This window comes from Pleurodeles waltl, chromosome 6 (assembly GCF_031143425.1).
Source record: "Pleurodeles waltl isolate 20211129_DDA chromosome 6, aPleWal1.hap1.20221129, whole genome shotgun sequence".
Lineage (NCBI taxonomy): Eukaryota > Metazoa > Chordata > Amphibia > Caudata > Salamandridae > Pleurodeles > Pleurodeles waltl.
In genome coordinates, this window is record NC_090445.1 from 1,658,035,942 (window position 1) to 1,658,108,030 (window position 72,089).

General features: G+C 42.0%; 2 protein-coding genes and 1 long non-coding RNA gene across 3 annotated transcripts; 1 reads left to right on the forward strand and 2 right to left on the reverse strand.

Annotated features, from left to right (window-relative positions):
* Window positions 1-3,254: 3,254 nt before the first annotated feature.
* Window positions 3,255-23,887, reverse strand: PPP1R26 (protein phosphatase 1 regulatory subunit 26). The gene is made up of 3 exons (XM_069241588.1): window positions 23,721-23,887; window positions 10,984-11,083; window positions 3,255-7,354 (listed from the first exon to the last, which is right to left on the reverse strand). The coding sequence occupies exon 3, from the start codon at window positions 7,300-7,302 to the stop codon at window positions 3,709-3,711; it is 3,594 nt and encodes a 1,197-aa protein (XP_069097689.1). The 5' UTR covers window positions 7,303-7,354; window positions 10,984-11,083; window positions 23,721-23,887; the 3' UTR covers window positions 3,255-3,708.
* Window positions 23,888-24,123: 236 nt separating this feature from the next.
* MRPS2 (mitochondrial ribosomal protein S2) lies at window positions 24,124-36,539 on the forward strand. The gene is made up of 4 exons (XM_069241589.1): window positions 24,124-24,414; window positions 29,839-29,973; window positions 31,164-31,293; window positions 35,889-36,539. Exons 1-4 carry the CDS (start codon window positions 24,372-24,374, stop codon window positions 36,430-36,432), a joined length of 852 nt encoding a protein of 283 aa, XP_069097690.1. The 5' UTR covers window positions 24,124-24,371; the 3' UTR covers window positions 36,433-36,539.
* Window positions 36,540-47,320: 10,781 nt separating this feature from the next.
* LOC138301286 (uncharacterized) lies at window positions 47,321-67,319 on the reverse strand. The gene is made up of 5 exons (XR_011205075.1): window positions 67,158-67,319; window positions 59,265-59,343; window positions 48,680-48,847; window positions 48,222-48,302; window positions 47,321-47,668 (listed from the first exon to the last, which is right to left on the reverse strand). It is a non-coding gene; the product is annotated as an uncharacterized lncRNA (long non-coding RNA).
* Between the last annotated feature and the right edge of the window lie 4,770 nt (window positions 67,320-72,089).

Sequence of the window (72,089 nt, forward strand, 5' to 3'; positions counted from 1 at the left end):
AATTTAGAACCTACTTGCAAGTTCTGGGGATTTGACAAAGAACATGTGTTCTGATGACTCAGTAAGTGAAGTTGCACTAAAGATGCCATTACATTTGTTATCTTGTCACATTTGCTCAGAGAAAGAGGTCGTAAGTCAGGTTACTTCTGACTGCGGAGTTCAAGGATTTTGTAAAGTGACCTGCTGTTCAAAAAGCATGAAATGAAAGGTTGCAGGGTGTCACACTTTTTCTTAACACACAAAATTTAAAAAGCTAATAAGTCAACTGTACAAACATTTCAAAACGTATTTCAGTAATTGTGAAAGTCTGTTTTTTGTACTCCTGCAAGATTAAAAATATTTTTAAAAGAATGGAAACAAATCAGAACTATACAGTTTCATCAGTGAAGCTTCAAGTTAGTGGTAATGTTTTGGGCCATTTCAATGTGAAATTTACTGTCTGTGAAAGGATAGTGCGCTACCAAGCCATGCTATAGTAATATATTTAATAAAAGTGAGAGTTTAAACATGAACTGAGAAATAATTCTGCCCCTGTGCTGGTGGCAATGCTATTTGTTAACTATGAGGCAAGTCAGGGAGTATGTACCATATATGTGGGTTAGATTCTTATTATACATGGAGCAAAGATTTAGCCCAATTACTCAAAGGTGTCGTTTTGTGTGCAGCAGAAATACTGAACTCAAATATTTGAAGATGCAGTCATGTAAGAATGAAGAAAGAGTAGGCACTGTAAAATAAAATATATTTGCCTAGATTACACGATTTGAGACCAGTTTATGGGTCAAGTACGTTTCAGTTAGGTCAATGAGATTATTCAGGTTACTCGACCTGCAGGTCTACTAACATTTTTATGATTTTTCAAGGCCTGAAAGTTCTACATTTCACAAAAGGGCTTATCAAGGATTCTCACACTACAAACCTATACTCATGGGTTATCAGAGAGGTAACAACAAAACTCTCCTAGTAGAGTAATCAGATTTCTTTTAACAAAATATCTTTCAGTAGGCTTTAATACAGAGTAATAACAATCTAAACTTAAATGCCTATTGACTATTAACATGCTTTTCACAATGTCAGGCATCCTGTCTTTGTACTAATGTTTCGTAATATACAGGTCGGCCCCATAGCCGTAATCATTGAGCTGCAACTATCACCAACTCAGTCCTGCTGTACTGAGTATACACTTTGCCACAAGTCAAAAAGTGAATAATTTTTAGTGGAAGCACACAACCTATTCCCAATCAATTATTCTACTCGGGGAAACCAACATAGGGTGGAGCATGAGCCCATCTCGCAGCAGTACTCAAAACTATTTTGTTGGTCCAGCAATAGCAGCAATACCTGAAATGCATGTGGCTTATTGAAGAACTGGTCATCCTATTCTGCTCTCAAACTGCATTGTGATGTCAAATGTTTATGATGGAAGGGGTTATGTGCTACTTCCAGATAAAGTAGAATAATAAATCATTAATTATCTGCTCATCTAAGACACTATCAGCACCATGTACATGCCCATGAAAGTTCCATTCTATACCGCTAATGCAGCTGGATAAACAAACAAAATAATCACAGCTGCATGGAAGAATCATTTCTGTTGTGGAATCACACACCTTCTATCCAAAACATGCACCCCTGTGCATCAATCTCCGGGTAGAGCGTAAGCCCCTCTCTGCAGTACTCTTGAAACCAGTTTTTTAAGTCGATCATACCTCGGGTGACAGATGCGCTGTCAGTCCAGACCAAAAAGCTAGCTGAAGGACAGTTAAATAATTATGTAACAACGAAGGATGATGTGTTCAAGAGATCAGGTCAAAGATGTGTCCAACTGCCTTACCATGGGGATGGATAATAAATATATTTTTTAACATTTGTATAATCCCTCCATACAAATGACCTTTAGTTTTAATTGGTTGTCAAACCTAATCTAAAATACAACAACTCTCAAGGTAAACATACAAAATTCACCTCAATCACCTTTCCCATTACAAAACAATCTGTGCAGCATAGAAGAGTGAGGGAAAGCAACAATGTATTTCTTTGAAGAGACATTTCAAGAGGGCTGTGGGTAAGGAAGTCCTGAGCGAAATGTGCACATATTATTCAGACAACTAATGGGAGAACACAGACACACAAGCAAATGACAGCAGGGCTTGACCTCTTCAGGAGATACAGATTCTGGAACCATGCATATGTAACCCTTTAATCTGGTACTTTTCAGTAAATCCTACCATGGAACACCTCTCCTACACGCTTGCCAGCCCCTTGTCAAGGACCGGCCAGATCTCTAAAATGTTCACACAAGGGAATTCCATATTTAGATCAGTGTAAATCTTAAATGTGCCACAGCAAAAACAGAGCAGGCTAGCCCTCCAGGCATTTTGTATCCTATCAGAAATACCCATTGATCTTACAGCTAGTCCTACAAGCAGATTAGAGCTGTTTTCCTCAAAGCACAGTGCTGTCCCATCATATAGGCGCTGTATCTCATCAGATCAAGCACTGTGCTACAGAAGAGGACTATTGCCTAATACTGCTAAAGCCTACTCCAGTATGGACTAAAACTTAAGAGTCATTGAAGAACAAAGTATAGCAAGGACAAAGAGAATACTTGCTAGACCAAAGCAGATTACCTCCGCCCTACACTTGCCAACGTTCTACTCCAATATGCTGAATAGTGCCCTAAAAAGGAAAGAACATACAAGTACGCCAAACATGTATGCCACAATGAGGATCAATTAACCCACTTACCTGGAAGGTGGCAAAAATGAAATACCATTTCAATGTAGGTTTGAAGAATAATATGGTGCAACATTTTACATATGCCTTATGGCATCATGTAAGATGACAAACGAAACTGTAAAAAGTCAGATATTCAGTAAGGTGCTGAAAGAAGAATTGTGATGTCGGACTCAACAAGGAATCAACAAGTGGAAGGAAAACAAAAAGGTCTTTCTTTCTTGTGAAGAGGTTTGATAGACATTCAAGTGCTTTGGTATTTAAGCAAATTACCTAAAGTTTTAGGAACCAATGATACAATGGTGCAAAAAGCAAACTAAATGGAACTTAACACCCACCCATTGCTTTGCTTCCTGATCATTTTCCAAAAATCAAAGTTTCATTAAATGTATATGGTTTAGTACACCACTTAATTCAAATATCATATTATTTAGTTGGGTGATAAAGGGTGGCAAGGCAATGAATAACATTTGAAAAGATGCAAGTTAAAAGCAAGAGAGACGCATATGCTCTCCAAATGCATGTGAAAGAATATTGCATTTATTTATAGTCCATTCACTTTCTGATCTCAAAACTACCAGGAAGAGTGTTTAGTAACACCACTAGGCTGAAGATAAATAGCATATGCGTTTTATGCTATAGTATTACACCACAAACAGAATGCAAACAGAATCACATACAACATATTCATCACGTAGGTGCAATTGCTAGGCAAGACAAATAGGACTACAGTATGTACGCCCTATAAAATGATCCAATATCAAAAGTTAAAGTACTTTAAATAATCTTTACAAAATTCTACAAAAATGACTTCTTTCTAAGCAGGTTACACCTACCAAGTAGATGACATATTTACATCAGTTACATTTTTTTCATTGTGCGCTGAAAAATCATTTTAATCCTAAACCCTACAATGCTTCAAAAATGTATACAACTCATGATATCTACAATGACTGATATGCAAAAATGTACTTACAAATTAGAGCCCTTTCCTTTTTCTCCTGAATCTGTGTTCTCAACACAAATGTTAAATCTACATGTGCCTGTATCTACAGCTTCCTCTCTTTGGTCCACTCTGTGGGTATACTTTAAATAAGTGCATTCTAACTGACTCTGTGGCTTCAAGATTACAGGGTAACTTTCATTAAGGACCTTTTGACTGCTGCTTCCTGTTATCTTGCTTGTCTCATTTGTAATGTTCACTTTTTCTGTACACAAGGCTGACTTCGGTCCTTGACTTACTACTTCCTTTACAGACTGCTGCTCTTTGAGCACATTTAATTGCAGTGGTGATTCTTTTATGCTAGAGTTACTTTCCTTACTAACTACTGGATCTAATTCATGCAGTTTTCTGGAACTGGACTGATCAAGTGTCAAAGCACCAAGTGTCTGCTCTTTCACAGTTTCACTAATAAGAATGTCCGATTTCTTGGGCTCAGTGGAAATCACAGGTAGCGTTAGTACCCCCTTCATGGGTTCTTTTCCCTTATGAACCTCTGAGTTTTGTGTAGTTTTAGCAGGTTGCCCATCCAGTCCAAAAGCTACCTTTCTAAGAAGAGCTTGTGCATGAGACTCCCTTGTGGGTGGAACAACACTGTATAAATGCTGTCCATTTACAACTACAGTTCTCACCTTCCCAGGAACGTACTGTAAGCCAGCTACAAAATTCCCTAAAAAGGTGACTGGAAATGTACTTCTGGAAAGGTCAGCACTCAATACAATTTGTCTAAAACTGGTGCTACCCAGCTTTTCCGGGTGCTCATTAGTGTCTTTATGAAGAATTATGTCCGCTTTTCCACACGGGCTAGTCACTTCATTGGGAACGAGTGTATTTTTCGGAGTAGTTTGCATTTGCACATCATGAGTGTAAGTTTCACTTGTGCATGATTCACTTGTTTTTCCTTCACTTTTATTCAGTTGGCGTGAAACTACACTGGAGTCTTTACTCTGCTCTTTTCGTTTCTCAGTGTTCATTTGGTGCTGCGATAGGACCGCCTCCTTTCTTTTCTCTGACAGGTTCGAAACACAGAGGGCATCTCCAGGCTGTATACTACTGACAGACTCTTTGGCCTTTTCAGCCAAAAACCTCCTAATTTCTAGTTCAATGCTATCATCACTGTCCACTGAACTGTTGTCATCACTTTCCGCAATACACTCTTGCTTCAGTGATTCACTTGTACGAGTGGGATGAAAAGGATTTGGTGCATCAAGTTTCTGTAAAATATCTGATGTTGAACAGATGTCAGTCTTAATTTCATTTTCCTTTTCCTGCTTCAAGTTGTCATCTGAAACTTTCACCTCATTTTGCTGCATCTCTTTGGGTTTCAAAAGACAGCTTTTCAATGCACCAGGGCACTTCAATGAAAATTCTTTTTGTTTCAAGGCATCAAATGTCTCCAAATCCTGCGTTTCAGTTTCGCCAAACCTAACTTTTTTCTTACAGTGCAACTTTTGGTCCTTTGCTCTTTTCTTACACTTTCGCTTTGATCTAAGTAGATCTTTGATTGCAGCGTCAAGATCTTCATCACTGTCTAGTGAACTGCTTTTATCACCCGAACAATTGCGCTGTCTGGTTCGGAAAGGTCCCCTCTCGTGACCTCCCCCATCAAAAGAAGCCCGGGGCGGTGTCATATCAACTGAAGCAACTATATGATGAGAAGCTGTTTTGAAGTCCATAGGCAATGCTTGTTGTGTGCACTTACCAAACAGGTTATCTTGCAAGGCTTTTGCATCATTGTTCAAACCATTTTCACTTTGGTTGAGGAGATTTAACTCCCCCTGTTTTGCCACCCGAGAGGGCTCTGCTGTGTCAATATTTTCCTTTTCACTAGGTGCAGTTTCTCTTTCCTCTTTCTTTAGTTTTCTTTTGTGAGACAAGGATAGCTTTTTGCCAGGTGGAGAGGTTTTACAGCTGATGATTGGTTTACTCTGTGGTCTAGTTATAGGTTTATGATCCTCAGTTTTTAAGCCGCTTTCAGATTGTGCTTTTTGAGCCAAGAAAGACCGGATTTCTTGTTCAATGCTGTCATCACTATCCACTTCACTGCTATCATTTTTGGACTGATGCAGGATAATAGGAGAATTAACAGTACATTCACAAGAGTTGGGATAGCTTTCCAATGGGGCTGGAAATATAGTCTTTGAAATGTCAAGTATGGCCTCAGCACACAGCAGTTCTGCTGCAGATTCTGCTCTGCGGGAGCCCATCAAAGAAATTTCACTTTGCACAATTTTATCCTCTGGCGGTGAAGATGGTATGTTAGGTTTAAGTGCTTTAGGATTCGGGCTACTGGCTCTGCTCAACTTTTGTTCAGTTGACTTGGTGTTAGTCCGCTTTCTCTTCTTGCCTGTTTTCTTAGGTTCTTCTGCTACAAAACCTTCTAAGGAAATCGGTGTGAAAGAATCTGCATGGTTTGTTACATGAAACTGATGTTTTAACAGACTACTGTGCTGCACAGCAAATTTACCTTCCTTTTTCTGTTTCTCCATTTGAAAAAGCTTAATGGCCTCCTCAATGCCGTCATCGCTGCTTGACCCAGAGGACTCATCCATCAGGTGTTTCACAGTTGATTGTGGTGCAGCATCAACTACTTGTCTCTGTTCTAACACAGAACCCCTCATGTTTGAAGTTTTGACAGCAGTTGCATTTTCCTTTAGACTCTTGGCGCTTGCGATCAATGTAGAATTAAGACACCTTGACTGTGGCCTGTTTTTGATTGCTTTGGGTTTCCCGAAGATAAATTGTTCAGAGTTTTGTTTTAAATCAGTGCAATTTGTTCTTTCAGGCCCTTTGATGTACTTCTCAGGTTTACCTTTGGGAAGTGATTCAGCCTTCTTAACAGAAGTAGTCCCAATCTTGCTGTTCTCCATCTGTTTTTTCTCAATTAAGAACTGTTCAATCTCAGCTCTAATACTGTCTTCAAAAGAATCATCACTGTCATCGCTGTCAGTAGAAACACGATTAAGCTTTTCACAGATTTCTACACTGACCTCTTTGTAGCTTTCTGAATCTTTTCCAGCCATCCTATCTCGAGGTTTGCTTAGCTGCGAAACTCTAGATTTGAAATGTTTATCATCTTCAATAGAGCTACAAAACTCTGCATCTGAAGAATTTGAACGACCACTTTCACCTTTATTTTTCAAGTACTCTTGAATGGCTTCCTCAATATCGCGGTCAACAGAATCATCACTGTCAGAATCCAACACCAAGGGTCCAAACTCTGTGTTCTCTTCCTCAGTGCTTACAATCTGACTTGGCAAGCCAACCTTAACACATTCTTGGGACTGGACTTTAACCACTCTGGCATCGACTGCAAATCCATCAACAAATTTATCTCCATTCCCGTTCTTTTGCATAATGCACTCATACTCATTGTTCATGTCAAGTGAAGATTCGTCAGTCTGAAGGTTGGTGATGATCATTTGCACTTTTGCATTGATAGGAGTTCCAGAAATATCCTCCTCAGATTCAGAGAAATGCACAGGAAATTTATAGCTCTTCGATGATCCAAAAGACCCCCATTTTGTCTGCAGAGCAACCACAGGAGGGGGATTCATAAGAAACATTCTAGCAAAAGTTGAAGTCTGTACATAGAATAATTCAAACCAGCCTCACATCCTGAAAGAGAGAAGAACAGTGATTAGATGTTGAGAATATAACTGCAACACTACCGTCGTTAAAACAACCAAACTCAATATTGTCCAGATTACTCCCATTCTACATATTCACAACAGGCCAGTCACAGAAATAAAGTGGAACAAACCCACATTTTAGGCTTAATCAGGCTTAATTTAAGGGTTTTAAAAAATTTGAAGGGTTAACATAAAGACATGCAGATTTGCCAACAAACAGTGTCCCAAAACAAGGGTGCTAAGCATGCAAGAAAGTAACCATCAGCTCAGTGAAATACTTGCTAAAACAGCCACAATATCAATTTGAAAATCTTGGAAATAAATATTTATTCTATGTTTGAACTGTATTTGGTGCTGGGTGGAGAGGGTTGTAACAACATACGGCACAATTGAAATTGTGCTGATTTGCAGACCTCTTGGCTTCATCAATGTTTGTCCATTGATGACGGAACACATACTCAAACTGATCACCTTGAATTTGTGTTTTTTTTCTATTATGAAACATTATTACATGGGAGCCACTATGCATGCTCAGCAGCCACTTAGTAAAGACGTTTCATATAGAATAAGTAAGTACTTATACTGGTAGTTAATAGTATGCATGCTAGTTAGCCATATTCTATTATTTATATATATATATATATATATATATATATATATCTCAATATCAATCACAAAATGGCTTGTGTACACTTGGTGGCAATCGTGGAATTTTGGTTTTCGTTTTCTAGATGGCTGAACGGCACTATCGTCTTTGGCAATGCCTGTGAGGAAATTCAACAAGCAATGGCAAAGCTAAAAAGCACGAGCTGCGGCAGTTGTGAGACATCATGCATTCTAAGAACACAGATATCACAATTATCTATGGAGCATGTGAGAAGTTACAACAAGGGACTACTTAACCTCATTAGTGCAGCTAATGCCCACACTACTCCACTGGTGCGGGTCACGACCAGTGACCTACACCAGGGATGGGGTTAAAGACATCCGATTTAAACACCCATGGGAGACATGGAAAAGCTTCCGTATCTCCCCCCACCCGCCCCTTTGTGACGTCAGCGTGCCACGACATCAGAATCGGTTTTCCCCACCGGAGCAGGAAGTGGAGGTAGGGCCGCTTCCTGCTCCGGTTGGGGAAAATTTGCCCAAATAGCCTCCCCTTTCAAACAAGGCCTTCCTGAAACTATTTCCTGGCCCTCGTTCCCAGCGAGTCTGCGAGAGAGGACCAGGAAACACCACTAGACCCCAAGGAATTCACCAGGGGGGTAGCCCCCTCTTGGATCAGGCCACTTTACTGTTGCATGCATCACACACACACACACACCATCAATTTTGTGACTGTCTACGTACGCTAATGTTTTACAGCAAGAGCTTAGCCAGTAGCAGAGATGGCGTCTCGTTAGATGACTGCTGCTCAAGTCCTAACTCAGGTTATAGAGGACAGCTCTGACGTAGGATCAGAGAATGAGATAGCAGATACTGAGACAGCATTTGAGGGATAGGACAATGTCGCAGACTCTGGGAGTAATTTTTCTGACAACTTCTCTTCTAGTGATTCTGAGTGAGGGGGAAGAGGACAGTCCTGCGGTCCCTTCTCGAACACAGTCGCGGGTTAGCCCAACCCAGAGAGCAGGTGCATGTGGCAGCAAACACAGGGAGAGTGCTCTCTCGGGACTTGAGTGCCTGTACCTAGTGCCTGCATCAGGAATGGATCACTCCAGGGTCAACATTTACATTGACGTTGACGGTTGTGTGATCCATTCCTGACACAGGCACTAGGCCTACCAACACAAGTGAGGTATCATTTTTTAATCAGGAGACTTGGGGAGTGCTGAGTGGAAGGAAATGTGTGGCTCCTATGAGATTCCAGAGTTTTCCATCACCAAAAAGGTGTTTTTTGCCAAATTTTGAGGTTTGCAAAGGATTCTGGGTAACAGTACCAGGTGAGAGCCCCACAAGTCACCCTATTCCGAATTTCCCTAGATGTTTAGTTTTCAAAAACGTAAAAGTTTGCCAGGTTTCCCCAGGTGCTGGCTGAGGTAAAGGCCAAAGACCATGGCTAGGCACTTTGCAAAAAATGCGTCAGTTTTCTTTGGGAAAATGTGATGTGTCCACGCTGTGTTTTGGGGCATTTCCTGTCGCAGGCACTAGGCCTACCCACACAAGTGAGGTACAATTTTTAATCGGGAGGGTTGGGGGAACACAGAACAGAAGAACAAGTGTTATTGCTCCTTGTCTTTCTCTACATTTTTTCCTTCCAAATGTAGGACAGTGTGTAAAAAAAGACGTCTATTTGAGAAATGCCCTGTAATTCACTTGGTAGTATGGGGACCCGGAATTCAGAGATGTGCAACACCTTGTCTTGTGCCCATTTTGGAAATACAAAAGGTTTCCTTGATACCTATTTTTGACACTGTATATTTCACCAAATGAATTGCTGTATACCCGGTATACAATAAAACCCCATTGCAAGGTGCAGCTCATTTACTGGCTCTGGGTACCTAGGGTTTTTGAAGAACTTACAAGCCCTATATATCCCCACAACCAGAAGAGTCCAGCAGACAAACAATATATTGCTTTCAAAAATCTGCCAAAGCTGGAAAAGGTTATAGAAGAAAACGTGGACAGAGATGGCTCTTTTTTTTTTTTTTACCTCAATTTCAATTTTTGTTAAAAATTTTAGCTGTTACTTTCTGTAGGAAAACCTTGAAGGGTCGACACAAATGACCCCTTGCTGAATTCATAATGTCTATTTTTTCAGAAATGTTGTGCTGTCCGGGATCCAGCACTGGTTTCACACCCATTTTTGTCACTAACTGAAAGGAGACGGAAAGCACACCACAAAAAAAAAAAATGGGAATGGGGTTTGCCCCAGTAAAATGCCACAATTGTGATGATAAATGTGATTTTCTGATTCAAGAATGCCTGCTCCTGAAAGCTGGGAAGATGGTGATTTTAGCACTGCAAACCCTTTTTGATGCCATTTTCAAGGCAGGGGGCATGCTTTCTTCTGTAGCCCTTTTTCCCTTTTTTCTCAAAGAAAAAAAAACTAACACAATTTGAGCTCTGTTTTGGCTAATTTCTTGGTCTCCTCCAGAGGAACATACAAACTCTGGGTACCTTTAGAACCCCTAGGATGTTGGAAACAAAGGAGACAAGGACACAAATTTGGTGTGGACAGCTTAAGGGGGCAAAGGTTATGAAGGCCTAAGCGCAAACTACCCAAATAGGAAAAAATAAAAGAAGGCTCTGGGGGTGGAAAGCAGCCTCCACTGTAGTAATACGAATACAGATAACCCATTCAGAAAGTAAAGATACCATGAATAGAAGAAAATGCTTAAAATACAAAGTTAGTATTTGGCTGGAAAGAAGCCTCGCACACTTGGAATACAGTGGCTGCAAGAAAACGTTGCCAAACAAACACACATTCAAATAAAACAAACATGACTATCTTAAATGTCTACGTGTGCCCAGGTAGACTAGAAAGCTTAGGTTTATATGTTGGCTTTAGAACACACAAACTATTCCCACGAAATGCAGATACTTAGGATAATGTACAACCAAATAGGAGCATTAAAAGATGCACAAACTATGCATGAAAACCAAGTCACTTACTTCTGATAGATACTGATTGGTCCTGGATAACCATGTATGCAAGCAACTTCTTGAGGTGAAACATCAGCCAAAAAAATAACTAATTAAGGTTTCAAATGACCTGCCAAATAATAACAAAATAGGAAAAGACAATTTTAAAATAATGCATAATTCAGGTAACACACACCAAGCAAAGAAGAACAAAAGTGAAAAAGTATTCATTTTCTTTTATTCCCCCCTAGATAAACTGAAGGCAATAAACGTAGTATAGTACATTACTCAGGGAGACAGTATTAGGGAACCCCACCACCCTTCGCTATTCTGACTCAGATCACTCCCAAAGTTCTTTGGCCACTACTGTAGTTCTCCTCCTTCTCCCTTCTACGAATTACGCACCTTATCTAGTATAGTGTGCACCATTGAGATTCCTGTATCGTCTGGCCACAGTTTCCGCACAATGTGCAGCAGTACGTTCAATGGAAGGAGCTGACCCAATGCTCAAGACAAGCATCTCTTAGGGTGTCAAAAGGTATGTAATACGTCTCTAACATATTGCAAAATGTCTGCTTCCTGCCAACCAATGCATCCTGCCCTGTTGCCAGTTTTTCCAATTCAGTTATACAGTTAAAATAAAAAAATAAATACAAAAATAAAAAGATGGTTATAAACTGCTTTACTTAATGATTCTGCAATTTAGTTTGGAAGTAAAATGTACACAATAATATTTGCAACATAAAAAAAGGGTACAGTTATACTGAACTGTAAAGCATGTAATAAAGACATCTTTTGAACAAGCATGTTGGAGGGGTGCTATTATTATTATTTTTTATAAACAAAAGAGAATGAGTTTAAACCAACCTGGGCAGTGTCGAACCAATACAGGCTCTTTTCTTAACGAAAGTCACAGAAGTGCAACTAACAGACTATGGCCTTGCACTGCTGCAGGTAAGGCTCAATAAGTTTTCAGAAGTTATTTCCTAATAAAGTCTAAATTCAGTTGTTAGAACCTTTTTTTCTTCTTTCTGCAAGGAGAATATATACATTTCCCCATAAAGAATTCTACTCCAGCCTGCATCAGAAGTAATAGTTCAGCCTTTTTCGGGGAGGGAGGGAAAGAGTTTGGTAAACTTCCTTGGACACTTAAGTTTGTGGTTGGTGCAAAACATCAGAGGACATTTCAGTCCTGGGAAAACCTCTTCCTGCCTACATCCAGGCCCACGCAAAAATGTTCATGAGAGGAAATCTTTGAATGAAAAAACGTGAGCAGACAGCTCATGACATTGATTTGCCAAGTTTTCTAGCTCTAAAATTTAAATATCCAGTCACTTATATAACACTCAGCTTTCTGCTCACTGTTATGGCAAACAAGGAAAAACACTGTGGACAAGTGGATAATGTCAGACTGTAGGCAATTTTTTTAATCCTCAGTTGGCAACCTATCCACTGGACAACAAGTAGAAGCTGAGTTAATTTACATTAATGGAGCAGTTCACAAAATGTTTCTTCTGGAACTTAAAATAGAAAGGAGCAACAATATATCCATAACCCAATCTCTGGTAAAATCAGAACCACTGCACAATAAAACCTTGCAAAATCTAAGCCCTAAAGTGACCTGAAAGCTAGTCTCTGCATATGTAGAGCATGTGAACATTCAAAGATTTGAGATAAAAAAAGTGGTCTTGTTTGTTCAGAGGCCAGTACTGTATTGTACTTAGCACTTTGCAGCAAGTAGCGTGCTATTCCGGGACCCATGTTTGAAGTAAGGTATAAGACTAATAAATGGTGTTTTTTCTTCCATGTGGATTACTTATGGTAAGTGGGTTAATTTAGAAATCATTGCTCTCATGTGGAGTTACTGTAACTGTTTTGAAAGGGATGAATCAATTGAAGTGGATTAGTAAATAGGAAAAAGGTTAATGGAAGTGGCGGACATGGGCACATGTTAGTTGGATGAATGTGATTAAGAAAAGGAAGAGTTTGGAAAGGGTGTTTGAGAGTCCATGGCAGTTGGAGAAGATTGGAATGAGTCAGACAGAGGTAGGGACATGGTCACTGGAAATCGGAAGGATTGAGCAGATTTAAAGAATAAAACGATCCAGACGAAATCATTGTCTTAGGGCCTGCATGTTTTCGTACATGATTTTTATTGTTCTTTGGTATTCACGGTAGAAGATTTGATTCATGCCCCTCAAACTAAAGTGATTTTGGGCATGGCATAATTACCACTAAATAATCATACTGAACGGGCAGTTAAGACCTTACAATACAATTCAGATTACTGTAGCAATCACTGTTTACCTAATAACGAATGGTCTTATAGTCACTCTTATAAAGCACTAAAAGTCCTTGTTAGAATCTCATCTGATTACAGTTTTGATGACATGTTTATTAGGTAAAAAGTTTGATCACGCACTAAGAAGTTGCATTCAATGAAAGTGTCTAAGCAGCAGCCTATATTTGTTGTTCAATTTACCATTGAACCTTTGTTCTTTTTACTGTCCATTTGAAGCTTCCCCCAGTCTATACATAATAATGTTTCATACCTCCTTAATAAAAACTGTGTTCTGCAAAGACCAATCTCGCTCAGAATTCTCCACCCATTTAAATTAATGTTATACGGTTCTCATGAGAGCCAACATGTGAAATGCTTCACTGACATAAGCCAGAAACCCAGTCTCTGGGAGCCAGTCAGTCAGATTGCGATCATCGCTCCTACTAGACCCTGATTTCGAAGTTAAGATTATCTTGACATTTGGCCAAAACCAAAGACCCAGGAAGATGAGTTCTCTATGTTCTAGCTCCCACTGGTTGTCCCTGCAGTAGAAGCCAGATGCCAAAACTAAAATTAAACAGTGTTTTCTGTGAAGGAACCAGTTGTGCTAACCAGGGTTGAGTTGTGCACTCTAAGCGTGCCCCAGTGAGCTTCCTCATCACTCATGCTCCACTCCCATCTACCGTCTTGGAGACCATGAAATGGCTCCAACACCTTTCCAAACTAAAGTTATCAGGTCTGTGCTGGAGCACCAGCGGAGATGCATTGATCTGAATTCTATGTCAGGACCGGAGACCCCGATTATGCTTCTTTTTTCACTTTAATTTTGACAGCAGCCAATCAGAGAGTATACACAGAAAAAAACTACAAATCCCAAGTGTATCCAGAACACATAACAACAGAGACAGTCCCCCTATATAACACTGACACTCATTAAACAACAACTCTTTCTTTGATGCCCGCAGCCAGTTAAGTTCTCTCTCGTTTTGTATCTAAACACGCTTTATGTTGTGGCTTTTGTTTATGCTGATCATGCTGCTCTGCAATCGCACTGTGTGCGCGTTGTATTAATTTTCCTCTTTGGTGTTTGGGAGCGTCTTTGCACCTCCTGGAGGCAGCCGCTCAGCTCACGTTTTACTTTGGTGGATTGGGAGCAGGGGAGTGAGGACTTGCGGCGATGCCATGCAGTACTCTTTCTATTTCTCACAGCCTATTCTACCATGCAGGCACGGAAATCCACTATTATCGAACACGCTGAAATGTGTGTCCTCGCCTCTTTGCAAGCATTTGGCTGTGTTTTTCTCCCCGCACTGCTCCCCAAGTGTGCTCTCCTTGGGATTGCAACAATTTCTACACAGGTTGGACCATTTTATCTTTGGGCAGAGCTCCCTCCATGTTCTATTAGTGTTTTAACCTGCTTTTAGGCTGGGTTTTTCTGCCCACTTTGTCCTACATCACCTGCATTTCTGCTCCTTTGGAGTTATATATTTCAGTCAGTATGGCTGCATACGAGGATCAAAGATGATGAATTATGTGGATGAGCATGCTGGATCCTTTGAGCAGGACCTGATTTATGCCTTGATGCTGGTGTGCATCAAAGTGAATCAAGCATTGGCCCAGACTATCAGGCCTATTAAACACCATCTCATTGGTTTTGCCGATCATCAGGGATGGGTGGCCCCCTCTGGATCCAAGATAGTCGAAGATCCCTCCTTGTCTGGCGGCTCACAAGCTCTCAATCCAGGCAAGAATCTGCATGCTGCAGACTTTGAGAGTTTTATCAGATCCCTGGCCGGGGATCAGGGCTATAATGCTTCTGCTGCCTCAAAGTCCAAGTCCAAGGAGGATCTGGCTTCCTCTTCCTCAGACCAGACCCCCTCGAAAACGCAAAAAGACGACTCACCACCAGGATGATTCTACTCCTCCCCCCAAAGTTCTTACTTTTGAACTAGAGGATATTGGGCATCCCCGCTCTACTCTATGGCTGCATCCCACAGAAGTAGCTGACTATCTGGAATCCCACATTAGGCATGGGTTTGAAAAGGAAGCTCGCTCCAGATAACGTTCTGAGTGCCCAAGACCAGATTTTTCCTCTAAGGTGACAGACACCTGAACTGGATCCTACTCGTCACTTATTTGAAGAAAATTTCAAAGGACCCAAAGAAGGGGATCGACCGTGCCTGGCGTGGTTGCCAGGACAAGCTTCTAGACGTGACTGGTCCATTGACCAAGATTTTAGAGATGGGGTTTTAAGCCAAGGATTCTGGGGACACTATTGACCCAGATGTCCTGGTTGGTTGGGCACAAAGGGCCCTATGCTTTCGGAGGAATGCTAATTGTGCAATTTCCAATGAACGCCGTCACCCCATCTTGATAAAGATGGATCTCAAGTCCCCTTCTCAGACCTCTCTTCCATGTCCAACATATTTTTTCCTTCAAGATCGCAATTTCACTTTCGCAGAAATCGCATTGCTTTTGGGAAAAAAGCACTATTGTCAAGACTTCCACTCATCCAACAGGGTTTCTCAGTTCAGTATTCCTAGTAGACAAAAAGGGAGGTGGCTCTCCCGCCTTGTGTTGAATCTCAAAGGAGTTCAATGGGTGTTTGGTTTATCGCATTTCAAGATGGAGAGCATCCACTTACTGAAGGATATTCTTCAGGAATGTGACAGGAGTGTTCATTTAAGGGATGCTTACTTGACCATTCCTATTTTTACTCCGCATTGTCGATTCCTCCAGTTTCCATGGGAAGACCTTTGTCACGGATACAAGGTCCTTCCTGTCACCCTCTCATTGGCCCCTTGATGCTTTACAAAAGGTGATGAGGCCGGTGGTAGAGTTCCTTTGTGTTTGAGGGGTCCGTCTCATAATTTTCCTTGATGACAGTCTCATTATGGCTCAATGTCTCAGTCCTAGTCCTCGCCCATCTGGAATGGTCCATTTCTCTTCTCCAGAGTCTGGAATTCATTAACAACGCCCAGAAGTCGGTCTTAGTTCCGTCTCAGAGGTTGGATTTTCGGGTACTCTACTCTAGCTCAGTTGATCCTTCTCAGACGAATCTGATCAGGAGAGAATTGAGGTTACTGTTGTTCAGACAAACTATCCCTGAGGGAGACTGCCGGCACGGTGGGCTTGCTCTCTTCCTTCATTCAAGCGATTTTACATTCTTCCTCTATTTGCGGCAGAAAACGAAAATGTTGCCATTTATCACCCTAATTTAAATCTGCCATGCTAATTCCAAAAGAATACTACTGTCATCACCCCACCATCGGAGTTGGGGGCTGGCTAACAAGCTCTCCCCCCTCCCCAAAAAAAAGACAAGAGAGCCACGGAGGAGTAACAAGACAAATAAACTCGAAGGGTCACCCAAACCTATCAAGAGCGTGTACAGTCAGTCAAACTGTAATAATGGGAGAAAAAAAACATTCAGGAAGAAAGCCAGGTGCGAGAATTGTCTTCAAATTATTCTGCTCTGCGCTTAAACTCGCTAATGCACAGGGCCGTTAATTTGGGATTGGAGATGCAGTACTGAGAGCCCAGGAAATGATTTTAAATATCGCTATATTACCAAAGCACTATAGTTCTGTAAAGGATGCTTATGATCGGCATGAAATGCATAAAAGGATAGTTACTGAAAGCTCCGAATAGCAGCTTCAGCAAATGGAGCAAATCCATATTTTCAAGGAAAATTACCTATACTGGACTCTGCTGGAAAGAAAACTCACCAGGAAAATGAGCAGAGATTTCCAAGCGTGCTATGAACAGAGTAGCAACTGCTCCTCCAACTTGGGCATGACTGGCAGTGAGAGCACACTCGTTTTCATCAGACATGCTAAACATGGCAAATATAACAATTGTCTAGTCATACAAGCACTATACTAAGAAATGGAATACATGTGTGTCTTGTTCCCTTTAATCTGATGTTTAATAATTGTTTTTGTTTAGAAATAAACTAATTTATTACAGTTTTAAGAAATGAGAGCACTTACAAGGAGGCTTAACTGGAAAATATTTTCCGTCTGTCGAGGTGGTCTACTGCTGACATTGTCTTCATCTGACAGAACTGAGTCAACAGATTAAACAGTGTCACTGAAATTATTCTGGCCCAAATCAGGATGTTGCTGACTCTAGTGAAGTATCTTTTGTCGATTATAACGAAGTATGAGTATTAAAGAACTCTGGTTGCTAACAGGGGCGGCTTTTGTGCCAGGAGGGGCAGGTTAAGCTTTGCGCAGCTACGGCTGGTGTCGCGAGGTGGAGGGGCATACGAGGCATTGCTAGGTGCTTTAAAATGATGTATCTCATTGGGGGTTTTAAACAATTTTGTAAACTGAGATGCGGACAGGGAGGGTTCCGTCTGCTTTCAATGCCAAACAATTACATTAATTTAGAGGCTTGTATTTATGTACTGCTGCAGCATAACGACCTCTTAACAGAATGGGTGCATCCTAGGAGACTCTGATCGCTCCCCTAAACCATGGGTGCAACTGATGAGTGATGGGAGACAAGAGGCAGAAAGAAGGCCCTGGTGGTGGAGGGCAGCAATGGAGCACTGAAGTTATGCCCATGCCTACTGGTGTTCGAACTCACTCTCCAAAAAGAATAAAAAAGTAAAGAGGCACTAACGGAATAAAACAACAGTAAAGAGACACTAAGCTAAAATTATGTTTGACAAGTAAAAGCAGAGGTGGGCGAGCTGTGCAGAATGAAAGAAAGGCGCAGGCATCATATGTAAACATAAAGCGCGCCTTGTCGCACTGCAGCAAGGCAAGGAACTGGAATGCCTCATGAAGCCTGGTAGAAGAGGGAGAAGGCATGGCATAACGACTAGAACTGCCGACTTTCTAAATGAGAACCCGGGTTTGAATCACGATGTTGGCTCACCATCACTTAATCTCCCTGTGCCTTAAAAAGAAAGAAAAAAACCACACAAGTATGTCCTTCTGTAATGTAGCTGGTACTTATGTAAGGCCTCCAATACCTTCGGGTCGGGCTACCTTAGCATTGCAAAGTCAACATAACTAATTAAATAAACAAGTCTCCGCCCTCCCTCTCACCATGGAGGACCAGAGGTAGACACCATGTAAAGAAAATCCATGCCAAGGATCGGCGGGAGGCAGGCAGTCAAGAGAGGGCGCAGAGAGCCCACAAAGACCAAATGTAACCAAGATAACAGCCTGATTTATAGCCTTGTTTACAGCTAAGCTAAATTGAGAGCAAGAATGCTCTGCATATGAAAAAGGAAGCTTTCCTGAACACATGCAGGAAAACTAAGAAAAAAAAGGTACCCCAAAGACCAGATAAACAGGACGAAGTGTAATTATACAGTAGTTGGTCCCTGATCCCTAGGAGAACAAGGAGGGACTAACAGGCATGACTGACCACTAGCAAGGAAGGATTTTAAGATGACACTGAAGCGAGCAAATTAATTGGTTTTAGGCCCACAGTAAGAATAAGTACACAAGAGGCTGTACACTTACGCTCAACCTAGAAAAGGGCTAGGAGACCACCCGATGCTTTACCGTTCGTTTGCTGCATGTCATTCTTCTTTGTTGCCTCCTAAATTGGCCAGTGCAGCCACGTCGTCATTTATGATCATTTCTGTGGAGCACAGACCAAGCATAGATTGATTAAAGTTAATCTGTGCCCGCTTACTGACCTCGAAGTGATTGAGGTATTACTCCTTTTCCTTTCCACTCCCCTTGCCTGCTGCTCATTCTGCAGCTTCTGCTATTTTTCTTGTTTTATTTACCTTATCCCCGCCCGTTTCCTCTTCCTAGCCATGCTGCTGTTCAAAATTGCTAAAAAAATATTGACGCTAATAAAGGTTGCATAGGCAAGAAGTATTGGCTTTGTCAATGCTTGTTATGTGGAGGTAACATGCTGGTAATGCTTCACCTCAATTGCTATTTTCTCATTATTTATAATGGATGCCAAGAATTTCAAGTAACCCTATTGTACAGTGCACCCCTTACTCTTGTAAACTGGCTGCACACTTGACTGATGAATCCACTGCAGTGATACGTGTTTGACCTTACACTCAAAGGTATGAATCGTGGAAGGTCTACTCAGCCTTTCGCACTTCCAAGGTTGATAAAGAGTACCACTGAGTTGGGCAACAAACATTAGTTATTACAGCACCGAGATTACTTTTTGGCTTAATGTGCACTTTACAAATACATGTTATGTAGAATACAAGTAGGGAAATCACATTGGACTGCTGTTAAAAACCTTACAGGGTGGTGCTAAAATAATTTTATGCAGCAAAATTACCTTAGCGTCTAGCGTTAGGTGGAGTAACTCTGCGACCCTGATTACAGTTAGCCTCGAAATGGGTGCCATTTTTAATTGCACTTAATTTAGTCTGACATTGCATGGCTAAAAGGCACTTGTTTTCCCGGTCTTCAAAATGGGGCTCAAAATGAGTTTTTTGTGCTTACCTTTATGCAACTTTAGACAGATTTCACCTGCCACAATGTATCAAAGAAAAAAAAGCAGAGGATTGGATATGTTGCTTATCACACTATTCTTAAATAGGACATGTAGTCACAGGAATTACTGCACATATTGAATTTGACTAACCAGAACCTGAGTGTATAGCATCCAGTCAAGAGGGGACTTTAAACGATCACTAGCCTTCATATAAGGTCATGCATTTTCCAGCATATTACATTACTAGTTTTGATTAAACATGACTTCATGGCACTCCAAGGGTTAGAGTATCCAATACAACTAACAAGATCCTAACGACAAGCCACTTTTAAAGAAATCTCTACATTCCTTAATTTTTGATTGACAGCATGTTAAGTTTGGACACAATTGAGGACTCCAGTCTTGGAGCTTTGTGGCTCACTAGAAAACAAGTGCCTATAGAAAACCAAATAGGTAAAGAATTTTTATACACATACTGGAATCTATAAAAATGTGAATCTGCCTTGGGAGCAGATGTGCTCCACACATTATGTATGGAGACGATCAGTACCGTTGCTATCGCATGTGCATTAACGAAGATCATTAATGAGTGTTCGTGTTTTCTGAATAAGTGATTTGTGTAGAAAATATAATAACGTAGAAAAATAATGCACGCATTTGAAGTGTGATTACAAAGAGTGGCCGCCAATGTTCACAAAGTGTACTTACTAGTGGATTCATTTTGTGAAATCTTGAATATGTTTGACTAACGTAGTAATACGTCATATTAAGGGTTATGCATTATGCTCTAGCTGTATTAATTGTAGGCCTTAACTTAGCGAGTGTCTTGGTCTACTTGCCAGGCCTCATGTCAAAGCTGTATTTCTTTACTTTTAATAAATGGTTGTCCTAGAGAGTTAAACTGTGATTTTCCATTTTGCATTGTTTAAATGTGCTCAATGCTGAAGTCTTTTCTCATGAGAACCCAATGCTAGAATATGCTGTTCTTGCAAATGTAACATTTTGTGTGTAATGTGAGTGAGACTGACTTTTTCAGGAGGAGAACAATAGAGATACTGAGTGGAGTGGAAGGTGCAACAATATTGTTACCTGACAAGCCAGATGATGAGGACATTGCAGGACAAACCAATCGATATGTTGACAGAGTAATAGTAGAATTCATAGATTTGGAGTATTTGTTTTTTGGACAAAGTGTGTACATGCGATTAACTGACCAATGGGGATTTGGGAAGTAGTTTTACTAGTTTTGATTTAACAACACTGCACTGAGAGAAGACAGATTCATTGCCCATTTCTTGCTGGACGAAAGGTAAATATTTCCTTATGCGTCTTGACACGTGAAATGCTTAACTTTAATGCTTAAAGACTTTGTGTTTTCTGAACTTTGATGCTGAATCTTGATTGTCTTGCTGATCGACTGATGTCCTGAGGAAGAAGACTGACTGCTTGCCGATTCACATTCAGGATAGGTATTATGAATTAGACTGTTGACTATCATGTATCATATTTGTTTTTCTTTTCTAGGTACCAACTGCACTGTTTTGATAGAGCCATTGTTAGATGTTTTACAAATTGGTGTTACAAAATTGTTTTGCATGAAGCCCAACATGATGATGCTAATCTGATGTTAGTTAAGGATCCTCACTAATGAAATTAGGCTAAGTGGGAAGAATGTTTGATGAACTTTTCTGCTGAACTTAAATGTATTTAATCACTTTGACGCAGTTGATTTTGTTACTAATTTGCACCATAACCTTAGAATGTGTTGTAGTTGAAGCTTTGATTAGATTACGTTTCTTCTGCCGCTTTGGACAGCGGGTATTGTTTCTGTATGTGTCCCAATTGATTTTGAGATTAATCTACATGACCTCAGCATTGTTAATATAGGGAAATAAATATTGTAAATTTTACTAAATGGTGTGGTTATTCATGCCGAAAGGGCATGGTACGTGACAATTACTATTGATTATTATTGTTGTTGATTATTGATATTGTGTATTGGTTATTGATTATGTACTGGAACTATGGGGAGAACATCTTAATTGCGAGTCAAAAGGTCCATCGACCTATTTGCGTCCCCTTGTAAGTTTACTTATTGAGGTCAGATGCGCTAACACCGTGACAACAAGATGATGGATAGAATGTTTGAATTAAACTCACCCACTTGCAATTTCTTGGGCTGCATCCCAATCCACCATTTTTCGGCTGCCATACCACCCCAGTTTGGACACAGCCTTATGCAAATCAGTCTTTAGCCTGCTCATCATGGAAACAGTCGAGCCCGATCTCCCAAGCAAGATCCTCCAAGAACAAGAATAAAAGCAATTGAGGACCGGTTTTGCCCTGATAGGGCTCCTCAGCCAGAAACAGAACGATTCCAGTGGCACAGGGAGCACGGGACCCACGTTAGGGAATACCCGTAGCGCTTAACCGTAGCACGTAGTTGTCAACTGCAACACCAAGGTGCTGGATAGAATGCTTGAATTAATCCCAGCCACTGGTGATCGCTCGGGGTGCCATCCCAGACAAGCGTTTTTCACCCACTGTGTCCATCTAGTGATAATTACATTGAGCACATTTTTTAAGGTACAGGGAGATTATAGCGATTTTCCCAGAATCACCTGTCGACCCAAGGCTGGGAACCAAAACTATAATCCCAGATTATGTAGGCAGCATCTTGAAATAGGGCATTCCCCATGCTTAAAAAAACTTAGTGCGAAGGATGCTGCCCTTCACTATGCTCTTTTGCAGACGTCTTGATGCCCTCTTCTACCAGGAATGGTCACACCATTTATGACATCTGGTGGTGGTATGGTCACCCATTATCAGCTAGAGTGAATTTTCCTGCCTCAAAGGTGACTCCGCCTCAGAAGTGAGCATTATGATGGAGGTTATAATAGGTAATTGACTACGGTCTAATAGAGGAACTGGTAGAACTGTGGACTTTTTATTTATGGAGAGAGTGTGACATAACGGCCAAAGCTGCCAACTTGGGAGCTGGGGGTGCAAGTACGAGTCTCGGCGTCAGCTCAACATCCTGTGATCCTTGGCAGATCACTTAAACTCCCCGTGCCTATCTACAGCGCTTAGTTACACTCATGGTCGATTATCAGTGCTATACAAATCCGAGTATTATTATTTATAGCCTCCTGCCATAGACACGGGTAAAAAAAAAAAAACACAGTACGCATGGGTTTTTAGAAGAACAAATATAATTGACCTCTCAAAACGTTATTACGGCATAAAGGAACTTTCCTTATTCCTCTTCCAAGCATACTCTAACCTAAAAGCAGTAACATAATAGAAGTAGCCTCCAGTTTGTTATCTTATAGGGTGCAAGTCTGAATTTTAGCACCCGCACAAGTTGTAGAATCACCTACACTCCCTGGCACTTCCATATAACAAGAGCATTTGCTACTAATGATGAAATCACAGACACTTCTGATAGCATTCCTTCGAACATGAACTATTTCAGATTCTCAAGAGGAGACAAATGCACACACTACCCAATCAGCACGTGCACACTCTGCAACCGGCAAAATCAGTCCGTTACCAAAGAATGGAATAAACCGATGTAAAACGGTTCGCATTTTTCATACCAAACACATATTAGGAACCGAGGGAGGCATATAAACAGTTCATAGGAAGAAGGCGTGAAGTTACCTCCAGACCCAGGTTTTCACTGCACTATTTCAGGACCCTGACTGTCGCATTCTGAAGGCCCGTGCCCTGCATGCTCTCTGAGCAGGATTAAGCAAGAGCATTAGCCATCAAGCTGTGGTGGGTGCGGAGCGGTCATGGAAGGCAGCAAGGCGAAGGGTGAAAAGCAGCCAAGGCGGGAACCTGGGCCTCCGAGCGGGAGGCGGCAACTTGAACCATGCAGCAGGCCTTGTGCAGCAGGAGAACGCTGGAGGCGCTCTGCGGCCTGAGCAGAGGGTCTGCACAAGGCAACGCGCCCGTGACGCAGGCCGCTGCAGGGCAGCGCCGCAGAAGATCCGCTGCAGGGCGAAGCCGCAGTGCACCTAGGCACGGCCTCGGCGGAGCGTCCACTTACCAGCAGAGATGGCGGTCCGCAGGTCCCTCCAGAATGTTCCCGCAGTCTCGGGCGCTGCACCGGCTCTCTGAGAGGAACAGGCGGAGAACCCCTCAGAAGCACCCGGCCCGCCCTCTGACGGGAGGCGCGAGGGCAGAAAGCAATTCCCTGCCGATGCGTACCAGCTCTCCCACACAACACAGCCAATGGAGAACCGGCAAGCGTTCCTCCAACCAATCCCGAGCCGCGATACAGTCTGGGTACCTAACAACCAATAAACAATCATAACTCCCCAGCCAGTCCTTTGACTATATTTCCTTCTCTAATCACATTTCCTTATGCTTTTCCACACGCTCTAAAAAAAAAAAAAAAAAAAAAAGATATACTACCCCGTACTTGATTGGTTAATCGCACCAGGGTGCTTGAGCGCTGACCCTAGTGCCATAGGTACAAGACAGAAAGGCCTGTAATAAATTAGAAATGCCCTGAGCAGCCGGTTTCCGTAATAACGTACTTCCGCGAATTCCGGACAAAAGGTCACTGAAGATTTAGGTCTTCAAACACGGCGTTAGGGCTAGGAAAAAGGGAGGTTGCAGAAACGGGAAGAGGCTGCGCGTAGGTCGGAAGTGGGCGGCGAATGTCACTGGATTGACCCGTTGGAAGCGTTGGAACATGGCGGCCGCCGCGACCCTTGGCAAGCTGCTGCGGACAACGGGTGAGGCAAAGTGATTGTGACTCTTGGGCCCTCTGAAAGAGCCTTCTGTTACAGTGCCAAGAGTGGTCCTTCATGGACCGTGAGCTGTAATTAGAACCAGACACAGAGACTAACTCTCCCTCCCTGCATGGGATACGCACACGTGTAGAATAACTTGTATATAATTACTCGATTTCGTGTCTTGGTTTTCACACGTTCCTTTCCCTGTTTCCCTTATGTCGGCGTGCTTATGCTTTTCCCACACTTACTGTTTTTGTGATCATACAGTTCTGTCACATACACTTAAATGAATGCTCGGCGCTACTGAAGTATTACAATTGTGATGTTTCTTTTTTTTAACCTTGTGATTACTACACTGCCTGGTAGCGAAGATGAGATAGGATGTCATTTGCTAGTAGTATTCAACGTATATCTAGCAACCGTTAAGGCCCTGCGCCACTTCAGCCCGGAAGGCTAGTAACAAACACATATGCCTAAGACATTTATTTATGTGGCGAGTCAATAATTCATTTCATGCAAAAGAAAATGGGAGGAAAATATTTCTTTAAAAAACTGTACGTTCACATTTAAATTATCCATTAGGGTTTATTATATTTCTACACTTTCACATTATTGGACGAGAATAGACGAACTTCTTAAACAGTGTATAACATCTTAGCAGTCTTTTTGTTATCATGTCATTGTTATAAGTTCCTTGTGTTCCACATATGTACTTGTACAGTTTTTAGTTATCCATTAAAAGCCCTCCTATTTTGCTATTTTATTATACCTATGTGGCAGTCAACTGTGACTTGCATAGAACAGAAACCATTTCTTATTTGCGTGATGCAGTTTACAGCGAACACTTTTATTGCAGTTGCAGAGCCACTTCGTCAGGGCAATAGATACTTATTAAAATGTCTTCCAATGATTAGACAAATCAAATTCTTTACTCATCGTTACAGCATCAATCTTTAGGACATCCTCATTCATCACCCCTACTTCTTATACCTGTTACCCATCCATCACTCCTACTTCTCATCCATTTCCCCAACTTCTCATCCCAGCTCCGCATCCTCCAACCCTGCTTCTCATCCCCACTTTCTATCCTTAATCCCTACTTCTCATTCATCAGTCATACTAACACACTTTCAGTGTTGTGAAACACACCTTCACACTGATTGGTTGGCAACAGCCAGTCAGAGGTAGGAGAGAAGGCTGCATTATTTTGTCCTGGCCACTGGAAAAACAGCCTTTTCCCTGCACATGCTGGGTGAGGACAGAGGAGAGGAAATGCAACTGGTGTTTGCTTCCAGCGAATCCAAAGCTGTACAGCATTTCATTTTATTTAAGTATATGGTTTTTGTTTTACACATGCCTTTGCGTACATCTCTGATGGAAAACCTTATCTGGTTTCAGTTTGATATGTAAAAACTGTCCAGGCCTTTCTTTTTCTGGTTCCCTACACATCTGAAGCCCAGCCCCTGCAATCTGCAGACTGCCTGCAAAGAAAAAAAAAGAAAAAAACAGCTCTCCAAGCCAAAAGCAGCCTCAGACTAAAACATTTTCTTTGTTGCAAATAAAACAAAAAACAGAAAATGTCTCGGAACTGTCTCCAGGAGTTGTGTGTGGTTTTTGTTTTGTTTTGCATAGTAGACTGAAACTAGACAAGGTTTCTAATGACCATTATACCTTTGTCTCCAAGTGTTAATTTTTGTCCCAAGCCGGAGGCCCTTTTGTCTTCCCCAGACAATCAGAACTTTCTGCAGAGGTCTGTGTAAGTAGAAATGCATTTAAATGGAATGCTTTACAATCTCGAATTGACTGGAAGCAAACTGCACAGGGTGCAATGACAAGGCTGTTGTTTCACTGTCTAGACCAATAGAATGCAGCCCTCTCTCTTAACTCTGGCAATTGCAATCGGCAGTGTGTAGGTGTGTTTCACAACATTGAATGTGTGTTCGGCTTATTGAGCTATTTATCCGTGCTCTCTCCGAACTGGAGCAGTATCTGTTCAGTTTCCTTGCTGCAGGATTGTGGGCAGGGAAACAGAATAGAACAAGTTTTCCTGCTCATATCAGTGTGGGCTGGGAAACTACTCTGTCCTGGGTTTGGGCTCCCCAAGTCAGAGAATTTGAGCCAGCTCGGTGTCCCAGAGTTATACAGGCCCAGGGAAACAGGGTATGGGGTCCCTTCTGGGTATGGGGCCCCACAGGTCACCATCAGTCCGGGGAGGCAGTATCCCTACCCTTCCCCTTTATATTATGATTGGGAGGGGGACTTCAGGGCACGTGACTAAGTCCACAAGTTCTGTAATGGTTGCCAGCACATTTTCCTCATAATGCTTGCAGCCAGTCAGATCGCTCAGTCCTGCAAGAGTCTGACTCCCACAGGAGCAACGTGGCCTAAGAGGAGAGGAGCTCCCTGGGCCAATCGGAATAGTCTTCTTTTGAATTGGCGCTCCTGCAAGACTCTTGCAGATCCAACTATCCAGATATACAAATATTTTTTAGCCTTCATTCCTCAAACTACTGAACTGATTTACTCCACATCACAAAAAGCAAAATCTGTTGACCAAGAGCTAGCTTCCTTCCTGATTTGTTGTAACTGCTTTCAGCAGTTTTTATGGCTGCACTGGTTAATGAAGTCTATGGAAACACATGGGGAATTTTTTTTGGGGGAAAACCTTTTTTGTTTTTGTCCTTTTTTCTTTTTCCTCAGTCCTTCCTTGATGGGTCACCTCAAAGCTTTCCAGGATGGAGCTGTAGTAAATTTGTCTTTTTTTTTTTTTGGGAAAGTTTTGTGAAGATATCTCAAACTACGCCAAAGTTATTAGCAAACCAAAAACGCCTTGTCTAACTATAACTGCCTGGGGGTGACTGGGTAGTGTGTGTGTACAAATGTTTTTGCCCATTGGTTACTTGTTAATGAAGTGAATGGCCACACAAACTCTGGGTTCTGGTGTCATTTGGGCATTATCAAACTGGCTTTTAAAAAATGTATCGCTTCATACACCTTCATGTCCCATATTCAGCCAGCTGACGCTTCTTTTGTGTAACCCGTTCTATTTTTTTTTATTAATATTAGAGTACACATTCTGCAGAGTTTGTATTTAATAAGCAGTTACAGGGCTTTTATGCTGACAAATTCCAGGCATCACTTATAGTTTTTCATACCAGATAGTCTGCTGGGCTTGCAATCTCTGCATAGGCCTCAGATTCAGGTAATGGCTTTGCTGAAACTGGTCGAAATGCTCTTCCTGGTTCACCAGCTCAAGGTATATTGATGCACACTTCTCTTTAGAGCTGAAGGTGTTGATTCAGTCTCTGCAGTACCTAAAATATAGGGGCGCACTTTTTTACCGCTGACATTTGAAGAAAAATAACTTTATCCTGAGAAATAACTGAAAACGCCCCCAATCCAACTTCTGTCTCAACCAGGAAGCCCCTGGAAGCATTGGAATTCACATTGTTGGAGCTATACATATCTACATGCGTCATTTTTCACTTGCTTGCCCTTTGTGGTGACACGTTTCACTCAGCATCGCCATACTATTTAAAGAGCTAGATGCTTGCTATTGGACCTTAGGCACAGCTTAAACATGTTTGGGAGGAGAAGTTTCCTTACTGTATTATGTGCTTTTGTTAAATTGTGAGTTTTGATTTGTACGGCAGACTGTTGCAATAACAACATACACATCAGCTCAAAATTAGGTTACCAGATGTCGCCGTATTATCATAAACTGCACATTCCATCCCTGTGCTTCTCTTTTACAATTATTTAATTTGTTTTAGTGTAATTGACTGTTCAAAAGAAACAAGACTACATCTTCCCATAATGCATTTGGTTGTTAAACGTCCAAAACTGGAAATGTTGTCCCTGATTACAGAGCAATCATAAATAGACAGTTGCTAATAAGTATGCGCCCTGCTCAGTTTACACTTTTTTTCTCCACTGGGCAGTACTTTTGATATTTGCAGCTAATTAACAAGAAGACAAAGAGCATCAACTACACACAAAGTTTGATGTTTGTTGTGAAAAAGGGACTGGGCACAAATCAAAATTATGGGAACAGAAAGAAGTAGCTGGTATTTACACCCAGTTCATCGAGCCATGCTGCATGCACGCACAGGAAGTGAGTCAACATATCTGGCTCATATATTTCTTTCCATGTTAATAAAATATGACATAGCTATATATTTACTACTGCATAAAATTATTACCTCCCTCTCCTCCCCTGCCTCAGTTACATTGGCGATGTACAGGAAAAAATACAATTGTAAATGTCGCTCCACCTTAAACCCAAGTATAGAATCCTGAAGCTAGTGCTAGCACCGCATTGTAGTGATTTTTTTCAGTTGGAACATGCCATCAAGGATGGAGGAAGGGTGTGTAGGTACCAGCAAGCGATGGGGAGGAGTGAGAAGGGACCGAGGACAGCAACATGGAGAAGGGGTTGATGAAACATCTTAATCGCAATGCGAGAAGCGGACAGACACTAATCGAAATGAATCAATCTGTGCTTGGTCCATGCACCACAGAAAGAAAAGATGCCCAGCATGTGCTGGCCATTTAGGAAACTGCAAAGAGTGACAATGATGCCAACAAATAGTGAGCAATGGGCGGGCTCCAAGTCCTTTACTGTAAACAACACCTTTCGCAGCAACATCGCATGTACACTGTCAGCAGGCGAGACACAATAAGCTCAAGGTGGTTGGACCGTCCTCTGAGTCTGACTAATATTTTACTCATTTTCTCACTTTTTTTAGCATAATTTTGAAACATAGGTTTGTAGTAACAGTCACACACACACTTGTGTTTTTTTTCACTGTGCTTACTACACATTTCTTCCTTCCTTTTTTTTGTTTTTATTATTTTTTTTAGCATTGTAAAATAATAGGTGTTAGTACCCAACTCAATAGTTCTACAAGTATTAACCCACAAACGGTATCTCAACTATCTGCCTGCTAAATGTATATGCCAGTAGGCTAGGGGAAAAAAAGTTGCTATACGTTTTTTTATTTAGAGCAACACATCTTTCAGTGTTTTCTTTTGTATTTCATTATTGTTCTTTAGAATGTGTATACAACTTTTTTTTAATGACTAGTGTAACAGTGTAAAAACTTCTAGTATCCACAGGTTCTTAGGAGCCACAAACTCCATATCCACCACCCATCCCAGCAGCTCCCTGTGTGTCCCCTGTTTATTTTCTTATGTTGCACAGTCGGATAGAAAAGTAAGATAAGGCTGATGATGATATACCAGTTATTGCGAAAGACCATTGTCTTTATGCGCAACTGACAACATGAACTACTGGTTTTAAAAAAAAAAAAAAAATGTCTCTGCGACCCCGCACAAAATTGCACTGTTAGTTTACAGGTCTGCATTCTTACATTCAGTGTGTGATCTTTTTTTATTATGAATATCATTATTTTTTTATTTCAGTGCTGCGAAGGGTAGTTGGTGCTAACTTGCTAAGCAAAGCAACGGCTGGTTGGCAGCATGAATCTCGAATCAGTCAACATCTTTTCAGTACTGCAGCTTTACCGACCACAGTCAATCCAGAGACTGACCTAAAAGGTAAACAAACAAATGCTATATCATTAGTGGCAAAAAAGAGATGGTTTTCGTGGATGCTATTGTGTGTTTTTAGGGTATGTACTATATACAATATGAGCTAAACGCATTGAGATGAATGGAAGCAAAAGTTAGTGTCTCTTCACTTCACAAAAGTTATGCAGCAAGATTGACTAAAATATGCCCCAAGAATAGGTACATTACGAGGCATAATGCAGCACATTTTGTTATAGCACTATCTCATTATTTTGTCATTTTTACACGTTAACATTATCTCTGGAAGATTTAATCTCATTGGCACTAGTTTGACACCCAAGTACATCAGTAAACAATGGAAAGGTGATATGACAACCCGTGCAAATGGCCTTTTGCTGTGCAGCATGTTGCTACATTTTTAGTCACATTTGATCTGTTTGAGCTAGAAACTAAATTCTTATTTTAATTTTCTTAGAGTTGCAAGCAAATTGTGGCATGGTTAATATCGACATGTTTAAACTTCGTTTTCAATGAAGTGTTTGTGATTTGGTTAACCTATAACTGTACAATACAGTACATGCAAATAGTACTAAAATGCTTAGAAAATGTAGGTATGTTTTGTTGATAACGTTGGAGAGATGAGGGAGAGACATTTAAATTTCGGAAATGCAATTAGTACATTACTTGCAAAAACAATATTCAAGGACAAAATATATGCTGTTATACTTGAGGATATCCATTTTCAGAGACTTAAGTAGGTCATGACCTCCTGACGTTGTTATAGCTAGATTATATCAAGAGCTATAGTTAATGGTAAACTATAATTAGGACAATGCAAATTCATATGATAAAACAAAGCAATATATAAAAAATATTAGACAATATTATAAGTAGTAGCACCTTAAGCAGTGTATGGCATTTCTTCAATGTTGTTTTTATATTTCGGTTTAAGCAAAAATAAAGGCAGAACTAATATTTCAAATAATTCATGCTCCACAATAGCATTAAAAAAGGTATTTAAATACGCAAAGTTGTGTGACCTCTGTCCATATTTGCATATTTTCAAAACATGGTATTTCCATTTGAAACGATCATTTTTTTTACAAGCTTTTGCTTATCTGTTTATCCCATATAAATTCTAGAAAAGGGCAAATGTGGGGTTTCATATTGAAAGAGGCGCTGTGTAGTAATTTTATGTGTTTTTTTTCTCTTCCCAGTTCTTAATGAGAAAATATTGAGTGATCCTCTCAAAGAACCTGATTTCTTCAATTTAAAAGAACTGTTCTCTCTGAAAGATCTGTTCCTTGCTAAGGTGCACCTAGGACATAAAAAAGGCTGCCGCCACAGGTAACTTGTGATGCATTCATTTATTTTAAGATACACATTTGTGCAGTGGGTCACAGAATTACTGCTTTACGTGCCCTGATCCTAATACTCCCTCTAAACAAGTGGCATTTGGGGTCGATACAAACAATGCTAAAGGCACATTTCAAAACCTTTGTATGTTCTTCTAATCATCGTATATGACAGTTGAAGCTTATTTGTAATGCTACAACTGGCATTGTAATTAGTTATTTCTGTTCAGTGTACACAAACTACCTGTCCTACATTCAAAGTAGTTATAGGGAGGAGTAGAAACATTACATTCCTGCCCTCACTGATCACGTTTTAATTTGTAACATCTGACAGCTCCTGAGTAAATATGAGACCATTCTGCAATCAAAATAGCACAGTCCTGTACATATAATTGCCCACCGTTGTAAAGAAATTAAATGCTACATAAGGACAAATATGTTACCCATATATTTATTTTGTTTTCTTCATACAAACACACTCTGCCACAACCGAACTTTCTTCATGGCTACGTTCAGCTCTGACTATCCCCTAGGAAAACCCTCCCTCTTGCATCACACATTCTCTCTTGCAAAGCAGCTTTTACACACCGCTTCCTTCACGCAGACAGTACACACAAGGCAACAGACCAAGATGCCACACAGGTCCAGTCTCAAGAAAGACAAGAACGTTTGGCTCGCCCCAGTTCCTAAACCAGTTCCCGATCAGACATCCATTGTTCTACCCCAAATGTAGAGTACACTATCACTTACAAACCCTAGACTCCGTGACTAAGAAAGTACACAGTTAGCAGAATGAAAATGTCTGTCTGCGTATTCCCAACTCGTTTGCGCCTAGCTGCTAAGTTACCTCTCCTTGAAGCATAACCAAACTGCACACCAATAATCTCTTGTCACCCAATAACACCAAGCAACAACATAAGAGGCTGCATCGCTGTGCCTGGTCAAGGCCTACTCACCCTGCAGTCAGTCACCATCAAGGGGACTCCACATCTTCTGCCTTTCACAACTAATACCGTGTACAATATACTGCAGAGGTCTGAAGTACCCATCTGCCTTAAAAAATGTACAAGATGACAAACAGGCATGTTTTCATTCAAAGTCAAACACAATCCTAATGCCAGTCACATGTGGCATCGTGCATCAGCAGCAACAAGCAATAAAACCAGTATGCACCACACACCTCCCGGTGAGACACTAACCTAATACGTGTATGCTTACAATAAGTTTCTCTCTTTACTCGAGGCAACTTTATTGTCATATATACTATAATAATTTACATTCTATTCCGACCAAAGCCTACCTCACTATATAATCTAATCGACTATAATGAAATATTTCTACATACAAAGTAAACATTAAATTGTAAATAGCAAGAATCTTATTCCCTTGTTTCCTAGCTACTGAATATACTTTAGTGACTCCTATGCGTTTCCCTTGACTTGGGGAAAAAACAGAGGCTCCTAATATTCCTTTTTCCTCTTTACGTTACTGTTCTGAGCACTCCACTTGATTTGGTTTCATAACAGTGATCATTTGGTTTCAAAGATGGATCGATTTATGTAGGCCCAGCTAATCCACATTCAGGCGAGGCAATCGGGCATTCAAGATGTAGCTTGCACTTTCGGCAAAAAAAAAAAAAAAAAAAAAAGCAATGAAGTACACAATCTCTGGCTCCCACCAAATTGGACAAAACTGCAACTAGCACACACTGGCTTGAATCGGTGCAAGTCCAACCTAGTGCTACATCTCATCCAGTGGCTGAAACATTGAGAGTTTCTAATGAATGAAAATCGTGCTACCTGGTCTACCTTGCTTCATGATACAAGCATGCATACTTGCAGCAATACGTTCTTTCCCTGCAGTGAAACCATATCATTGGCAGGCATGCATTATACCATTAGCGGTACAAAACCATGTAACAGGCCTGGGTATAAATTTCACTCAGGGCTTTGCACATCTAACATCAAACTCTCACTAACGCTTGCTCTGTTCACTAATTACATACTTATATTTATAAAAATAATTCAACATTCAAGTATAGTTACCTAAAATGTGAACCTACTTTTTCATTCGCGTGCATCCAAACAACTATATATAGTACCTAATACGACACCTTATCAATAAGAGAGCTAAAAAAGCTTCATCTGTATATGGGAACTGAATATACTTTTCTTCTAGCAAGAATGTTCTCCCACTACATAAATGAATGTTAAATTCTTATGTAAGTATATATTGTTCAGCTTCTGTTGTCGCAAGGCAGTCATCTGGCCCTGCGTCGAAATCCCTTCAACTGGCAAAGATGATTAATTAAAATCTTGGCAAAGAACACAATATGTCAAAGTTCTTCTAACTACGGTGGTCTTGAAATCACAGTTCATCAGAGACTCCAACATCCTTGCAGAACATATTCAACTACTTTTTTTTTCTGCATTATCTTTCATATGCGATATCTTGACATTATTACTTTGTTTTACACAGAGATTATTACAACAACAGAGACTCCCTTGCACTCCACAGCCAGACAAAAGCAGAATGGTGGACCCTGACAGAGCTTTTAGATTCAAAATATTTATAGAGCACCACTCATCCATACGCATCCTCACACAATGATAGAAACTGAATCAGAATTGATATGTGATCTTAAAAGGTACTCTTTACACATTACAAGGTACTTGTGCAACTTCGAGGTCACCAAACTTAAAATGAACTGACACCCATACTTTGTAAATAGTTGCTTGCAGAACAAAATACTGCACATTATACACACTGCACAGTGCAGACCGCTGCTACACTGTGAAGTCCCTGTCTGCTGCACCATTCCTCTGTCTAGCAGTGCACAGTGATGCCATAAGCACATGTGGGTAGAGGAGACTTGTCTCTTAAAGGATCCACCACACTGTAGCATCACCACACTGATACAGTTATGATCAGCAGACTGACTTCACACTGCACTTGATTATCTGGTCCTTTTGTCTCCCTGAAATGTATACATCCATCTTCATAGGCGGTGTGCCCTTTGCTCTGCAGTTTTAATACAGACTGCTAATGCCTCTTATGGACTCTGCTTCTTTACTGAGCTCCACCTGTACACACATTTCACATTCAAGCATCACTCTCTCTCTCTCCTGCACCAGAGATAAGGCTTCTTGCAGAGGCACCTTAGTTCTTAATCATTTGACTTCTGTGAACCCCTACTAAATAAGATAAAGCGAAATACTGGACTGTAGCAAATCACTCAATCTTTTTTGCTCCAATTGTTCCTGCTGGTGCTGCAGTTTAGGCCCCCAATCATTCATACTACTATTTACTGTAATGTCACTGTTCCCACGAATCAAAATAAGGATACCTACTTAATTTTTGGCATCTAGTTATAAATTCCTTTACATATCCAGAGTCTTTTAGAATTTCAGTTTTTAATACTGCTTTTATGGATGTTCTATACTGATCTGGTAACATTATTTTGTTTTCTAAACCAGTGATTCTTAATTTGTGGTTCAGGGACCTTTGAGGGTCCGCAAAGCCTTCTCTGGGTGGAGGGTGGAAGGCACAGCTGCTTAGAATTTCAAATGTTAACAGACTAATAAAATGTATAGAAATAAAGAAGCAAAATATTCCATCAAACATTTTAAAACCTTATATAAATGTGAAGGAATTTGAAATTCGTGGCTAAAATTAAATTACTTTTCTCGGATTGATTTGTGAGTGCAGTGCAAATGCATTAAACAGAATATAGTATGGGCATCGAGTGGCTCCAACTAAATTTAGAAACGCTCAGAAAAGTTTTAGAAAAGTTTACATATGTTTGGTGCATTAAATAAAATATTTAATCTGTGTATTTGTTGAATGGTCGTTTCTGTATTTTTGGTGTATAGGTTTGGGGTTCACATCATCGAAAATCCTTAGCGGGGTTACTCTGTGGGGATTCCTGGATTCCAGTACTGATTCAATGGAGTTCCTTCCTATGAGGGTTTTGGGGGGGTGGGAAGTTCAGAAATCATTAAATGTGGGGTCTACAAAACCCACCGGCCTCAAGTTCAGAATCTCTGCTTTAGCCTATTTGTTTCCTACTTGTTGTAGAGAGCATTCTGCAAATTAGTGGCGGCTTTAACTTCTTTTGTACATTTTCTTCATCATGAAGATAGTTATATAAGGAGTGCTTTAAGTATTGAGGAAGTGCTCCTTCCATATGTGCAGCTCTGTCGGTTTTATTTAATAATTTATTGCCTATTGTTCAATATATTTTGTATACTGAATGCATGTTATTTTAATTTACCCCCTTGCTAGAATTCACTTTGTAGATTCCTTTATTTTTAATATGCGAACATATTTAATAAATTATCTGGTATAAATAGTGTGCCTGAGGCATTATTACTTTAATTTATTTTGGTCTGTTTTTAATCTTCTGACGTTTGTATTTTTTATGATTTGTGTGTCCCAATTTTACCTGCTGTAGGATTAGTTACATCTGGTTTAACTATAAAGTTTTGAAAACCTGTTAAAGCACATTAACCCCTTGATTTGACTTCTGTCCATCTTCTTCCATCCACTTTCCATTTTGTGTGAATATATATTTTTTTTGTTTTTCAGGCTAATGGAGCCGTATATCTTCGGGTGCCGCCTTGAACAGGACATTATTGATCTGGATCAAACAGTTGAGCATCTGCAGTTGGCGCTAAACGTGACTGCCCATGTTGCCTATCGAAAGGGAATCATCCTTTTCATCAGCCGCAATCGTCAGTTTGCTCACCTGATAGAGAACACAGCACGCGACTGTGGGGAGTACGCCCACACCCGTTATTGGCAGGGCGGCTTGCTAACCAATTCCCATGTCCATTATGGCAACGGGGTCCGATTGCCAGACCTGATTGTCTTCTTCAGCACCATGAACAATGTTTTTGAGCAGCACATAGCCATCAGGGATGCTGCCAAGATGAACATCCCAACTGTTGGGATAGTGGATACAAACTGTAACCCTAGCCTTATCACTTATTCTGTCCCTGGTAATGATGATACTCCATCTTCCATGGAACTGTACTGCACGCTCTTTAAAATGACTATTACCAGAGCTAAAGACAAGAGGAAACAAATGGAGGTTCAGTATGGACATCAAAGTAAACCTGATGGCCAGTAGACAGTGCTTTTCGTGGTATGCAGTTGAATTAGGCTGTTGTAAATTATAGAATCTCTCTAACAATTAAATTACCCCAATGCATATTTCTTAATAAAAAAAACAATTTATCTGGGTGTTCTTCCCTTTTTTCATTCTTGTGCTTTTTCTTCAACCAGTTGAACGGAAAAGCATGGTTGTATATTACCGCTTGCTATATCATTTGTGTTTGTAGCAGAAACACCTATGTGTTAAAAACATTCTATGGATCAGGCGGCATTAGGTGAAGTGTTGTTGTTAAAGAAGGCCTTCCGTGGCAGCATTATTGGAATACAAATGCTTGTAAAGCGTTATGAAATGTGGAGGCCATCTTATACATTTAATGAAGCATACCGATTGGATTTGGACGTGATTTGTGTAGAGATGCGGTTTAGGGGTGTGGCGCTAAAGAGGAGAGGTTCTGCTGCTATTCTTGGTGGCAGAAGAAACATTGAAGCTGGTTTCTGAGAAGAAAACTACGGCGTAGGTGCATAAGGAGCAAATGTGGTTTATTTTTATTTTTATTAATATTATTATTTTTTTTAATGGGCAAGCACAATGCGCCCATTCGGTAATCTCTCTTTGGGCTTCCAACCACGCCCATGTCACGCCAGTCACTTTCATTAGTTCATGGGATTGCCTTTTAAAATCCGCTTGTTTTCATTTGTGAAAGACATGCATACGTCATGCCTTTTCAGGTGTTTAGCCCACCTACACAGCACCGGTAAACTACTAAAAACGTACGAGGCTCGATGTTTTCAGCATGGTGTCCGGACTACTTTATCTGTTTATTTTCCACGCAGCGCAATTGCGCTGCATTTTACATAGTGCGATCGTGCTGCGTTTTTTTTTTTCTTTTTTCTTTACAACGCTAATAGCTCTAACTCGAGCAAATGCGAGACTCGTTGCATTGAAAATGCTTGTTTTTTTGTTATGTTGAAGTCTATTATTTTGTTTTTCTAGAGAGAAGCATATGACTTTAGTTAGAGGAAGTTGTACACCTGGCTTTTTAACAGGTATTTTTCTGAGGTACGTGTTTAATGGCTTAACATGCTTGGATAAAAAGGATTGTGGAAGTGCAGTGCCGAGCCTGCTGAATGCATTTTTAATTTTTAAATTATAATCTACTGTAGGTGGTTGAGGAAATTATGCATGGCATTTGATGCACTCCACAATACCAGTTTTTCTAGGTATAACATTTTTTAACTTTATTAGTATAGGAGGCACTCCAGACTATATAACCAAAGTGATTCTTCTGTACTAATCTTATTTTTTTGTAATCAGACTTTATCTTCATTTCTTATACATCTGTTAAATTCACCTTCTTTTGTCCATAGTAATTAAATAATCTTTTCACGGCTGACACGTTTCGAATTCACATCAGCTTTCTCAAGCCCGTGATAGTATATGCAAGAACTAAATCGGTATATCATAAGGATCGATATTAATAAGGAGAACATTTTTACATCAATAAAGTTCGCTACATACTGACTAATAGGTACGTGAGCTAATGCAGTTGACCATAGGTTATACTTTACTGTTAAGTTATCCAGTTGTACAGCAAAATACTTCAAGTATTCCTCATACAGACAAGTATGTCATAGTATTGTTAATTATTTTATTAAAAATAAGCAGTTCAAATGTATCCTTGCATAGATGGCATTTATGACCATATTTAAGATATTTATCTTAACAGTTGTAATATTTAATATGTTTCAAATATATAATTTGCTACAGATAATTTCTCCTATTGGGATTTTCATCTATAAACACTCAAAGATAGTTGTCCCTCACTCACTCCTATAAATGTTGAATTCAGTTACGATTGAAAGTCTCTTCTCACCTTGCCTACTGATAATTGTGAACATTTAGGCTGCATTTAAGGAACCTTAGTGACTCTATCTTGTTAGATCACGTGCCCACACCACTACAGTACACAAACACAGAGCAGGGTTTACTTTAGAAATTGTAAAATGGCATTTTGTAGAACTCGAGTTTCCTGTGCTGTGATAATTGTTGGGGAGGATGCCCATTGTGTTTTGCTATGAGGCGTGCAGCTGTGTTTCAAGTTTATATCCATGATGGGAAGAATATTTCTTTCTCGTTAGTCTTTTCAATTATGCCAGGATGAGGTACCACATCTTACTAAAGAATTCCTATTGTTTCTTTTTACATACTTCCTAAAAATGTCCGTTGCTTGACAAGCGTTTATATAGCTGAACCTGGACTAAGTTCTAATAAAATGCTTCGCTCTCAAAGACTCTTTTGCCTCAGACTGTCTATTGGATTGTGCTTTCACAGTTAATAACCTCAAAAATGGCTCTTCTATTTTAGCTCATTTGAGACTAAAGTCTCAGTGATGATTCGAATAGTAGCAACATTCCAAGACATTGACTGTTTAAAGTGCACCTGCAGAAAACATTGTTAAAGGTACGTCCAGCAGGTTCACAGGCTCCACTTGTGCTTCACAGTGGAAAACCAACCTTACCAGCAGAAAGGCAATAACGCAGATATCTGCCCGTTAGACACACTCTGGTGGAATATAGTCAATAACTTTGGGATATTCTGGATTAATTGCCCTTAGACTATAGAGTGTTGATGGCACCACTACACGAACATGCTTTCTTGCAAATCTAAAAGACACTTAAATATTAGTCCGTGCCAATTGAACGACCTCGGAAACAGAAGGGAACAAGACCTCTAGATCCTACAAGAGGAAGTCTGGAGGGGGGCATGCAAATATCCTAGAGGTAGCAATCGGAGCAGGTTTTTGAAGATATAGCTCAAAGTACTACACCTAGCGTATTACATGAGAACCAGACTGTTTAAAATGGGGAGTGTGGACAAGAACAAATACTCGGTATTGTGTAATCAAGCTGGCAAACTAGCTCACACGTCCATGGGCACAGCAATACTGGGCAAAAATGAGTATGCAGGTTGCCAGGGTTATTTGGTGGGGGGGTGGTTAGACCTGAACCCACAAGTTGTGATTTTGGAGATATGGACAGACCAAACGTTACCCAAATACACGTTAATATTCTGTAACATCGTGTTTTATAGTTGCAAGGAGAGACATTGTTAGACTCTAGTGGAACTGTATTGCTCCACTACTGGAGCAATGGCTTCATAATATGGACTGGTGTATGCAAGCAGAAGAATCAGTATACCAGGCACGAGGGTGCCCATAGTCATTTGTCACGATATGGGTACCATGGAGGGAGTCCTGTGAGAATGATTGCGAACACCCGGGTAGATGGGGATGTAGTTGTATGTCCAGTCAGGGCAATGGCTAATGGCATGTAGGATGATATACAGAAGGGGAAGTGTGGGACATGACATACTTTATCATAGTTGTTCTAGAGGTAGCCCATGCATCTGCCACTGTAGGAAATTATTTTGGTAAATGGAATGTGATCCTTTTACCTAGAAAATGTCAACAATGCTGTTTCCTTTTTTTTCTATTCTAACTAACAATGAAAAACTGAATAGAAACGTGATTAAAATAAATACATAACCAGCAGAAGAAACAGTCTTTCAGTCTAAATGTTGCTTCCCGGTCCTTCACCAAGATACTGGTCCCCGTGGCTGCATTTCTCTGACAGCAAAATTTCCATTGCTAACGCACCTAAATAATGGCATCATACAATCTTTGTCACAGGAGTCAGCAGAAATTGGCCAATGCCTTATGCTCGGTGCCCTTTGTTTATGGTTTCATTGTGGAATGCCTAAAATTCCTACTGACATTCTCAAGGAGGTTGCTGCTCTTTGAGGTCATTCAGAACACGGTACTTAGGAATATCCTCATACCTCCTGAAGAAATCATGAGCTCATAGACCACTTCCTGGGCAACAAGATCATGCAAGCTTGGTGATTCCAGAGGCTTTTGGGACTACTGTAGGTATCCTGTACGGGGGGGTTCCCCAATGCTAATCTCCGTATACACTCTCTACAACTGCTGTAAAACTTGTATGATTTCCTTGACAATCATTCTATACCTGTCCAAGTCCATCCATCCTTAGAGCCAACATCGGGATGGTGGCCCAAGGCACCGAACTTTGTGGAAAAGTCTTCTGTCTTCTCAAGCTGCAACTCATGCTTATGGCTGTTTGAGTGGAGTCTTGCTGCACAGATCACTCAATCATTTCCTTGTGGGACACAGCAGAATTGCCCTACCCTCAAATAAGGTTAAGTTAAAGGTGACTTTTTTTGTGGCCCTAAAAGTCTTTAGAGTATGAATTGCAGTTTAGCAGTGTATGTTTGGCAACACTTGCTCCTCACATCTTTAAGACTGAGAGGACAGCTATCCATCAAAAAATGTATTTTGGTCTCCCGTATGGCTGGGATCAAGATCCAGATCGCTGATAACATGAGACAATGTCTTTTTATATGTGGGGTATTCTTCAGTAAACCCTTGGCTCATTTTAGTGGAATACGGGTACCAAGTTTTGAATGCATTTACCGCTCACCAAAATACCAGTTGTAAAAATCCTTAAGAATGGGCAGAGGATCAGCAAAATACATGGTTATACTTCCCTTTCAAGTTAGTCACTTTATTCAGTCTTAGAAGGTAGGGGCTCCATTGCAGAAGCACCCCTAGTCAATTTCTCCCTTGATGGGTGCTTCTCTCCCTTGAACAACTTACTCCAGCCCACTCTGTCCATTCAAAATTTCCCACTAGCCCTACAGTGCTCTCCTGATACTGCAACCCATTCTGTGGGTCGCAGCAGCAGGAGGAGAATAAGTCGGTCTCTACAGCTGTGTGTGGACGCTTTGAAAGAAGCCAACTGGGATTCTTCATCATTCTTTGGTCCTCCGTCTCTAAATTCTGCTCTGGTTCCTGGCAGACACTGTGCTTTGCACGATATGCCACCACCATGCTTCTTATCTTCTTCTATGTTGTCCACATCTCCTGTCGTATGACTCTTACAGTCGGGGTAAGACTTCTGGTTTTCGGGTCGCAGCACCACCATGTGTTGGTAACTGAGTCATTCCCTCACTGGTTGGAGGCTGTTGGCCTAAACATTTCAGCTAGCAAGCAGCACCTTACCAAAACCTAGGAAGAAAAGGTGATTTGTAGCAACCTAAAACACATGACACTCTGACTCGCGGTCTGAAGTCGCGGTTGGCAGATCCTGCCCCTCGCTCTCATTGTCACAAGTCTCGCACACAAAGGCAGACAAAGAAATGCAGGGCAGTTTTCAATGTATTAATTGAAGAGACTGTATTCTATGATACAAGTCATGAGCTGCAATTATTAGGAGAATGAAACATATTAGTTATATTTGTGACCATTATTGAAAAACAGATGAACGATCCCAATATCCTGGAATAAACATGTCTAAATATTCCTACCTACAACCCTAGCATTTGCGGGAGAGCATAGCAGTGATAGTTCTTTCTGCCCATACTAGCCCATGGAAGGGGCTCCCACTCCCATACCGGAGTATGGGTCTGCTGGGTGTGTCTCGGTTGGCTGTAGAGACACGGCCGGGATCAGAAGAGCCTCAATGAAATGGCACATAGCATAGGATGGCCTCCTCCTTTGATCTGTGTGATGTTTTTTTTGTAACAAAACGTTCTATGTTCTGAGAATAGGCCTGACACGATAATGTGTCTAGGTGCTGAAGGCTGGCTCTGCTTTCTTGTGGCAGCAATACTAGATAAAATATCATTTACAGCCTTGAGCAGAGGTACAAGGTGAAATGTCGTGCAAAGGAATTAACAACAACGCTTTCGCAGAAAAGCAGCTGATTAAAAAATAAAATATCCCTGCTAGAATCAAGCCACGCTAAAATGAAATAAAACGAACAAATGAAAAAACTGGGTTAAAAGCCACAGGCCTAAGCTAAAATAAACGTGCCCAAGCAAGGCGCTAAAATTAACCCACAACAGCCCTTTCTTTACAAAACCTTAAGGTAGCCAATCTTCATTCTGCCGATCTGTTTTGAAGGTGCAGTTGTCCTTTGTATCTAGATCCCCTCCTTAAGGATGACGTCCTTCAGGATAGAATTAACCGCCAATGCCACTCTGGTGCCTCAATCCATGCCTAGTGCATTTAAGATGCGCTCAGGGCAAGCAGATGGAAAAAGGGACAGCAGAAAGAGGCCCACTTAACCACAAAAAGTAATGTTTCTGAAAAATATTAGATAATCAGATTGTCTAAGTTGGCCAAGTCCAAAGCACTGATATCTAGCTTGAGATATTGCCTTCCTCTTCGCTAGTCACCGTTCATTGCCCTGGGAATAAGGGTTGATTCAACAAGCTGTTTGTGCCCCCTTCTTCAATTTAAGTGAATAAATAAATAAATCCATTCATTTGTGAGAGCAAACCTTTGTTCTGGTGGTCTTTTTCTCTTGAAAATGGGATTCACCAGTACAGAAATTTTGCTACAAATTATTTTCTACAGTTGTAAATTTAGGGTTTGGATGGGTTTATGGACATTCCATGTGTTTCATTACAGCACAGGTAAATGAATAACCACAAACGTGTAGTTTTGTATGTATTCCCTTACCTTTGAAGGTCTTTTCCAGCTACTGGTACACTTGAATATTTACTCCTTTCAGGCATAAGGGCATTTCCAGCGCGAACAACGCTCCATTTGAATTTCGAAATGTTGGGGAAGGTGCTTCCTCCACAATATTTTGCCGACGGAGGTACAAAGGAAATGTTGGTTGTCATAATTGGATTCTGCAATAATTTATTCAAATACTTCCACTCTGCAGGGTCCAAAGATTCCCTCAATCGCGTTCAGACGTCTTCTGGATTTAGTTCTTGCCCACGCTGTATCTCATGTAGTTTGCTGGCACTCTCCCTAATGCTATCTGCTCATGTATACCAAGGGACGTGCTGGGAAGATGTTAAAGATTATGTACCCATTGTACAGCTTCCGCCTCGCCCCCGTAGAGAATTTTAAATGGAACAGGCCTATTGTGTTCCATCTCAGAAACCAAACAATCAAAAATATCCTCATCTTTTAATTGGTTTAGTCCAACATTCTGAACTGATAGTTCACCACATAGGGAACATTGAGTATATCCCATGATAACTCAAAGCTTCACATGTCATAAGATTTTGGAACGGAGCAAGGGCTTCCTGATGTTTAGGGAAAGCCTGAAGACAAGCAACATTACCTTCTCTTTTGTGGGCCCAGCTCATTTTATATTTTCCTACAGAGATGGGACAGCAGTTCTTAAGCTGTGGCATGGCAACCCATGGTGGAGGGGTGTGCAACGCCTACTTAGTGGGTCCAGAAGGATTGTATAATTTTACCACACAGGATAAGTATTATTAAGGTACGCAAAACATGTGTTATCTCGTGGCAGTCATCACGGGGTAAAGTTAGGACGCTATTTGCACAGTGAAAGCATATTTTTGGTTTGCTTAATGCTTTGGCACTGTTTGATGAATCTTCCCACACCTTTTCAAAACCAAGTCTTGTCCACCTCAGATCCTTCCTGGAAAGTTTCTGTGTAATCTGTCAAGTGGGGACCGAGAAAAGGAGGGGTCACAAAATGCATGTTCCCCATTCATTTTTCCATTTCCATTTGACAGAAAGCTTGGTCCAGAAAGCATGCTTCTTAATATTTGGTGTGAATATATTCAGTAGGTTATTTTGTGCAAATACGTTCGGTAGGGTTTGAGAAATTAGGGTTCAAAGACTGTATATTTCACATCAGACGATCTACAGAGCAGACAGATCTCAAGATAAGATCTGATTGGCTGCCACCACATAAACAGAGATGTGGACCCCATTGTCTCGGGCCCGATGACTGCTGCATTGTTAAGAAGGGTGACAGGAGTGATCCCCGCTGTTATCGGCGCATTTCTTTGATCATTTCTACTGCCAAGGTACTGGGAAGAATCTTACTGGATTAGCTTGAATACTGGGCAAAGAATAATAAGATTTTGTCTCCACCCCAGTACGGCTTCAAACAGGGTATAGGCACAGTGTTCAATGTCTAAACCCCACCTAATAATGACTAAATATGTGCTTGGCAAGGAAGAATACCTTCATTTGGCATTTATGGACCTGAGCACAGCATTTGACAACGTCATAAGGTCAAAATTGTGGAATATGCCTTTAAGCAAGTGTGCCAACCTGCATATTGTTCTTCTCCTAGCTCCGCTGCATACTGATTTCCAAGGCTATGTCAGATTTGAGCCAGGAGAGAAGTGCAACTACTATTTTAAGATCCGTAAAAGGATTAGACGGGTGTATGATGGCGCCTTTCCTGTTTAGTATCGACATCAATGACCTTGTTGACCATTTGGTAGGCCAATCTTGCTAGGATAGGGAATTGCCCACTACCGGTATTTATGTGCACAGATGACTGCGTCTTTATAGCCAAAACAGGCCTGGGGCTCCAAAAACTACTAGAATCATTTGTTAGTTTTATGTCCGATCTGGGGCTTACAACAAATACAACTAAAACGTATGCTATGGTTTGTGGGCTTCCCAAAAGCATGCCAACTCACTTTCACGTAAATGGGAACACTGTTAAATGCGTGACTACCTTCTCATATTTGGGGATACCCTTTGATAACCAGATTACCTCGAGGCACTTGAAGAATGTGATGGTAAATCGGCTTGAGCAAGCGACAGCTGGCTTGTTTAAGTTTGCATCAAGGTTAGGATCCTTGCCCCTGCTAGTTACCACCACAATATATAAGTCCAGACCTGCACCAATCGTTACCTATGGCGCGGGGTGTGGGGTTATGGCAACATCCTCCAATTGCAAGCCTGCGAAGACAAATTTCTTCGTTGGGCATTGTCTCTGCCCAACTCTGTCCCTTCAGTATTAGTGCAGGAGGAAACAACTGCAATATTTGGGGGATATATTGAGGCTGGCACCTATTCTGTTATGGCTATCTGTATGGTGTAGAATGGAAGCGGGCCTGACACAAGATGTAATCACCGACTGCCTTAAACTGGAAAGAGTCTCCAAAATTGAATAGTTATCATATTTCAGAGAAAATGTATGCCCGATTGGAAGAAGAAACCTGTATAATCAATCATCCGTGATTACTCAGTCCCACAAAGCTAAGGTGACAGGCGAACTAGAGAAGCTGCTAATCGAAAAGAGGTGTGAGGCTGAAACCAAGAAGAAGTCTGTAGAATCATATCTTCATTAAGTACTACCTCAGCTATTGAACCTTATTTACTTAAAACATCACGTAACCAAAGAATCTGTCTTACAAGACTTTTGCTGGGGATGCTCCACCTTTTAGTATCATACCCCCCTAGAGTATATAAGAACAAGGACCTGTCCCCGTGTCCCTGTGACTCCTTGACACAGCAGTCAACTCCACTCGTTTTTTTTATCTGAACTATACATGGACCAACATAGCCACCTTTTGAGACCTTTATTGCACAGTTTATACATCTGAAGCTGTAAAAAATAACTAGAGTATCTACAGCTGTGCCAAACTGACATAGTGTGCTGTGTTTAGCTTTCTCGCTTCTGTAGTCAGAAGCAGGAGAATTGTTGGAAAGTGAAGGTGTAGCTGTGCATGAACATTGTGAGAATGAACATAAGTGCATTTTAAGATCTCTTGCTTTTATTGCACATGAGCATGTTTGGATTGGTCTGTGAGTTTTAGATAGGCAGTCAAACTGCGCATAGCACAAGATTGGATAGAATACAGATTACACTGTATATTTTATGTACTAAGTGACGTTATGCACTATTTGCTTTTAATGATTGTCTGATGAGATTTATGAATTGTGTGAGCTATGTTTTATATTTTGCGCATTCATTTATATGTGTGCTTTTATGGCTTTTGGACCGAGCCGAATAAAGCTTTCTGTGACCTTGACTGCTGCAATGTCACAGGGATCTCATCCCCCAAGATACTCTTTGCCTGGGAGAGTGAAGGCATCCCCTGCCCGCACTCTCCTGGGCAAAGAACACAACTTTGCTCTTACCCAAGAGGGAACACAGTTATTGTGACAGTTCCCAGCAGCATCACAGTGGGTGCTGGCCTGGGAGCAAGTTGGAGCACAGGGCCTTGTAACTGAACAATTAAGGCTTTCATGAGTGCTCCAGGTGGGCACTGGGGCACCTACTTAAAAAAAATATATATATATCGGCTCCCACTGTAACCCGGTATGGGTGCTGGCTGGGAAGTCAGCCAGGGACACAGTGGGCTACCCAGCGCCCCCCAATGATTACGTCTTTTGTGAGGGCCCCGGGTGGCCATCTCTCGCCGGCACCCACTAGGGATGCTGGCTGGGAAGCTGTGTTACGTAAAAAAAAAACAATTTGAAAAACATTGAAATTAATCAAAAACTACAAAGAGTAATGGGACATTATTTTTTAGGTGAAAATATGAGTTTTAAATTAACAAAACCACTAAACTTCACCACTTATATCTATCTCAAGTAACTATAACTCTTGCCCTAACTTGCGCCCTCGCCATACACTGCTAATTACATCCCATATGACATTACTCATTACATGTTCTATGACATCATTGATAACATGACTGCAACATCTGAAATTACATTATTGATGATGACACCATGCATGGCGGGGGCCCAAGCTATAGTTACTTTAGGTTAATGGTTCTAGTAATTTGAGATAACTAGAAGTGGTGAATTTCACTTCTTTTGTTCATTTAAAAAGGTATGTTTTAACTAACCTTTGTGTTTTTTCCAATATATATACGCATACATATTACCCAATGGTGATTGCCACTGGGAAGTTATAGTTAGGTCTGCATTTTCTATTTTTTGATTTGCTAACAACTGTGGCATAGTTTGGCCAATTGTGATAAGAAAAAGTATCCCCAGGGGGCACAAAAGACTATCCACCACTCAATACACTATTTCAAACACACATTCACTTCAATGATCAGTCTCAATAGAGAAATATACTAGAAAGTTATTTAATAAATAATCCCATATAAATACAAAAATAAAAAACACTATTAAAAAAACGGCACATAACTGCTGCTAAAAGGTTAATAAAAACAGTACACCTGGGAAACAAAACATAACATCTGGGAGACAAAACACAAGATATCCACCCTAGTCTATCATATTTTGCTGCCCTAGTTTGGTATATACTGGCTAATTGATTTGTGCACTCTATTCTATTTTAGGCCAGTTCCAATGGGTCCAGCAATCCAAGTTGGTCGACGCGTTTCAGTGATCTTTCAAAATTCTTCCACCACCTTCTTCAGGACGATTGAATATCCTTCCAATATATAACTTTCATATCTGTGCAAAAATAAAGGACAAACAAACAGAAATACATGAATTCCCAAGTTCCCTATATTCCCCATGGTTCTAAAAACATCCTATAGGAGTACATACCCTTGCTACCGAAATGTGATCCCAAACGGAAACATCACGTGGAGGAATTCAGTATAAACTGTCAATTATCTCAATACTTCCTTTAAAAAGTCCGCATTCTCATCCCACCATCATAAAACCACACCACTCACCTGCATCAAATGTAAGTCATAAAAGTACGAGCTCACCAATCATCACAAATTTGTATCCTTATCCAAACAGTGTCTTTTGCTTCACAATAGTCCAAGAGCAGATAACTTCGATATAGGCAAACAAAGCAGATTAGTAGGCTATTATAGTTCTATCCATTGATTGTCTCTGATTTTCTCTTTATATCATACGTAATTTACCCATCACATGCACAGCCCATTTTATTCACCTTCAAATGTGATATATGTGGAAACAAAGGAAAGAAAATGGTGATTAACAGTGATTATTTTGTTATAATTAATTTCCCAATATTGTCCGCAGAGCTTACCATAAACTCCACCGGCTCTTCAAATTCATCTAAGTAATTAAGAAGAGCTTTGTGTCATCAAATTGGCTCTCAATCTTTGATCTATGGGTGAGAAACAAGAATAAGATTGCTTTCCTAATTTCACAAAATGAGTCCACTTTCACCATTTCTCAATTGGGAAGTATATGCACTATTAACTATCAACAGCCAAGATCTATAATTCTCTTCGACAAGAATAATTGTCCACCTGTCATCACCAAACTTCATTTTTTATTATTACACAAAATCCTTTCAATAGAAAAAACACCGGGGGAAGCTTAAAACAACACCATTCTCCAATAAATATATAAAACCCCTCGAAGAGCATACTAACAATACCAACTACGGCACCATAGACTCCACAAGACTTTCTTGGTCATAGGTCAGATATAAATTTTACATACTCAAGCTCCTACTTATTCTTACCGTACTTCACTCACCTTTATCGCAGGACGGCGTTCTTGTCCTCCCTGTCACGATCAACCAAACAGCCAACCTCCGAGTTGTTTTCTTATTTCTAAAAATGGGCGTCATCTCTACCGATACAACCGCCAATCAGATTGGTCCTTCTTCCCCGTCTCACTTCCTGTATGATATATGCTCATTTCCTGTAAGACAAAACCCTGTACCGCTAACGGCATTTCAGTGGTTCCATTTACCGCGCCATACTGGACTCCTGGAACCAATGTATTCTCCATTGTGTTCCCAGCTCCTGCCCACTAATGGCACAAAACCCACAGCTGTCTATCACAATAGAGCGGTCCACTCATTTACATCACATCTAGAATATCATGAAACGCCCAATCAAAAAATCAATTAAAACATCTTTAAGGGATCCCATTCACGAACCAAACCATGCCCGTATGAAGGTCCCGCTGGTACTCCTAATTGCACCATATTGGATTTATAAAAAATCCTTTGATACAATAAAAATGCATAATCAAGAGATTTTTAGGAATTCATACTAGAATTGCCCTGTTATATATAATATTCTGAATTCTGATTAATCATTGACAAAAAACTCTAATATACAATTTATTCTCACTTCTAATTTGTCACTAACCAAAAATTATACACTGGTAGTCCTTTAATTCATGTGGTGTTAAAACTATAAATACACCTAATTCATAAAGTACAGCGTCTCATACATAAAAAACATATAACCAGAACTTAATACCGCCAACCATGCTACCACAATCTACTTATTGGGACTGTGTGGATTATATGCTTAACCTTCAATTCAGTAAGGGGTCTCACCTCGTTGCGAATCAAACCTTAAAGAGCCCCCACTATAAATACACCTAATTCATAGAGTACGGGATCTCACACATAAAAAACTGTTGATCAAAACTCTATACCGCTAACCATACTGCTGCAATCCACCTATTTGGACCGTGTAAAATATAGGCTTAAACTTAAATTCAGTAAAGGGTCTCACCTCATTGTGAATCAAATCTTAAGAGGCCCCCCAATAGTTTGAGAAGAAACCCCCAGTCCTCCTTGCTGTTCCAACCTTTCCTAATGGTCTCCAATCTTCTGATATACCATAGTTCTCTCCTTTTTCTCAATGTTTCACAATTACCCCTCTCTTTTTTGGGAGGATCTTTTCCAAAATAAACCATGGCAGATCTTTCTTCCCAATGTCCTCTGTTTTGGAAATGTTCCACCAATGGTGCATTTATTTTGCCTGTTCTAATGGCTGATCTATGCTCACACAGACGGGTCCTAATGGATTTCTCTTCTATACATAGATCACAGCAGCTACAATTACCACACCTATAATTCCCTTTTATTTCACTACCAGTCAAGCTGAGCTGTCTAACTGGATATAGGTATGGACCAGCCTGTTCCTTAAGTTTTTATTACGTCTGAATGCATAAAGGGTTTGCTCAAGGAAGTTTGACCTTCACTGTTTAGGACATGCCAGTTCATATTTAGGACGTTCTTAATCTTATCGCTTATGCCATTGAATTGACTGACAAATACAATCATGTTCCTATGCTGATTTTCAAACATACTAACCCTATTATAAAAACGGGCTCTCTTGAAAGAATGGCTAATCAATTTGTGTGGGTACCCTCTATCTTTTAGTTTTTGTTTCAATGCCGCAGAGTGTTTATAGAAATCATCAAGACAGGTACAATTCCTTCTGAGTCTCAAAAATTGCCCAAAAGGGAAACTCTCCCTCTGGGCTTTAGGATGAAAACTTGAATAATGAAGAAGAGTATTTTTATCAGTAGGCTTTATGAATAACTCTACCTCCAGAACTAAGAAATAATGTGTTCGTGGGCAGCTCTTGGAACATTGCCATGTGAGGGGATTGCCGTATGCCAGTGTCTGAGGATACAGATTTTAGCAGTACCCGGTGCTGTATGTAAGAGGCGGAATTGCGTTCAAGACAGGCCTTGGATTTCACCAGTATCATTCAAGATGAGCAGAGTTTTGGGGAGAGAAGGCAGAGTGGCAAGACTTTTCGCAGCTTGTCCCCCACTGCTTCCCAGTATGGTTGTATATTTGGACAAATGCAGAGTGTATGAAGTAGGTCGCAATGCGGTTAGGGGCAGCGCCAGCAATTCGCATGGGGCAGTAGTCTTGCTGCTCTAAGTTAATGGGGCAGCCAGTACCATTCGTGCAGGGTCTTATAAAGACAGAATTTCATTCAAACCTCCCTTGCACCTCGTTCCCTTGCTTCCAATAGGTCAGTCCAGTCTTGCATGTCATATTCCACCTGTAGTTGTGTGTGTGCAGTTTGGCCCTGAGAGTGGTTAGAAGGGGCAGAGAGAATAGATGCCGATTCAGCAGGTTGTGCAGACCTGACATTACTCCCCAGAAGGAACCCCAGAATATCAGACAATCAAGCACCGGGGAACGCTGCAGTGTCCATGGGGGCGGTTCCCATACGGCTATGAAGGCAGTGCAATAGCTGCCCGTAGCGCCAAGAATAGTGGCCGGGTGGGTCAAATTCGGCCCGCAGCACCGGGAACGGCTTCATAGTCCCATTATCCAAGAGCTGATCAATATGTAAGATGCCCTTGGATCTTCAGTCCTCCCAATCAATCACTCCCCCCTCCCCCCATTAGCAATCCAGCATTGCCCCAGAGTGGTGCATGGGTATGAATCTGAGGGTCCACTCCTAACAGACGGGTGAGCTCGACTCCAGCAGTTCAACATGGCCTGCATCATTAGGTTAACAGGTCGGGCGGGGAGGTCTGGTGCCATAAAGCACACCTAGTCTCTGTGGTGTTTGTGACCGAGTGCGTTCCACCTCTACCCATAGTGGAGGGTCAGGTACACCCGGGAGCATGAAGGTCAGTTGAGAAAGATGTAGTGCCAGTGCGTAGTGTTCCACAGAAGGTAATCCCAGCCCTCCACATTCACGATGATCTGAGAATTGGCAGAGGGACTTGTAGTGGTAACATCCCAAGGACATATGTGTATCGTGGTAAAGTTACCATGCATACAGCCTGCACCTTCCTCCAAAGGGAGAGCCCCAGGTGGGACCGTTTTTCAAAATCTCACTTAGTGCGGGTGAGCAGTGGCTCCATGTTATCCAGCACCATCTGTTTCAGGCATCTGTTAATATAAATCCCTAGGAATTTAAGGTGTGAGTGTTTCCAATGAATTAGGAAGCCCGCTAGAGCGATGCATGTGGTCACAGGGGACAGAGGGAGTGCTTCCCTTTTATCCCAATTCATTTTATACCCCAAAATCGCTTCAAATTCCACCAAGGTAGCTCAAAGTGCTGGGAGGAAGTGGGGAAGGTCTATGAGTGTGAGCAATATGTCGTTGGCGTATAAGTAGATTGTGGAGCGCCCCCCCTGGGATAGGGACGCCAGTAATGAGGGGTGACCTGCAGATGAGAGCTGCCAGAGGCTTAACTACTAAAAGGAATAACAACAGCGACAGTGGCAGCCATGCCGAGTTCCTTGTTTGTTGGAGAACACTTCTGAGAGGAATCCCACACAGTTAACTTGTGCTGTGGGCAAATCATATAACGCATGGAGTTTGTTGATGAACCCATCTCCCAGATCTCAGAGAGATACCACCATTCTATCCTATCAAAGGCTTTCTAAGCATCCAGGGAGAGAGCCAAGGTTTCATCCCTTGAGTCTCTGCCAGCCCAAAGTGCATGTGCTATGGTGCGGAGATGGTTCTAGAGGACCGACTGGGTACAAATCCCACCTGGGTGTGATGAATAAGGGATGGTATAATTTTCTTAAGACGGGCCACCAAGATCCAAGCCAATATCTTAACACCCATGTTGAGAAGGGAAATAGGACGATAGCTGCCACACAGTAGTGGATCTTTCCCTGATTTCGGCAGGACCGCTATGGACACCCTATTATAAATTTGGCTCAAGGAGCCTGTACTTTCCGCTCCCCGGAATGCCCCATACAATTAATTATTCACTGTTTCCGCTCACAACCATTTATAGAATTCTGCCAGGAATCCGTCCTCACCTGGGGCCTAATGGTAATGCCTAATGGTAATGGAGTTTAAATATAGCTTTTATTATCTCCTACTTGCTGATTTCCCCCTCTAATAGCCCTCTGCCTTCGTGGGACTAGGTATACAGGCCTCCTCAAAAACACAGCAAGTCTATCGTGGTCCTTCTCTGTTTCAGGAGTGTAGAGTGTCTGATAGAAGCACCCAAATGAACAAGCTATATTCTGGGGTTGTGTGAGGATCATACCATCTAAATCTCGAATAGCAGGAATGGCTAGCACTGCTTCCCGCTGTCGTAGTTGGGTTGCCAGCAGCCGGCCTGCATTTTTTTCCTTGCTCATAATGTCTATCCTTCATCCTTTGCAGTGCATATTCTGCCTGGAAGGTATACAGAGCATTAAGTTCCTTTTTTTCCTTTTCGAGGTGGCAGCACATGGCGGAGGAGGGAGACACAGTGTAGTCGCTGGTACAAGTCGCTATGATCCCCTCCAGCTCTTGCTGGTGAGAACGTCTCTGGGCGTTAGCGAGGGCGACATCTCTCATGAGCTGTCCCCTTATTCTCGCCTTCACCGCAGCCCACAGAACCTGTGGGGAAGAGACTGAGCCCTTATTGTCGGCCATTTAGGCAGAAACATGGGCGAGTAGTTGGTCCTTGCGCTACAGCGAGCAATATCGCAATGTGTTCAGGCTCCATGGTTTACGCCCTGGAGAGACAAGGCCCAAGTCTAGCGCTAGAAAGACAGGGGCATGGTCAGATAATGCTGCCTCCAGTATCCGGGACTCCCTGACCAAGGAAACCATTTTGCGGGAAGTGAAAAAGTAGTCCAGCCGACACTGGGTCTTGTGGACCAGCGATACAAAAGTGTACTCTCGATCGAACGGATGTGAAAGACACAAGTGGTCTATCAGCCCATGGTACGATGGTATGTCCCCCAACGGTGCTCTGTCCGCGTAGTTGCCTATATCCAATCTACCCATTCAGTCAAGAACCGTGTCACGGGCCAGGTTCCAGTCCCCACCTAGGAGATATTGGGAGGCTCTGATCTCCATCAGGAGACGATTGAGAAGTAGGAAGAATAGATGTTTAGAGCCCATAGGGGCATACATGAACACAACACATATTGTGCGATGTCTTGAGTTTGATGAGAATGCAACGGCCTTCTGGGTCAGACTACGTCTTGAGAACTTTAAATTGTAAGGATCAGCGGAGAAGAATCGCAACCCTGCATTTGCGCGAGGAACCTGATAACCCCGATGAAGACGGCGGGCTGCCATTATAGTGCAATTTCTCTTATTCTAAGGTGTGTTTCCTGCAAAAGGGCAATATCTGCATGTTTGGATTACAAATAGGATAAGACCATCTTTCTCTTAGTGTAGTGTGTAAGGGCATAAACATTACATGATATGGTCTTCAATGGGAGGGTGGTCTCTATTCCTGGAGCGGGCATACAGGTCCGCAGAGGTGAAATAGCCACTATCGGGTCTATGAGGCATGAGTGCCGGCCCGGGCTTTCTAGGTCGGAGTAAGGTAAAGAGAGAAAAAGGAGGGGGAAGAGGAAGTGAGGATCCTGCAGTCGCGCTGGGGAAGGACAGACCAGTCAGAGAAGAGAAAAGAAAATAGAGGGGAAAGAGGAAAAGAGGGAGAGGGTGGAGGAAAAAAGCAGAGAGAGGAAAAGAAAGTAAAGTAATGAGGCTCTCAGAAAAAAAAGGGGAGAGGTAATCTAGGTTTGGTTCAGAACCGAGAGAGAAACCTTGTGTGAGCTAAATCCTGTTGATCCGCGGGTCTAATCCTGTGAAGCTCCTGGACCGGGTGTGCACTGGGGGGGAGCCAATGGAAAAGATAGCTAGGGCAAATCAAGGCCAGTATGGGGGGGGGGGCAAGGGGCAGATGTGTGGAGGGGAGATATCCGGCAGGGTGAGGGGAGGTGGAGAGGGGGGTGCGTCTTTGGGGATGGAGTATTACAACCAAGCTCGCACATAGATATCAGCATCATCAGCAAGGGGGGTATGACATGTAAAATGATATAAACATGCAGCGTACTGGTACTGGCCAAGGATACCGAATAGCAGTACCTCCTGACCACATGCCAATGACAGAATGTCCCCTGTGTTACCACCTGAACCTATAGAGAGGGAGATACGTAGTGTTGATAGTCATAAAGATCAAGGGGCCTGGGGGCTACATGGTCCCATGTTTCCGTAAGGCTGCGGAGATACTCACCAGCAGGGCAGCTGGATAGTTCTAGGTGCCCTAAAAAGGCTGTGTGGGCGGTGAGGTGGATCTAGGTCGAAGTATCAAGCTTGGAATGTATTAGGATCGGAGAGGGGTAGCTATGGGAAAACGCAGGCGAGGGAAGCAGTAGTGGGATGAGAAGCAGGTGATGGTGACGAGTAGAGGGGATGAAGGAGGGACTGAGGAAAGAGGGGGAGCTCATTTCGGTCACCATGTGTGTCCCTATGTCTCAGCGGTATGGGGGATTTATTCCAATCCATGACAAAGAGGTGCTGCAAAAGGTGCTCACAGAGCGGTATAGATAACCTTACACATTTATGTTCATGTATAAATGCTTAGATATCAACAAGAACATAAGAGAGCTACTTGTGACCCCCAGTCGGGCAGGATGCGGGGATAAATAGACCAGCAGGCGCAAATGAGCTGATGAACATCATTCTTTCTATGAGTACAAAACCTTAAGCATATAGCATACATGGAATATCAGTACAGTAGACACTAGTCCTGAATCAAAAAGAATAGTAGGGTCGGTATGATCGCTATGAGCTGCCCTAGGGAAACCAGAGACGGATCAGGAGAATATCTGCAACTGGGCAAGTGCTGCAACAGTAACAACAATAATAACAAAATCAGTGGAGTGGCATATGTATGATACTTAACGTTCAGCTGGTGGACAGTCTAATTGTCCTCAAGTGGTCCAGCGGCCACCCTCTAGGAAGCATGCGAGTCAGTCAACAGGAGGTGGAGGCTTTAAAAGGGACCTAGATTTGAGGGCGGTATCCCTGCCATCCTGGGACCTCAGTGGTGGTCGAAAATCCTGCCTCTTTTCTGCGTTGCAGAGTTGGTAGGAGGGGCGCCTTGATGGTTGTCCATGCGCTAGGTAGAATCACTCAACGTGGAGAAACTTGCCGACAGTTCCATGGGTTCGTGGTCCATGGGCTGGGTGAGCAGGCCAACCAGGAAGGTGCACAGTCCCTGGATTTGCCATCCTTCGTTATCCACATTCGGGCCAGTTCGAAGAGTCCAAATTTAATGTTCAGGTTTCTCAGTTGAGGCCGGAGTGCCAGGAACTTCTTCACGCATTTCATGTGTTTCACATGAGAAGTCCACAGCTCCATGGATTTCATGGCCTTTGTGGTTGTATGGGCCATGGGCTCTCGCAGCCATTAGCAGCTGGCTTACTTGTTCATGCCGGAGGAAGCATGCTATGATGGGATGGGGTCTCCCGGCGTTGTTCTTGTAGAGGTGACCGATTCTATGGGCTCAATGAAATTCCAGTATGGGAGAAAAAATAAGGCCTGTGAGAGCAGGGATGGAGTCCTTAAGGAAAGCCATCACATCTGTGCCCTCCTTCCATTCCGGTATTCCAAAAAAACGGACATTGTTCCTTCAGCTCCTGTCTTCTAGGTCCTTGAGTTTGTGTCGAAGCAATTGCAATTCTGACTTGCTGTCCAGCAGGGCTGCTATCCTGCCTTCGACGGCAGTCAGGCGTGGTCCAGACCTGTGACTTTGTCCTGGAAACCAGATATGTCTGCCTGGATTGACTTGAAGTCTGTAGATAAGTCCGTGATCTTGGAGTCCATGGCTTCCAAATGACGGCTCATTGCGGCGATTTCCGGCACGATGCGCTCCATGGCAGTGTCTGAGCAGGTATCGACAGAAGCGTCTATAGGGCTGGGGCCAGAAGAGACGGGGGTGAAGCCATGGGCCATTGCTGTGAGATAGCCTCCGAAAAGTGCAGCTGGCATGTAGATTTACCTGAGGTGCAGGTATGTCACCTGTCAACACTTACCACATGTCAGGAAGGTGGGGCAGGGCGACTCAGCAGGGCTGAGGGCCACACAGTTGACAAAGGCCGTGTCAGTAACAATAACAGACCCTGGGCATGAGGGTTGCAGGCCTGGAAGCCTATGGCGCTTTGTAAGGGGGGCACAGATCGTCTGTTTATTTGTTGCGTGCCTCCCCAAAACTGAGGGTATAGAGTTAGAATTGAGTCCCGACAAGGCTCCCCAGGTCCTTATTTAGACCCCAGCCACCTGTATAGGGTCGTGGCTTCAGTCTCATTGAGGAAGAAGATGGGAGGTAATTAATCCCCGGTCAGGGCAAGGCCTGGGACAAGGCAGTTCCAGATCAGGCTGGCCGGATGGAACGATGCAGCCCCCTACGAGCTCTGTGACTCCTACAACCACTAGCAGGCAGGGCCGTGGTTTGTCATGGGCTGTGAGGAGCCGGTCTACTCCCAGTGGGCATCCGGGTAGGCAATCAAATCTCCCCCATTAGCTCCACAGTGGTCATAGTCTTTAATATACTGGCAGGTAGGGCCAGCGGCTGTACCCTGCGCTGCCGGCCAAAAGATGAGTCCCCACCTAAGTCCCTTGTCAACTTATAAGGGCTTAGTACCATCTTCTGAGGGGAAGGGGGGTGAGGCGCAAAGAAACCTACCTCCAGACGGGCCAGGATTCTGTTGGCCCGCTGGTCACTTCAGTAGTTAAATGTAGGTGGCCACTGGGTGGGTACTCTGGTCACAACTTTCCCCAATAGCGTGGATCCTGGTGCGGGCACCTAGCTTGTGTCGTCTGTGTCGATGGCCCTCGGGTCAGCCCAGTCCTCGGGGTGGGGGTGAAAGGGATGAGGGGCAGCCCCAGCCATCCGCTGGCCCTGCCAGCCATCAGCCTGTTCTCACGGATTCTCGTTGAGCGAGGGTGGCGTCCGGTGGATGAAGGTTAGGAAACAAGAAGAAAGAAATTAGGCCTGCAGTGCTACACTGCACTGCGGGCCCGCGCAACCACTCCGGGAGGTGAGGTGTAGCTGGGGAAGAAGGAAGGGCACGGGCCCCCAGCAATGCAGCAGCCACGCGTGAGACTGCCCCGTCGGGCTTCCTCTATCGCGTGCGACTGGGCTGCCAAAATCGAGCCTGCGGCTTCACTATGTGCTGTAGGCCGCGTGCTCTGCTGCTGCTCTCTGGGCCCCCCAAAGGTCCCCACCGTCACTTAGCAGCCATCCCTTGTCTTCCAGGGGAGGAGGGGGAAGGAAGAGGCTCCCACAAGGTCCCGTCAACTCTGCCGTCATCCCCGAACACACACCGGCGTGTGGAGCTCAGCAATCAGGCGGCCATTTTCTCTCTGGCCAGACAACGTCCCTCGTGAAAAAATTATTTTAAAAGTTTCTCACAGCACATGTCCCACTCTCTAAATACTCTGCACCCTGCTGTTTGGGCTACCAGGGCTTACTTTAGGGATAACATATGTATAAAAAAGGAAGGTGTGGGCCTGGCAAAAGCTTTATTTTGCCAGGTTGAAATGGAAGATCTACTGAAAGATCTACTTAAGTGGTTGGCACAATCAGCGCTGAAGGCCCACTAGTAGCATTTAATGTACTGGCCCTGGGCACAGGTAGTGTCACTTTAGGAAGGATTTACAAGTAAATTAAATATGCCTATTGGCTGTAAGCCAATTCCACTGTGTTCTAAAGTACTTTAGCACTGATTAACAGTAGTAAAGTGTGCATGGTCCTATAGCCAGCAAAAATGAAGTCAGCAAAACAGTAGGATGGAATGTGCAAAGTTAGGGGGAAAATCTTGCCAAGGATGCCAGGTCTAACAAAAAGGTATAATTGCTTGAGGAAGGAGGTGTGTGTTGCCCCCCCTTGCTCCACGAGATGATTTCAACCCCAATGACCCCATCCTCTCTATATAATAGAAAGGAGAGGGGTGGGGGTGCCAGGCTCTCCTCCCAGAGCCTCGTAAGGCTCATCCCCTGAGGCAGTCTTATGAAAAAAACTTGAGATGCGCGTTTCCCCCTCCCCAAGCCTCGTAAGGCCTCAGTGGACAGCATCCCACAGGGCTGAATTGTTTAAATAAGGGTGGGAGTGCGTGGCCCTCTCAAACCTATCAGAGACCCCAGGGACCTAATCTTTCTGGGGCCAACACATATATTTAAAGTGGAGGTGGGCATGCACCACCCACGAGCCTTGAAAGGCCCTGCGAACCCCAACCCCTGGGTCCATCTCACTATGTCCCAGGGAGTCCCCCAGGACACTTTTTCCCTACCACTACCTATACCTGAGCCCTAAAATTATCCAGACCGCCCTTTACCACTACCAGTGAACCCTAAAATTACTGTTACTAACCCAAAACTCTAAAATTATCCTTACCACCCTTTAACATCATCCACCCCTAAACACTAAAATTACCCTTACACATTATACCACTATCCACTCCAAACCCTAAAATGATCCTACCCTCCGTTTATTACTACCAATCCCAAAACCCTAACGTTAGCCTTACCATAATCTGCCTATCTATCTATCGATACACACACACACATACTTATGTTAAATATACTTACCATGTGTGATAAAAGCATGCCTGATAAAGGCAGCTGCGTGGTAAAGGCTTGATTGGTAAAGGCTGTTTCCGGTCCGCAGCTGCTTAGAAAATTAAGTAATATTAACAGATTAGTAAAGTATATATAAATAGGGAAGCAAAATGTATGATTCAAAATTTGAAAACATTCAGTAAATGAAAAAGATTTTCAAATTGGGGGCTAAAGATTAAGGTGGTGTCCTCAGATTGATTCATGGGAGCAGTGCAAATACATTAAACAGAACATAATATGGATTGTGAATAGCCTCAGTTGAATTCAGAAAAGCCCAACCTTCCCATTAAAATTAAAATTTAGATTTTTTAAAAATATTTAGTAGTTAGATAAAATATTCCATAATTACTGTATTTGTTTTCATATATGGTTGTTTCTGTGTATTTGTGTATTGTTTTGAGGTTCACATCATTAAAATTGTTTAAGCTGAGGTCCACAGCTTCCTGTAATGAATCAATGGTGGTCCTCGGATGTCAATATTGACTTACTAGGGGTCCTCAGATTTCAGTAATGATTAAGCAGGGGTTCACAGAAGTCGAAAGGTTAAGAACCACAGATCTAGAATATCTAAAATCCTTAGATTACATAACGGAATCAGGAATGGACACTTGAAGGTTCACACTATTTCCAAGTACATCTTAGTGGTGCCCAAATGTCAGGTTGTTATGGCACATGTGAAATATGTTCTCTAGAGGTCTTGATTCACCAGTTGTAGGTTAGCACTTGCTTATTATTGCACCTGGGCTTGTGAGTTTGACTTAATTAGTTAAATGTGACTGATTTTGACAACATTTTTTTTGGTATAAATCTTCAGTGGTTTTGTTATTCTGCATATATTCAACTGCAGGTTTCATTGGGCAGGAGTTCATGCTACATGTATGTGCTGACCATTGAGCAACATCTGTGACCATGCTTTAAGATTTTGATGGTGCATACTTGTGATATGTGGTCTTCCTTAAAAAGTTCTTATGGCCCTGACATTTTACTATGGAAAAACTCCTTAGAACAAGACTGTTCACTATTGAGCAAATGGCCCACCAGTCTGAAAGGATTTAGGAAATGTGAAAATGTAAATCCTGTATGGCTAGTAACATCTTTCTCTCTTTCTAGTGGTTGGGAAAAAGCCATTGGACAGCTCATAATGTGGCACAGACTAATGCATCTATGTATTGGACTGCCCATGTAATTTAAGGTATGTAGGCAGTACCATACTTCCAATTTGTAAACAGATTTTGGAACATTTGATGGCAATCAAACATACTGATTTCAATTGCCAAGCATTTCGTGGATTGCCATAATAAGGACACTAGCCAACTCCAATTTGTTGGCATGACGGAGAACCATCAAATGCCATAGCAAATGTGTGGAAAAGGAAGCTGAGGAGAATGTAATCCAGGTATATCGTCGAGTTGGACACTGAATACCCAAATGAACCCAAGAGGGATGAGAAACTTTACACATACGTTGGATGGTCTCCTGATGCCTTGCTGCCACACAATAACTGACTCATGGTATATGTCACTCTGATGGTTTGCCACGCATTTAATAAATTAGGGACAGGGCCGTATAGAGAGCCTCCACCTTGACAGGTATAGTAAGAAGAGGGGTTGACAAGAAGCAGAAACACATGGTGATGGCATCCCGGATGCTGGGGAAGCCCGTCTGCACACTGGGACACAAATCCTCATTAGGCATATAATTTCTGTATGTAACATGTCAGCCCACTTAAGCATTGCTATGTATCCACGAGATAGGACCCACTAAATGGGTCATATGAGCCCTATTATGATCCCATACACTTGGGCTAGCTTTACGCTAGGGTCACTTTAGCACAGTGGTTTTACTTAGACATGGCAACCCTGGTGGGTGCACTACGAGCTCGTTGTTGATTTGAGAACTTGTGAGGACGGGCCCTTCTTACCATCCTGATTGAGGTCAGACATACTTCCTGAATCACATGGTTGATTTATTAATATAGCAACATTACACATTACAGAACAATTAATAAAATGTGAATAATATTACTAATTATATTGTTATATTGTTATATTGTTATGGGACTATTTGAAATAGTGAATATGGCAAACTAATAAATACGATTGCATCCGTGTTACATGGGACTAGGGAGCCCAGTCCCAATTCTGTGTTTACTGTTGAAGGTACAAATTTAGATTTAAGGCCGATGAGTATCATCAGTGAAATATGATGTGTTTTATAATAATGACAAAAGTATTACATTAAATATTATGGATGTATTTGATACTGAAATTGTATGTTTACTGTCTCACATTATGATGCTTGGAACATTTTTAGTAGCTTGTCTATGTCAATTAAGTTTAAGAAGTGTTTTTAAAGCATTGTATCCTCAGTTTGACAAAGGCTTGGGTAAGACAAAAGACATTAAATTCCAAAGGTGGAATTTACAGAGTGTACATCTCATTCTTGGGTAAGACTGCAATACAATAATGATCGAACTGCACCTGTCACTGTGCACCGATGCTGACTGGTGGATCCGGCAACTGCTGCAAGGCACACATACACACACATATAAAGATGGGTAGATGGATAGATAGATTGGTAGATAGACCCATTGTGGGGTGCCGAAGTACGTTTTTGGACAGGTGTCATGCTGCACCATGGGGAGGTAATTGGTTAGCAGAGCATTGTATTTGATTTGATTCTATGTGGCAATGGTTTTGGTAATATGTGTGTGTGACCAGAGAGGTGCTTTTATCTTTTCTTGGGGCCGGTATACATCATGGTTTCTTTCTAGAGGAAAGAGTCATGGATCTACTTGGATGGTATGTATTATAGGTAGTTCAGTTTGGGGAAGAGGTGAAGGTGAACTAAAACATAGGAGCATCAACATAGCACCGACATAGAGAGAGAAGAGCTGATGCTGTGTGCATGTATTCCCATAAAAAGGAGGGGTGTAATCAAAGGTCTGATAATACATATGGCAATATGCATGTTGTAGAGATGCTGTTAAATTGAGTAAAATCATGGAAGGGGGTCATGTGAACAGTGGCCATGCACTTTTTAAAATACAAATATATTGCCCGCTGCTGTACAAATACACCTCCTTAATTAGGAAAACAGTGGAAGAGTAATCCACTCTGCTCCACTCTGGAAATGATGGTGCAGATCCATATATAGGTGCCACCCATGTGCTCTGATGTCAATTCCTTTCTTTCTGTGCACTTCAGTGCAGATATGAAGCTCTGCTCTCAACTTCGTTGGATGTGCCAACGTTAAAATTAAATAAAGACAGTGTGCCAGGGAAAATGTCTCAATTAAGAAGACAGTTCGCAAACCGTGCCATGGCTGTAGAAAGCAAATTTTGGTCACAAACCCACATGATGTTTGCTTCTAGTGCTTTGATTCCAGTCATGATTCAAAGTCTTGCAACAAGTGCTCCCCAAAACTCTACATCTTGGACCACAGGAGGAGGTCACCCTCAAAGCATCATCCACAAACCTGACCCAAGGCTCAGGGCCATTCCCACTCCAAATTATGAGGATGGTCTCACAGCAAATCCTGATAAAGTCCTCCAGTAAGTCCAATCGTGCCACATGAACATGATGGCCCAAAGGGGATTTTTACTCCTCTCCCTGCTCCGGATCTGGCAAGAATTTGAGCACTCAGCACTCACGACCACTCCAAGACCATTCTAAGGCTGGTCCCAGCGTGCCCCAACTTTCCTGAGCTGTTATCCCCAAAACAATTACAGTTTTTTTTTTAAAGAGGCCATGCTCCAAATCTTCAAAGTGATGCCTGCTCCCTCAAGAGTAGCTTCAGGCCTCATAGAGCTGCAGGGGCCTCCAGTTGCACTTTCACTGTAGGTCCTTCCCCAGTTCTCAGAGACCCCTGCTAGTCCTCCTTTTGGTTCCTTTCTTGCTATGGCCAGTGTCTGCACCCTAATTAATGGGGCCACGCATCTCAACTGCACTGGCACCAACACTGACTCCAGAGGATCCCATTACGAATCTGATTCCCAACACCTCTCTCCAATCTTTAGCCAACGTTGGCCTGTGCCAGGCACATGTCCTGCTACAAAATCACCAAAGTGCAGCCCCAACTTTGACAAGTGATTCCTCTCCCTCCATGCTAGTAGTATAGGAGGCTCGGGGACCTGTGCAAAGAAGTGTTGCTGCGCAACAGGCTCACTCTCCATTTGGAGCTCACAATCCAAAATTGTAGGAATCCTTCTGCTTCTTTTCAAATATGATGTTCAGCTCACTCTATATCACCACCAAATAGCTCTCTGTCTTCTATCCTTTAATTTGTTTCTGATGGCTGTCATCTTTATTTTTCTGTCTCTACCCTTAAGACCCAGAAGGCCGCTATTAAACCTTTTGTACACCCTAGGGAGATTTATAGGAAGGAGAATTGTTGGATTGGAGATTACTAAAATGTTTTGCTTTTTCAAGGCCTATTGTGCATTCTTTGTCTCACTCCAGGTATGTACCATTGGTTCTTATGGCCCTTCCCATGTAGAGGTAATATTCTGAGTACTAATTCTAATCTTCATTACTCTTAGTCCTGTTTGTCTCAGTTTCAGCCATTCTGCATCACCTGTCCATCCTCGAAACCTTGGACTTTGACAAGTGCCAGGAGGATGTTGGAAATCCCACCCAGCTTATGGCACCCAGATAAGGGTGGGCATGGGGGTGCATTGCAGCCTTTACAGAAATGTTCCTGTCCACCTCATGGAGTAATGAATGGGACAAGGATCAGCAGGACTAAGTGCCAGATTTACAATCACTAGTAATAGTGACTACAAATATAGATTTTTAGTGAATCGCTACTTGGTAATCGCTATTACTAATGGACAAAGGGGTTATTTAGCCCCCATTCCCCAAATACCGATTTGTAGTGGGTTGCAAATAGACTTACCGAATGAATATTAATGAGGTTGTTCACAATTTGGGAGCCACTATGATTTGCTGCTATCAAAGGGATGGTGGCCTGCTGGATCAGCAGACCGCCATGCTTGTGATTGCTTTTAAATAAAGCATTCTTTTTTTAAACACATCTTGTTATCCTTAAAGGAAAATGGGATGCATTTAAAAACAAAAAAAATGAAACATTTAAGTTTCATTCTTTAGGAGCTGGTGGTTGTCCCTTGGACAACTGCTGGCACTTAAAAATATTTTTGCAACCATTCTGAAAGGGGAAGTGGTTCCTTAGGGACCCTTTACCATTTGCCTTCCCATTTGCAAATGGGTTACCACCAACTTTAAGTTGAAACAGTTTTGCGACTGCATTTCGGGTGCAAAACATTTATACCTACCAATGTAAATCATATTTGGAAGGAATGCTTGAAGCACACCCCTTCCAAATACCGATTTGCAAACCCAAATAGCGATTCGGTAACAGGTTACCAAATCACAATTTAGGCTTTGTACATTTGGAAATGCACTTTTGCATTCGCAAGCAGACCAGTTCTGCAAAGTGGGCCTGGTGACTTCAAAAAGGCATTATACATCTAGCCCTAAGAGTAATAAAGATTATTGGTTAGTAATCATGGCACGATCTTATAGAAGGGCATGTTGTGTTCTAGAGATCATATGAAATTTCAACATTGAGCTTTGGAAACAGCGCAAAAAATAATGGTTTTATGGAGTGATGGAAATTAGGGGTCATCCATTCGGCTCCTGGATCCAGGCGCTATTATGGAGCAGGACCCGGACCAGCCCTACTACTATGTGCTGACTTTGTCTCGGATTACCGGGGCATATCCAGCAGTACCAGAACTTTGTGTATTTTGCATTCACCGCATCAACCTGCAGCGGCTGAGGGAGGCCTCTTGCTTTCAGTTACAACTGGGCCCAACATCTGCATTCCCTTTCTTTGAGTCGCCTCCTGGCTGGGAGCTAGTTGGAGCCCAGCACCTTAAAGCCAGGAAAGAAAGACAATCAACTTGTCACTTCACAAGTGTTCAAGAGATAAGCTATGGGTTAAGGGCAGTTTTTAGATTGAGCGCACAAGCACTCTGATGTGTTGGAATCTATCTGTGGGCTTTTATCCGCGCCCACCGCACACCCATCACTATCACTCGTTCATGGGCTTGCCTTTCAAAAATCCTTTGTTAGCATTGGTAAATGCTTTATATTTGTCCCTCCTTGGAGCAGTTTTGTTACCCCCTTGGCCATCAATCCTGTTACATGGATAATTGCATGTTTGCTAATACGTTTGATTGCGAGCAAACTTCTTCTTTGTGTCTCTCCTTCGCGCTCATTCTCATGGCGGCCATGGCGCTTTGAATCGACTCGCTTATGTCAAGTGTTTTACTTTTCATTTTCAATTTATGTGGCAAGAAAAGTCTGGTTAGAAATTAACAATGCTAATGGTTCTAGCTCGAGCAAACCAGAGACCCATTGCATTGCAAATGCTTGTTTGAGTTTGCTAAGCTTCGTTTGTAAGAGATATGCATGCACTGTAAAAATTTCGGATGCAAGTGTCTATACGTGGAATTAACCAAAGCTTGAAAGAAAAAAGAGCAAGGTTCTAAAGCTATGCGCATGCAGCTCCTTGGTGGCAGTTCATAGCACACTAAGCTATGCATAAGGTTTGTAACTTGGGATCTATAGGTCACACCTAGATTTCTTCAAAAGCAGCAATAGCCGTTTGAGCTATCTACATAAATTACAAAGCCCTATTCGTGCGTTTCTCTTGCTCAAGAGCATATCCGTCTCACAGTGTTCTGATTGGTTGACTGGTATCCTTCCACTGCTTGCGTTGCTCGCATGCAGCGAGCCTCATTTTTTTATTTTTGCCGAAGCATGCAATTGGAGTGCATGTGTCTTCTTGCTCTCTATCCTCTGTACTCCTTCCCCATTGACTATGCCCTCAGCCCCCTTCCCTCTGTCTCTTGCTTACTCTCCCCCTCATGCACCCCAAAGACTTGTTGGATGTTTTGTACATTTCCAGTGTGACTTTTGCAGTTATAAATAGGGTGCTGCAAGCGCAAGAATGCAACAGTGAACTGGAATGGATAAAGCGATTTAAATATCTATGTATTTCTTCCTACGCTGACATGCTGTCATTTTGTAAAACATTAGTCAGGGGCTGTAGGAGTTACTGCAGGATTTCTCCCCGCCCAATTATTTCAAGTGCCAGCCACATGTTTTGAGGGGGGGGGGGGTAAAGGTGTAGTTCAAGGGGGCGTTTGGGGTGTTGCAGTCCTCTAAAAAATGTATTTTGTAGTAAATAGTTGTGGACAAGTGCTTTGAGTCGAATATGGTGAAGTGTCTGTCGGATTTCACCTGGCACTTTTACATGCCTGCCCTGACACAAACATAGGCACACACACACTCTCTCTTGTCTCTGTTTTGAAGGCATTAAGATTGTTGATTAGTTTGAAAAATATTGTGTTTTAAGTATTCCTTACAATCCACTCTTCTCTCAATTTCCACTGCCTCTTAAGCACCCCCCAATGTCATGCTTCTCATATAATGTATTTATTTTTATTTACAAGATATGTGTCATACTTGGCACCTTCCCAGTACTCGTCTCACTCTAAGGAGCGCCCGCATTCTAAGTTATGTAAAAGAATGTGAGGTTTTGAATTCCGGAAGCCTGTTGGAGTGAGACTGGCAAAGGAAAGGTCATTGTAGCAGGTCGATTAAAGGATCTTGTCCAGTACCGTCAAAGAGTATCTCTTTATTTTGACTATATTTTTGGCGACGAGGGTGAGTGAAGAGCATACCAGTCTCATTGTCGACCTGTTAGGTAGCCAGGAGAATCATCACCTTATACGAATCCAACCTGTGATAGCGGACCTTCTAGCACAAGTATTTTTCTGTATTCAAAGGTATTGTGTGGTGACTTTCATAAGGAATGTGAAGACTATCGTCTTACCAGATCTGGAGAGCTCTGTTTGAATTTATGTCCGTCTGTGGGCCTCGTGAAGATTTGTGTACGTGCGACACTTGCCACACGCTCAACAGCGCAATTGCACTCTGGTCTGCGTGCGCCACTGACGGATTCATCGCGTGTGTTCCCTGCGTGTCAGCACGCTGCCTTGGAGGTGGGGAATTACGTCTTAAAGGGGCGGCGCTTGCTTGCAGATACATTTCAGTCGCGTCAAGATCATTTTCTTAAAGGTGTAGCGTGTGCAATTAATTACACCAGCTGAACAGTGAGTCGCATCTTAAAGGGGCAGTGCATGTTTGCAGATAGACAATTTCAGCATCAAGCCATATTTAAAAGCACACTGACGTGAATACTTTGTACTCAGGATTGAACTTATCTTTAAAAGCACGGTGATGTGCACACCAATACTCCGGTTAAAAGCGCGGTGACGCGCACACAAAGACAGTACACAATGTTTATTGTTTACATTGTGATGCATTAACAGGAGGGCGGTGACGCGCACACCAAGACAGTACATTACGTTTGTTATTTACACTGTGCCACATTATAGTTATTTGTCAGTAGATAATGGAACACGTATCAATTGCTGCACCACCACTCTTTTTGCCTCACCAATGGGTACCGGTGATTCAGTGGGAAGACTGGATAGATATTTTTGATAACTACCTGTTGGCTTTAGACAGTGAGGATTTCAGTTCCGCATGGAAAAAAGCAATTTTATGGAATTGCTTAGGGTCAGAGGCACAAAGATTATTCAAGTTCTTGCCTTTAGCTACAGACAATGGAGCTAGAATTGCTGATGAACACAGGGAAGCCAGAATGAGACTAAGCAATAGATTTGCAAAGGAAACTAAAGTGGTATGGCGAGATACAAGGTTTATACTCAACCACAGAGAGTTGGTGAGTCTGTTGACGAGACTGAGAGAGTTGTCGGTGAAATGCCATTTTGATGGGATGTGTGAGGAGATGACTAGAGATCACATGATGGTTCAGTATAAGAGTAAGAAAAGATTGTGGGCTGCAAAGAAATCCCAATTTAAAGGATGCAATTAACATGGCTAAAATAGTGGAAGAATCAGAAGAATGCATGAGAGAAATGGGGAAACATACTGGTATTGGAGCAGAACATGTAACTGAGGTAATAGGAGGACTTGAGAGTAGTTGCAGTAGTGTGGGAGCTGTTGGAAAGAATACACAAAATTCACAGAAATGTATTTACAATAAGTTGAATAATAAGAAATGTAACAGATGCAGGAGCAATTTACATAACAGTGACTCCAAGGTGTGTTATTCTATAAATAGAGAGTGCCGGAGGTGAGGATGCAAGGGGCAATTTGCAAATATGTGAAGTGAGTGGCCTAAGTCAAAGGTTGTGGTTGCCTGTGAGGATAGAAGTGAACCTCATGATCACATTTTGAGCTTAACTGATGATAGCAGAATTGACAGCAATAAAAGGAAAACCAGGCCTAAATCTTGGTTCAACATTGGGAACATGGATGTTGAATTAATGGTGGATACTGGTTCAAAGTATACCATCATTCCTAAAGATGTGTTCTACGAGAAATGGCCACAAGTTGTTTTGAGGGCAAAGGACATTTGTCCTGGTGGATATCAAGGGGAGGAGATTGACCTTTTTTTTTTTTTACAACTTCTATACAATTCAAAACGAGGGAAACTCATGGCAAAGTTTATGTCATTGAAGATGGGCCACCAAATATGGGTTGGATGCATCAATACAATCTCAATTTAATTGTGAACCCTAGGGGTCCAGAACAAATTCTAATTGTTGAAGATGGTGTGAGTAAAATTCTTGATGAGATGAAAGAAGTGTTTTGAGAAGAGATTGGTGAGTTAAAGAGGTATGTGCACAAAATTCGCAAGAATCCTAGTGCTGTTGTTGTGAAACACAAAGTCAGGAAAGTTCCTATTGTAGTCAGAGAGGAAATTAGTGGCACGTTGAAAGATATGATAAGGTATGGTGTAATCGAACCTGTGGAGGCTTCTAATTGGGTTTCACCTGTAGTCATACAAAATAAGTCTAATGGTCAATTGAGATTTTGCGTGGACCTTAGCAGTGTTAATCAAACCATTGTAACAGATAATTTTCCTCTACCTAACATCAATGAACTTATCATGTTACTCAATGGAGGCAAGTACTTTTCAAAGTTGGATCTGAAGAGTGCTTACCATTAGATCCGTTTGCATCACAGTTCACAAGATGTTACAGCATTCATCACCATGGATGGCACCTTTCACTTCATTAGAATGCCGTTTGGTCTCTCGTCTGCAGTGAGTGTTTTCCAGTGTATGATGTTGCAAGTTTTTGAGGGTTTTAACAACAAAATATTCTTCCAAGATGACATTTTGGTATTTGCACCTACTGTTGTAGAACACAATCAGGTTTTGAGAAAGGTGCTTAAGAAACTACTGGAAGTGGGCCTTACATTGCGTAAAGATAAATGTGTTTTTTTGAGTAAAGAGATTGAGTACTTGGGCCACACAATTTCTGGTGAAGGAATCAAACCGAAGAGAGATCTCTTGGAAGCCATAAAACTGTCTCCGTGTCCGAACAACAAAGATAAATTAAGGTCTTTCATGGGACTTGTAGAGTATCTCGCCATCACCACATTAGTTTCCTTTGCAAATCTATTGCTTAGTCTCATTCTGGCTTCCCTGTATTGATCAGCAATTCTAGCCTTATTGTCTCTAGCTAAAGGCTACTTATGGAGTATTATTCAAAATTCGTTGGAAACTTTGCAGCCAAAACAGAGGAGTTTAAGGTTTTGCTGCGAAAAGGACATACCTTTGAATGGTCGGGGGTTCAACAGGCGTGCTTCGATAACATAAAGCATGATGTGTGTGCTGCAAAAATGTTGGTACCTTTTAATAACTCATTTCCTACCATTGTTATGTAGATGCTTGTGCATCTGGTGGGTGCTGTGTTATCACAACTGCACAAGGGGGTTGAAAGAACGGTGGCTTTTGCCTCATGCTCGCTGACAGAAAGTGAAAGGAACTATTCAGTGGTCGAGCGAGAAGCATTGGCGGCTGCATGGTCAGCGGAGTACTTTAGAACATTTTTGTGGGGCATAATTTTCAAGTTAAGAACAGATCACTGGCTTTTGATCTGCAGGAGGAGCGGGTAAAGGGTCGGCAAGATTGGCTAAGTTAGCTGCTCGCTTACAGGATTTCTTGTATCATGTTGAATATATTCAAGGGTGGCGAAATGTTCAAGATGATGCACTTTCACGTCTCGCTGTGGATTGGAAGGTTGTCAATGGAGAGGCAGTTTTATGCAAAGAGGAAAAAGGGGCAGAGGCATGGATGGAGGATATAGTGCAACACGGGTTAGGTGTTTTTTAAAACAGAGTGGGTGCGAGAAATGGCAGGAGATTCTGTTCTACAGAACGTGAGTAGGATGATTGTCGAGGGTGGAAGGAGAGAGAGTGCAGTTGCTGTATCTGTAAGACCTTATGTAAAAATTTGGGATGAGTTGTCGGTAAGTGGCGGAGGTGTGGTGATGTGAGGCGACAGGTTTGTACCACTGGAGAATTTAAGGAAAAGAATCATACAATTGGTGCATGAAGGACATTTAGGTCAAACATTGACTCAAAGGAGAGTCAAATAAACTTTTTGGTGGCCTGGTGTTGATGTACAAACTGCTCAGTGGTTAGAGGAGTGTGTCCATTCTAAGGATAATGAAAAAAGATTAAAACTTGGGACGAAATCTAAGATGGGTCACATTGAAGACTCTGGTGAAGCATGGCACACAGTTTGTATGGATTTTATAGGGCCTCTGCCAGATGTGGGGTACAGTCATCGATTTGCTTTAGTTTTGGTGCATGTGTAGTCTAAATGGATGGAAGTAGTGTTTATGAGGGAGGTGTCAACAAGGTATACAATTGCTCTTTTGAAAGATGATATCAGGAAGGAAGGTTGTCCGCACACTATTGTTACAGACAATGGCACGCAATTGACTTCTGTCAAAATGAAGGAGTTTTTGGTGGCGTATGGGATCAAACACAATTGTACTGCTCTATAAAATCCCCAAGCCAATAGCATTGTCAGGAGGATGAATCGTGTGGTTAAGGGCACTATTCAATTGGCTATGAGGTGTAATAGATGCAGCAGTACAAGAAGTTGTTTGGGCTCATCGCACCACAGTGCTTAAGGATAAAGAAAAAACCCCTTTTGAGTTCATGAGAGGGTGTAAGGCCAGAACAAAACTAGTTCCTAGCTGGTTGGCGGATGATGGGGTAAAGGGGGATAGTTCTGTGAAGGCTTCGCAGATGTGCAAACATTCAGGTATATAAGTTGGCGATTGGGTGAAGGCCAAGGATGGGCGTGTAGGATGGGGATGGGTTGAGTTCCGTGATCCTTTTGAAGTCAAACAAGTGAATGATTTGTATGTGGTGTTGAGCAATGGGACCAAATGGAATAAGCGCAGAGTAGCATTGTACCAGAAGGGAAGTACATGTGATAAATCAAGGAAGATTGTCAATAATGTTGAGGAGGGGTGTAGTGGTTTTATGGTGGCTGAGGAGGTTGTAGGTGCCTTCTATTTCATTGCTTGCGGGTAGTGGCACAAGTAGATGTGAGCTTGATGAGATGGTTACGGAAGAGGGTAGTAGGGAGAGAAAGGAAACCGCCTGCTTATTTGAATGATTACATAAGGGAGCCAGTTTGAAGGTTTCATAAGAAAATTAGCTTGAGTGCTTCCGAGTGAACCACATGGGTGTTACTCAACAATAGTACCATAACCAGTGTCTAATGTTAAGCATTTAGATTTAAATGTTATCTTATTTAATGGTGTTAGTTACTTAATTTTAAGTTTTTCTGTTTCCTTTTGCTTCCATGTCATCTACATTTCCGACATAGGGGACCGTTCATTATATTTAACTTGTTTTGTAATATGTG

Bases quoted from the DNA above. Each gene is read 5' to 3' on its own strand.
- PPP1R26 (XM_069241588.1), bottom strand. From the start codon at position 7,302: ATGTTTCTTATGAATCCCCCTCCTGTGGTTGCTCTGCAGACAAAATGG.
- MRPS2 (XM_069241589.1), top strand. From the start codon at position 24,372: ATGGCGGCCGCCGCGACCCTTGGCAAGCTGCTGCGGACAACGG. The intron at 29,974-31,163 runs GTAAACAAACAA...TTCTCTTCCCAG, and splicing joins TCCAGAGACTGACCTAAAAG to TTCTTAATGAGAAAATATTG. The intron at 31,294-35,888 runs GTAACTTGTGAT...TTTGTTTTTCAG, and splicing joins AAAAAAGGCTGCCGCCACAG to GCTAATGGAGCCGTATATCT.